Here is a 70,434-nt window from a genome sequence, read left to right as displayed (position 1 = left end):
GGGGAGGCTGGGAGGCTGAGCAGGCAGATAGGAGGGGACTGGCAAAGAACCAGTAAGAGCATGGCAGGGTCTCTAAGGAACAGACTGTCCCCACAGATGACGCTGGTTATAGCGTATTGTGACACACACATGCTTCTCCTAGAAATGAGGCCAGGCGTGTGTTAGAACCAGTACATGCATTGCCCAGAAGCTGACCTGACCAGTACGGGACAAGGGGAAGCTGCGGTTAGGAAAGAGTATAAAGAGAAAGTCAAATCATCACCTTGCCTCATGGAGGGCAAACTGAAGGGAAAGATGAGAGGGGTCCCCAGCCATGCATTCCAGAGTGAACTCGCCGTCGATCTGGAAGACCATTCTGTGACAGAAGTCCAGAGAAATAAAATGGAGCCCAAACAGCTCTGACCCACACAGGAGTGTGGAGGTGACCGGTTGCTGTCCGCTGCCTCGGGCTCCCAGCTCTGCAGCTGGTGTCCCAGCATGCCCTCCACCACCACAGTGCCGGCAGCACCCACTGTCACAGGGAGCCTGGGGAGACACCCTGAGTCCACAGCCTCAGTGATGTCATCGCTGACGTCACCAAAAACACGAGCAAAATGACAACGCAGAGACAGGAACAATGGCAGATGTGTAACGGTCTTTCCAAAAAAAACCCTGGTGAGCGGATCTGGAACCGCAGGCTGAGGCTCACGGTAGGAACACTGTGGTGGCTGTTGGAGAACTGCCCATGGCTGGGCAGAACCAGGATAGTTCATCTCAAGGAGGAGGAGAAGTAGGTACTGAAGGGACCAGAAAAGAAGTGTTGGTGTCTCAGCTGCAAGAAGGCAGATGGTCTCCCACCGCCATAGCACTGCTGTGTTAGCGCTGCCAGCAGCCCACACCTGGTTGGGTAGAGACGGACAAGTGGTCCAGCTGACAGAAGGGGGTCATTTTACTTAGTTAAGGCCCCAGTGCTGTGGTAAAACACCGTCACCAAAAGTAACTTGTGGAGGAAAGAGTTTAGTTCATCTTACAGCTTACTGTCCATCATCCAGGGACGTCAGGGCAGGAGGGACCTGGAGGCAGGAACCAACACAGAGGCCATAAAGGAACGTATTCGCTTGCTCCTCCGGCTTGCTCAGGCAGCTTTTTATGCCAGGCAGGACCACCTGCTGGGGGGATGGGCCCTCCCACATCAATCATTAATCAAGAAAATGGGCTGCAGCCTTTCCCACTGGGCCAATCTGGTGGGAAATTTTCTCAACTGAGGTTCAGTCTTCAAAAAAAAAAAAAAAAAAAAAAAAATGATTCCAGTCTGTGTCAAGTTGACTCTGAACCTAGCTAGCGCAGAGGTCCTCAAGGAAAATCCCAAGCCCTATGCCCGATTAAACACCCCAATAAGGTACAGTGAAATCCTCGCCCCAGTTTTTGTCATAAAAAAAAAAAAAGTCTTAACAGATAGTCATGAAGTTGTTGGACCATGAAGAGTTTCATGTGAGATAACAAGCAAACTACATGGACATCCTGGTGGCCGTATCTCTTTAGTGTCAGCGTGGCCCTGGGTAATTAAACCTGAAGATAGGTTGTTTTCCCAGATCATATGACTCACAGCTGCCTTCAACAACTCAGATTCAGGGTATCTGAAACCTTCTGGCCTCCGTGCTCATGGCACTCACAACACACACACACACACACACACACACACACACACACACACACACACACTCACTATACACAAACACATACACAAATAGATGATAGATAGATAAAAATATTTTAAAATCACCTTTTTAAAAGGTGGTCATTTCTTAGGGGAATCCCCAGGTTTTTCCAAAATTTTAGAGTGAGGAATTAACAAGCATGGCAATTGCTGTGTGAGTGATCTAAAGATCTGTGTGATAACCACTCTCGAGTTTGGAAACGGAAAAATCAGTATTTATCTTTCCCCAGCTCTGGTAGGCTAGCATTGGCATAGCTGGGTGCATCTTGGGGTCTCCAGGGATGCTAGAGTGGGGGGAGGCAGTGTCAGATGAGGGCATCCACACAGGTGAAGAGGGTCCTATTATTTAGAGGCTTTTCTGTTTTGCTTGTGGCATCACTGGGGAGCACTTGCTACTGAGCAGCATTCCCAGGCCAGCTGTAAAGGCCTTGGAGCTCCCAGCCTGGCAGCTTCCTACAAAGCAAGCAACAGCTGACAGGCAAGATGGGGGGCAGAAACTTCGCAGAGGCCTCCTAGGCAGGCACCCTCCTATGCAGGCGCCCTCCTATGCAGACGCCCTCTTATGTAGGCGCCCTCTTATGTAGGCACCCTCCTGAATGTGGAGACACGGGTTTTGGGGCATGGGCCTTCTCCAGTGTGACAGGGAAGGATGGGGGGGGGACTACCACTCCTCTATGAATCGGGGGTGGAGGTGGGGTGGGGGGGGGGGGGGGGGGGGGGGGGGTGGGAGGCTGGGATACAGATGGTGTAATGGGAGGCTTGAGGAGAAGGCAACGCTTTACAAGCCCGGGTGGGAGAATGGAAGACAGGTGTGGTCAGGAATGCTCAAGCAAAGGGATGCTGTAGCGAGGGCCTGAGCCTAGAGAACTTTTGAGAAACACCCTGCGTGTCAGGGCTCCAGGTAGTGAAACGACACACACTGCGTGTCATGGCTCCAGGTAGTCCTGTGTCCATATCTTAAACTTGTCCCAGAGCCAGACTTATCTCTTCCTGGGAAAAACCATCTTGCATGACACAAAGGCCCGGCTCGGGTTCCCTGACTGTGGATGTTGTGCCCTGATGCTGAAGGGAGAAGGAGGGCACCCCTCCCCCATGCAGATAGCACACCGTGCCTTCACAGTGCCTAGCCTGCAGGACCAGGCCACAGAGATACATCTGAGCCCTGTGGCTGCTGTCCCCAAGACGTGGGTGACCCGATCCCACTGCCAAGAATTCCAGCAAAAGCAGATCTGCACACAGGAGGTGAGGACAGGAGCCTGGCCCTTCTCTCTGTCACCACCATCCACTGAGGAGCAAGCACGTGTCACCCCCACCCCCTCCACCCCAGAGCTTCTAGAGCAAGCAGCCTGCTTACCTCAGAGTCACCAACATTCTTTGTGGGACCCTAATGGGCTGTGGACTGGGAGCCCGTCCCAGCCTTCCTGACTCCAGCTGCTTTCCCGGTGCCAGAGGGAGTAGAAGCCAAGAAGAAGAAGGCGATGTGAAAACAACGACTGAGAAAGATCCATGCAAGGGGCTCTCACACTCTTGCCTTCAGCCTTTGATTTCCAAAGCCTTAGGAAGATGCAAAGTTGACCTCAGATGTCAGATGCCCCTAACCGGGGAGGAAACTGCCGCTGGTGCCCTGGGCTAGCCTCCCAAAGTCAGTCCTAGGAGCCTTCTGATAAAGAGCATCCAAGAGTCTGGAGCAAAATACGGAAGAGGGGCTCTGAGCTGGCTGCTGTAAGAGAGTCCTCAGCACCTAGGACTTCCGGAGCCAGCTGTTCCTCTTCCCGCGGGAAGCCAGACTCCTGTGGGGGAATAGTTGCCTTCCTGTTCCAGTTGAGGAGGCAGAAAGAAAGCCACAGAGCAGGAAGGGAAGGGAAGGGCCTCAGTGTAGGTACAGTTTCTGCCCAGAGCTGGCCTGAGATGGCTGCTGGGCCTCTGTGCTCAGGGGTGGGGCCTTCCGAGGGCAGGCTGACCTCTTCTGCTGCCGGGACAACATATATGTTAGTATGATTAGCTTACAAAGAGACGGCTCACAAAGTAACGGCTCCACCGTGACATTTCCATGCACCTAGGAAATGTGTGCTTCATATGTACGTTGCTTTTACCGTCCTCCTCCTCCAACCATCCCCCTGTTGCTCCCCCACCCCACACACTGGATGTCTGTGTTCATAACTTAAAACTACCCTGGAGTCAGATTTGCCTTTTCCTGGGAAAGCGCTCTTGCATAGAAGCAAAGGCCCAGCTTGGGTTCCCTGCAGGACACCACGAAGCCCCTTGGACCCTGGATGTAGAAGCTGTGGGCAGACATGGATAAGTTCTACCTGATGCCGGGGGTAGAGGAAGGGGCACACCCCCTGTGCGCATGGTATGCTATGGCCTCATGTGTTCCATTACTTCCTCTTAGTGTCATCCCTAGCCCCCTACTTCCATGTAGATTTATTTCCTCATATGAAAGAAAGCACTGGGCATTTGTCTTTCTGCAGTCTGGCTTATTTCGCTTAACACAGTGGTCCCCAGTTACACCCATCCTCCTGCGACTGTAATAATTTTTTTAATGATTTTTCAGTCTTCAGTCTATAAATATTGTAAAAAAAAAAGGGGGGGGTTAACTTAAATAACAATTCTGTTAGAGAAAACTTTCTTCTGTTCTTACATACAATAACATTTGTCATTCTTACTAGTGATCTTTGTGGTCTTTTTTATTAAAAATATATTCTTTTCTTATATAATAATTTCATTTTATATAGTTGCCTGAGCACTGAGGACTAGGGCTCCCAGACTCGGGCGCCCTCTTGCGGCTCCTGCGCTCCCTGCAGCTCTCGGTCCCCGCAGAGGTCAGGAACTTAAAACAGGGTCAAGATGCGGGAGACCAGGACCCTCTTCAGGGCGCCTTTGGCTTGGGTACAGGTAAAGAAGGCGACAGGGGAGTCGGAGCTAGGGAGGTAACTTTGTCCCTTCTTACAGGAAGGAGCTCCCGCGAGAGAGACAGACGCTGGGCAGGGCTCCTTCGAGGCGGGTCCGTCTGCCCTGGGTGATCCAGAGACCTCCACTTTTCGGGGCCAGGTGTCCCAGCTGTTTCAGGGGTTGCTCCCGCTGAGGTCAGGGCATGCTGTCCCCCTCGGAGTTTTCCGGGACTGGTAGGGTGCTGCCCTCTGCTGGCCAACCTATCTTGAAAGACACTCCCAGCTCTTAGTCCCTGAGACCCTATCCAGGGCCTTACTGCCCTGGCGGTGGGTGCATGCGAGAGGGCCCCAAGGACACCAGGAAATAGCATTTGTCTGCGCCCTCCCCACCTGGCGAACTGCGCTTGCTGAGGCCTCCAGTACAGTCCAACCAAGAGTGTTGGAGTAGCCCCCCTGCCCCACCCTCCCCTCTCTCCAGAGCTCAGGTCTGAGCAACACTGCCTCAACCTCCATCACCACAGCCAGCTGTGCTTTTTTTTTCACACAGTGACAGTGGCTAGAGACAAGCGGTGCCAGTGCCCGCTGCTGCTTCCTGTAGGTAGCTTCTCCTCTAAAGGCTCCGGCAAGACGGCTCCACTATGGGTCTCAGAGTGGCCTTTTAGGCTAACCCAACCTCTAAGATTTATAAGTGTGTTCTGTTTTGACATTTTAAAGCAACAGCCCTTTTGGGTTATTAAAGTGTTGATTGAACATAAAAGACAAAGACGGTAAGTGATGACAAGGTATCCCAGCCCTAGTTTTCCCGGAAGGACTGTAACCCCCAGCAGTGGTCTCTGTGGACAAGTCAGTTGTCTGGGCTTGGAAATGGGCCGTCACAGCTTCCTACTAGCCTAAAGGCTCCAGAGGGCAGGGACAAGGACCTTGGGAGGGTAGTGAGCTGCTTCCAGCTTCTGGCCGGCTGAGAGAGGAGGGCTATTCTGGACGAAATACAAATGGGTCTGCTCCAGCCGCTGACGTTTCTGGCCACTTTGTAAGTTCCCAGGTCAAAGATGCCCAGAAGCACTTTCCTGGGGACCTAAAATTCCAAAACTTAGGCGGAAGTGTGCAGCCTGGCAGCAGGGCACTTACTTGCCCAACATGTATGAGGCACTCACCTGCCCCCTCCCCCCAGAACTGGGACAAGGGAACTGCCCTTCTAGTGACCGCAGTTAGTAGTGGTGGTAACAGTGCCTGGTGGGGCAGACTCTGGTGCTCTGGGTGGTGCATGGCTGAAGCAGGATCCGGTCGGTCCCCATTTCCCTCTGCCCTCTCCAGCTATGCAATCTAAAAATTAAACCCCTGTCAGTTACAAGAGCCCATCTCAAAGCTCCTCTGCTACGGCTCAGCAGTGGAGGGCTAGAATTACATGCCACACCGGCACCTAAGACTTCACAGATAACCAGACAGGGTTTTAAATGGGGAGGGGGTTCACCTCCAGACAGTGCCCCCCATGAAGGCTCTGGGGCCCTAGAGGGAATGGGTGAGTAGAATATAGGTTCTGAACAAAACATGTGCAGAGTCAAAGGAGAAGTCTCTATTTCTGAAAGCTCACTTGGGGGCAGCCCCCAGCAGCCTCTGGCTCTGTGAAAGACCTGCTTTGTGTTTTCATGTTGCTTGGCCCTCACCCATGGCTCCCGCCACAAGCACCTCTTACTCTGTCCTTTTAGATATCAGTAGTTAACACTCTAGTTCGAAGTGTTTTGGGTGTCGGAAAGCAACTGCAATAATAAAATTCTTCCCAAGTTAAAATGGCATGAAGAGGCCCCTGTGGACTGAGGTTTATTAAATATGAAGTATGCTTGTCAGGGGGAAAAAACCTTTGTTTTTATAAACAGTACAAGGGTTGCCATGGTAACGCTGCTTGGTCTGCTCTGCAACCCATAGAAGCCTCAAAGCCAAATTATGGCAGCCTTTCTCTCTGCTTGCCTACATTTCTAGAAACATAGAAGCCAAAATTCCATGATTTGCCTGCCTGCTTTCCAAGCCCAGAAAATATTATTTTAAAAGTCTTGGGGATGCAGTGGAAACCACTGCCAACACTTCTAAATGAAAGTCACTTCACACACACACACACACACACACACACACACACACACGCGCGCGCGCGCGCGCGCGCACACACACACACAAAGGCACATCTGTCTGCCAAATTACAGTACGCCTCTCCTTTTTAATTTTTATTTTATGTAACCCAAGTATCCTGGGGAAAGCTCTCAGGGCCAGTGGCATTAGCACGTGACCCATAGTGACTCTTCTCCTCTTAGTTTTCCTTCTACCTCCTCACAAAGGCTATGAGCCTCCTACACATACTCCTGAGAACTCGGTGGGGGGGGGGGGGACCAGAAGTGGCACTGACAAAAAGCCACTTCCCATCAATGCTGAGACCTTCCCAGAAGCCAAGGATTTGATGACATGTGACACGGCTCTGAAAAATACCTCCCATCTGTGTGGGTCATACTCTGTGCCCTGTGTCGTGCTGGCATTTTCCTGTGGTAGACTTAAACTGTACTCAGGCACCCCTGCTTTGCAGAGACCCCAGCATCCATCCAATGGCCAGGATATGACAGCTCCTCTTAGGACTCTGTCCCCTGCACACAACTGCCCGTGGGTTCTGGACTCTTCTAGGTAGCTACATTGGAAGCATGCCTGTACCCTTAGCCCCAAGCAGGGATGCTTTTGTCCATGTGACAGGGGACCACTGAAGAATGCAAGAGTGACAGCCACCCTGTGGTCATCTGATGGAGCAGAGAAGAGCTGGGACCTGGCAGCAAAGAAAAAGGATTGCTCTGCTACAAGAGGAAAGTAAATTGACAGCAGATTATTTTCCTACAGCGCGTCCCACTTCAGTGTTTGCCACATTGCGCTCCACAGTCCAACTTTTTAAAGGACACGTGCATTAGTAACAGAAAGTCAATGGGACGGAGAACTTTATTAGCTTCAAACACATAAAGTGCGAGATTGATGGCCGCGCAGAAAGATGGCGCTGGCCTGACTCGCTCTCAGAGATGCCGGGGAGATGTGCTGGCATGGAGCCAGACCTGCACACAACGATGCTGCAATAAATCAAGTTGCAGTTGTTTATCAACTTTGGTCAGATTCCGGGTTTCTCTGCTTTTCTTATTTGGCTCCCTATGGTTTTGCTTTCTTTCTTTTTATGTTTTTTTAAAGTTTTTTAAAGTTCTTAATAAAGAAGCAGGCCTTCCCTCTCAAATACCCCCCATTCACATTTTTAATGAGCTTTACCTCCCATGTGTTACATTACTGCACCAAGAGGCCTTTTTTAGACATCTAAAAGCTTTAAGACTCCAGTTTATACTTAGGCATGGTGGTGCACACCTGTAATCCCAGCCCTTGTGGAGGGCTGAGGCAGGCGGATCACTGTGAGTTCAAGGCCAGCCTTGGTCTACAAAGTGAGTCCAAGACAGCCAGGGCTACACAGAGAGACCCTGTCTTGAAAAACCAAAAACAAAACGAAACAAAAAGACTCCAGATTGTTATCTGCTTGGAGCTCAGGCTCCAAGCCACACATGCCCAACTCCATCACGGGTAGCTGGGAATCGAGATGGGCAGAGATGTACTCTTACACATTCGGTCCCACAGACAGGAAAAGACACTGCTGCTCTGCTCTGGTAGGGAGGGAGAAGCTAGGCTTTTTGGAACCTGCCAGGATTTCTGCATCATTACTTTCCTCAAAGTATTGCAAACACTGGAGCATAAGAGCAAGGAAGGTCTGGTCTCATTTGCAGACTCCCTCCACTCAGAGACTTGGAGGTCTGAATAGACGTAAGTTGACTGCCCATGTGTGTGCACAGTACTGACTACAACCCTGCAGTAAGATCGGGAGCTGTGCCTCCTGCACACTCTTGTTAACTGTGGACTCAAGTTTGAGAGCAAAAGATGATGTTTTTCAAAGTGCACCTCTGCAGACTGTATCTGATCATCATTGGAGATTGTTAAAAATGCAGATTCCTACCAGGGAGCCTCTCCTGTCCACCAGGAGTCTGTTCCCTTTTTTGTAGTCTCTGAGACACAACAGCATTTCAGAGCTAGCTCTTTCTGTGACGCTGCACTTGCGCTGGGAACCAGGAATGACCAGGACATCACCACAGCCTCTGAGGAGGCAAAGCTGTGCAGATCTGAGACCCAAATTCACATCATGAAATGTGCAGCCAAAAGCCATGAGGGCAGAAGGCAGCTGTGGGCTCAGGAGTCTCTGGCACATCGTAAAACCAAACACTCTCAAAGAATTCCCAGAAGTAATTTCCGAAAAACAACAAAGCACACACAGACCAAACACTAGGACCCAGTATCAGACAGTGTGAACGGCAGGATACCTGTTCCTAACCAAAACAACACGCCTATCGTGCTTAAAGAAGTAAAAATGGTGAACTCAGAAATAGCCTCAAGGGGGGAAATGACTCAAGATGCACATAAACAAAATAAACCCAGCTGAAAGTACAAAAAAAAAAAAAGAGTAAGGTGTAAGAGGCTACAGCGGGAGGATTGCAACTCTGAGGCTAGTCTAGACCCTGCCTCGAAAGAACGCAAACGTAGCCAGTTGATAACTGACATTTAAGAGTTGGTGCATGAACCGCAGTGCCGTGCCGTGAGGACACTCACAACTCACAGCACAGGAAATGATTCTTCACAGACCTGGTGGGGCTGTACAGAAGGTTCAGCAGTCAAGTGCACAGATTGCACCCACCGCAGGCAATTCAGAAGCAACTGTAACTTCAGCTCCAGGGGATCCAACACCTCTGACCTCTGGGCGCACCTGTACCATGGACACCCAAAGGATGCCATCCCATCCAAGAAGGATAAGAGAGGGCAAAATGTGGGGAGATCTAAATAAACACTGACAACATAAGGTGATGTAAGTAGGGACGTAATGCATACGTTATCAATGACACGTGAGTAAGGAAGGCATATGGAGGATGCTTTCTGAGGTCATCCTCGCTGGGAGGTGAAGCGCAAAGCAGTGAACTTTGAGGTTTGGATGTGTTGGGTTTGGAAACGAGATGTTGTGAATGACAGAATGAGATGATGAACAGAAAGAGGATACAGGGCCGGATAGAAAACACAAATAAGATCACAGATGTAAAGTGTTTTTAATGTGAAACTATTACAGGTAAAAGATAATGTCAAGCTCTTTTCAGCCCAGTAATACCTTGTTTGAGATAAAGATTCAAATAGCCTGGAGTGGTGTATGCCTGTCATCCCAGCCCTAGTGAGCACCAGCTGAGCCTAGAGTGGTGCATGCCTGTCATCCCAGCACTTGTGAGGTAGAGGTGGGCATGCTACTGTAAGCTCCAGGCCAGGCAGAACTATATAGTGAGACCTATCTCCAACAAACTAAATAACAAATAATGAAAATATGTATCGGTACACAAAGGTCAACCAGGAAGAAGTTAGGGAATTACATTCCTAGTCAACAACTACTTTTTAAAGTGGAAATTATAACTAATAGATTAATTAATCTCTTTACTGAGTAAAATTCATAGCAACTTTAAATGTGCATGTACCAAAAAATAGTACCAACATGAAGCAAAATAAAAAAGCACACACAATAGTAACCTGAGAAGAAACATGACAAGCACACATAGAAATGCTAAAGCACCTCTCTCAGTAGCTGATACAACAACAAGAATTTAATGAAGGCTGGGCGGTGGTGCACGCCTTTAATCCCAGCATTTGGGAAGCAGAGGCAGGCAGATTGCTGTGGGTTCGAGGCCAGCCTGGTCTACAATGCAAGTCCAGGGCAGTCAGGGCTGCTACACAGAGAAACTCTGTCTCAAAAAAACAAGTATATAAAAAAGAAGAATTCAGTGAGGACAGTATGATTTAAAGCACAAAAATGACAGGCGACCCAGTGGGCACCAGCAGAACTCCCGTATGAAACTCCAACACACACACACACAAAAAAAAACACTCCAAGAATGGAACTGACAACACCCCAGAGCACATACCCTGGCCATGCTAGAGTTCAGAGACAAGGAGATAAACAAAGCCACATGTCTGGAAATTAGGAAACACATGCAAGTTAACTGTGAGTCAAAAAAAGCTTCATAGTGCCAATTTGAGCATATCCTTAATGGAGTAATTCAAATATCGTACATTATAATGTAAAGCAACACATAAATGGAAATTTGTAGTCCCAAAACAACCAAATTCATTATCCCAAAAGACAATGTCATCCAACTTCCAGATACAGGTGGTGGACCTGTAAGCCCATGTTGTGCAACAGTTTCCGCTGAGAATGAAACAATCCATCCTGAAGGGCAACTCTTTCAACAGGAAGGTAAACAACCCAAAGCAGCTTCAGGAAGTCCCTGAAACTAAGCAGATTCACTGGGCCCCTCCCTGCCAGAGTAAGTGAAGCTGAACCGTAAAGAAGACGACCAGACCAGCTTCGGGGAAGAAGCAGAAACCAGTCCAGGTGCCTGGAAGAGGTTTAGATCAGAGCCACCTGGAAAGGACAGTCTCCAACCCGTTGACCTAGCTGAGCACTGTGCTCCACGTTTCCAGCTTTCCTGAGCTATGTCAACCATGCTGGGGTGTGCCTTGGCGAAGCAGCTGTCTGGATTATTTCTGTTCCTGTACATAACCTCTTGTTTTAGGTTTTTATCGCTGTGAAGAGACACCATGATCACAGCAACTCTTACAAAGGAAAGCATTTCATTGGGGCTGGCTTACAGTTCAGAGGTTTAGTCCAGTATCATCATGGCAGGGAGCATGACGGGATGCAGGCAGACATGGTGCTGGAGAGGGGCTGAGAGTTCTACAGCTGGATCCACAGGCAGCAGGAAAAGGACTGAGCCACTAGGCCTAGATTGAGCTTCTGAGACCTCCCGCCAAAAAGCCACACCTACTCCAACAAGGCCACACCTCCTAATAGTGCCAACCCCTATGGACCTAAGGAAACTTTTTTTATTCAAGCCACCACACCCATCACTCATACTCCTGTTAAGTAAACCCAATAAAACTCACAAACTCACCAAATTAGACTTTGGTGGTGTCTCAGCTTTGGTCTGTCAAAGATTCTTATCTGGGGTGAGCAGATGTGTGTGTGTCTAAGACATGTTTTGCCACACAACACACAACACCCCAAACAATGGTGTGGGGGACAGCGACAGGAGGACCCAGCAAACCTCATCAAAACAAAACAGAGCTCCAGGTTCAGTGAATGAGCCTGTCTCAAAGGAGTAATGCGGAGGGTCACACAATATGTCTAGCCTCTGTCTGCACAGGCAGGACTGTGAGGACACATGGACACACACACACACACACACGCGCGCGCACGCGCATGAACACAATAAACAAAGGCCTAGGGATGTCCCTTGGTTAGTAAAGTGCTTACCTAGTCTGCATCAAGTCTATAAACTGCTTATCACTGTGTACAGCTATAATCCCAGCAAAAGGCAAGATTTGAAATTAAAGGTCATCCTCAGGCACATTGAGTTCAAGGCCAATCTGCGACTCAGAGAACCTGTCATTCAAACAAGCAATTAAGAAAAAGGAAGCAGAGAAGGGGAGGAGGGAGAAACAGCAAAGAAAATAACAAACCAAACAACCAACCAACAACCTTACAAAAAGCAAAACTACTAAAGGATTAATTTAAAAACTTTCTGGAACTGGAAGTGCAGTTCGGTGGTATCCTTCTGGGGGTGGGGGTGGGTACCCCACACTTCTGGAACCGAATAGTGTCATGCATATGTGTAATGTCCTTTCAGCTCAGCTTCTCCCACTGTCTCCTTCTGCACTCTTACTGCAGGTCTGGATTTCCTTTCGGCTGTCGCTGAGGTCTCCCTGCCCCCTTTACCCCTCTGCCATGTTACTCCTGTGGCTTCTGACACAATTTTGGAGGCTCTGTGAATTTGGGTCTATTATTTGTCATCTTATTTTCTGGATTCTGAGCTTGTGGAACTGACCTGAAGCTTGTGTTTAAGGTACATTATTCTAGAACTTTGTGGTTGTTTTTGGTCAGTGTCTGGGGAACTAGGAGAGTCATAGTAAATAAAGCCCTCAGTTGAAGGCTTTTCAGGATGCAGGTCAGGAAAGTTCTGCTTACAACGGGAAGGGAACATCTGGTCCTGAGTTCTGACGGGAGTCATTTCCCACTCGTGCTGAGGCCTGCATTCTCCCCTTCATGCCTGCCTCTGAGCACCTTCACCTGTAGCATGACCTTGCTGGGATGCTATGTTCTGCTTTGCTCAGACTTCCTGTCTTTTCCCAGCTTTCACCTGTCTCCTGACTAGGTGTACAGCCACTAAAATAGACACCTCAAAGATGCTGCTCCTGGTGCAGCCAGTGGCGTCTGTACTTGACTCTATTCCTTCTGCTTCTTAGGATGCCTTTCTTTCTTGACAGATCATCTATTGAATTGAATAGGGGGATTCAAGTTTTTGCTTTCATTTTTATCCAGCCTACGTTTTCTGAGTAAGAAGTTTCTTTGGCTGCCTGCCCATCAGACAGTCCCGCCATCATCCTTACACATACACACACACACACACACACACACACACACACACACACACACACCACCCTTGGGCATTGTATGTTAGGCAAACACTTGAAAAATACCAGCAATGCATAACTTTCTTCTCTTCCTTGAGGCTAGCCCTCCAAATGCTGGAAGGTGCAATACAGACTGCTGAGGGAGAATTATCAGTAAATGGACCCATTGGTGCAAATGGCAAGTCTGCCAGTTGAGGGTAATAAAAAATACTTTTTATTGGTTTTGAGACTTCTCCACAGAAGGGAATTCACATCTGGTACTGTAGAGCCACTCAGAGGCCCAGGGCTGGAGAGGCCATAGGCCCTAGTAAGGGACCTGCTGCTGCAGTCAGACTGCCTTCTAAGTAAGTATGCTACATCTATAGAGGAGAGCTGCTGTCAGACAAGCTTCTGATGGGCCAGTAATAAACACAGCACCCCACAGCTGGTTAAAGCAATGAGAAATGGCTGCACTAAATGGGTCTTCTATAGCTTCCTCTTGGAGGTTTAGGGAACATGGAAGGGTAAAGAACCTGAATGTTGGAGGGGACAGTGAGGGGTTGGAGCACTGACATCTGGGCATCACATTGCTGTGGCACTCTTGACCTCACAGCAGCTGGGATTACCTACCTGCACAGAACTGGGCCTGTCAACATCCTGTCATGAAAGGAGAAGGTCCTCATGGGACACCACCCTACCCTTAAGGATCTATATGAAGTGATTTATATGAGGATTTATATGAAGAGAGAACAGACATTTCTCTGGTGGTGTAGCCATTGGTAAGGGCCCATGTGTGTGAGCAAACCCTCGCTTGTGCTCCTATAAACAACTCTAGTGAAACTAAGTCACAAAAAGACTAGAAAGTAGAAGCAGCTAGTTGAGAGAAGAGCAAGAGATACTGTGTGTGCAGGGAGTATGATCAAAACACACAATATACATAATGAAATGTTATAATGGAAAATTATTGTGTATAACTTATAATACACACCATTTAAAAATATCTTGGGGGGCTGTAGAGATGGCTCAGCCACTAAGAGCACTTGCTGCTCTTCTGGAGGACCTGTATTCAGTTTCTAACGCCCACATCAGGCCACTCACAACTGCCTGTAACTCCCAGCTCTAGAGGATCAGATCTCCTCTCTTCTGGTCTCTGAGGTTCTCTCTGACAGAACTCCTAGGTGAACCTTGGCATCTGAGGCGAAGGGTTAACACAGAGTGCATGGGGACACGCACCCTGTGCAAACAGTGCACCCTGCGGTCTTGGGACTATTTTGTTGTGAGCATAGTGACAGAACGGCTACCTCACACCTTACATGCTCACTTCCTGGAAGCAGGAGAGGGCAAGCCACTCACAGCTCAATGGCTTCTGGTGACGTCAGCAGGTGTAGTGTCAGTAAACTGGAAACAAAGAGAGACTAATCTACCTTCAGACCAGTGAGGAAGCTGCCGCTGGGGCATCCTGTCACCAGGCAGCTTAAGAGCCACACTGTTCTCAGCACCACCTCAGAGAAAGTGGATTTAAAATTTTTTTTAGTTATATTTCTTTTTTACATGTACATTTATATTATTACACATAAATATAATAAACTACATACAGCAAGAAGGAACATGAAATAATCAGGAATTATATAAATGTTACATTCATAGTGTTTTGGCTATTTGTATTTGGCAGCCTTAAAGAAAACATCTTTCCTATCTTGGTGAGTCTAAAATTCTGAATGTAAATCAGTATCTATCATATCTCATCTCTGTCAACTTAAAACATCTATCTAGAGCTAAAAGCATCTTAACCCCTAAACAACTAAGCTTAACTGTAAAACTAAACTATCTGGGCTTCAACCCCATCAGAGACTTGAGGAGGAATAAAACTTAATTACCTAAATAAACAGGAAGTGCAGGTTAGCAGCTTCCAAAACGAGTAAATGACAGTTTGCTGCCTGAACAGTCACCCAAAACTCTCTATAACGTTGGAGCATCATCTTCAGCCTTCTGGCCCAGTGTATCTGACAGACATATTTGTGAGGCAGGAACTATTGACAACTTGCTTACCCTGTCTTGGCAGAGTTTGGCTGTCTACTCTGCCTACGTATAAGCTTGCCCATTTTCAGGTAGAATTCTGTCTGTGCCTGAAACAAGGACATTTTGTTCAGTGGCTGGTTTGCCACATTTGAAGCCATCTCCACAAGGAGGTTCTTTGATGCTCATCTTCTTTGAGGTAGGCTGGGTGTTGCCAGGAGTTAACCTGTCTTGTACTTTCCCGGCTCTAGTAAGAGCCCAGCAGAACCAACACTCAATTGAAGCAAATTTAAAGAAACTGAGTTTTATATCAAAACCATGGTGGGGCTAAAGGGTTACATGATCCCTGAAGCTCTAGAAAGGGCACCCTGTCTCTGCCAGGCTAGGTATGACCACAGCTCTCGCCTCACGCCCCCTGCCCCTGCAGCTACCAATGCACTTTAAACGTCCTGGTCACTGTGTGTTCAAAAAACCTGCTAAAAAGTATCTTTTATAAATGTGAAGTGTCGAGGCCAGCCTGGTCTACAAAGTGAGTCTAGGACAGCCAAGGCTACACGGAGAAACCCTTCTAAAAAAAAAAAAAAAAAGTAAAGTGCTATGAGAAAGTGGTACCAGAGTTTTATCCAATGATTCTTCATAAAACTACTGGGAAGCTGGGGTCCAGACATGTGGCTCTGGACATTCATACAATCATTTATTTTTTTTAAAGCAACAGAAATGAAACATCAGCAGTGTTACTAACAATGAAAGTAAAACCCTGACTAGATTCTTAACACACCGCTAATTTTAAAATGCTACATGTATGTGTGTGTTTCAAATACTGATAAATCCTTCAAAATGAAACACTAGGACTGTGACCAAAGGTGTGAGGCCCGACATGCCCTCTCCCAAAAGGAAAAGAAAACACACAGCAAGGTTTTGGGTAATTTATTCACAGTTCCGGTGCAGTCACTGGATTTAACAGGACACGAGGATGAAATAACCATCTGGCTCAGAAAACTAAACATTCATTTAAAAGAATACAAAGTCAAGACAGAGCAATGATGATTCTAACCCCCCCAATCCCACAGAAGTATAATTTAAACAAATATCAAAACTTTTATTAATGGAAAAACACATTCAACAGAAAAAAAACCTTCAAAAAGTTACAGGACCATTTCTACAGCCACTCTGGAAACCAGGACAGAAGGCAGGGTGCTGCGAGAGCTTCCTAAGATGTCATCAGCAGCCTTTATACTATCAAGCCAGTGTGAACTTACGGTTAACACAGCCGAACTCAACAGTCTTGCTTAACTACGGACACTACTGCTCAAAGCCAATGTTGCTACTTTTATTATTTGTCACATCCCAAATCTGAGGATAAGTTTAAATTCATCAAACTATGAAGATGCTGAAATGCTTAGTAACAGTCTTTAATACAGTAAGACCAACTACGTTAAAACTTTTAAATCTGAAAGTAAACAAAGCCACGTGAAATCTGTCTCCAAGCTTAAAATACTAGAATTGTTACACACACAACTCACTAAACACATGGATATGATAAGCCAAAACAACTTTACCATTCTTTTCCTTTTCTTTGGCCGTCCCAAATTCAATGTGAATTATAAATTCTTTTTTTTAAATAAACACTTTCCAATGACATTGTGCTTTTTATTATTTTTTTTTTTTAGAAAAATCTTACCAGTTATAGTATATAATAAACAGGTAACCTCGGTTTCTTTTATTGCTCTAGAATATCCTAATTATAAAAACAGATAAAAGACTAACCCCCAAAGCCTGAAAGTGTGTTTGTTAAAGATCAGCTAGTTTCCTTCTCTAAAGAATGACAACAATGATGTCGGAGGAGTATTACAAGGGACCATAAATGGACGCCTTTCCTCCCATCTTCAGAACTACTCAGGTAAGAGCCCTGGATTCAAAGGGATATGACGGCATTGCCTCGCACAGAGAAGCTGGTGTTAGCCTCCTGCACAGTACCCTGTGACAACCCTCTGAGGAGCAGGGACACACAGCTGAGTGTCATATTATTAACTGCTGTTCTTTATAGTACCGCAGATCCATGTTACCATGGACAGACAACTGCTTATCAACACGTTCTAAAGTGTGGACCACTGTAAACCCATTCACAGCACTCGGCTCCTCAGCCCAGCTCCACCTTTCCACCCTCCCACTGGTGCCTCACAAGGAACAGGTCCACTGGGGACAGTCAGAACCGCTGTGAGGACGTAGCTCTGCTGCCCAGCACAACGACTTGCTCATAGCAGGTGCTCAAACACACCTGCTGACAGTCACAGGCTAAGAGTGAACAGTGTACTTTCTATAACCTTTTCACTCTTGTGGCGTAGATTTTCTTTTTAAAAGCTGACTTCAAAGTAATAACCATTAATTGGGCCACGTGTCAGGTGCCCCACAGTCCTCCTTGCCTAGAGAGCACTCCTAAGTAAGGATGTATGTGTGAACTTAAACTTTTAAACACACTATATGAAAGAATTTTAGCTGGGTAGTCGTGGCACAGACCTTTGATGCCAGCACTGGGGAGGTAGAGGCAGGTGGATCTCTTTGTAAGACCTAGCCTGGTCTATAGAGCAAGTTCTAGGACAGCCAGGGCTGCATGGAGAAGTCTTGTCTTTAAAAAAAAAACAAAAAACAAAAACCAAAGCAGGGGAAATAAATAACTTTAATAGAAAGCCTCCTTTTGTAGGGCATTTTTGTTTTGAGAAATTAATTTCCATATCCTGTATTATACCGTTTTTGGCTGGGTCCACTCACTCACTCAGTGGTTTGCCTCACTAAAATATCTGGGCATTGATTAATTTAAAGCCTGGCATGAGGGTGCATGCCTGTAATCCCAGCACTCGGGGAGGCAAAGGCAGGTGATATCTGTAAGTTCAAGGACAGCCTGGTCCACAAAGCCAGCCCAGGACAGCCAAGGCTACAGAGAGAAAATCTGTCTGGGGTGGGGGGTTGGTGGGGGGGAGAATTAATAAAAGAATTTAGGGTAGAAAGTAAAATGGGGCAGAGAGGAGAATATTTGTTTAGAAAATACTCCTCCGGTCTTCACTTGGGCTTCTAACTGTTTGGTTTAGGGTTTATTCTAGCCTGGAGTGTGTATGGGAGGGAAACTGGTGAACGGGTTACAGTCAGAGCCGGACAGAGGAGTTCTGACGTTCCATCACACAGAGGGTGGTCAGCAAAACTGAGCTGGGTAGTTAGGTAGGAAGAGCTGCATCAGGACTCTGGGTCAGTGACTGAGGTGACGATGACCTGCGAACACTGCGCTGCTTCACAATGCCTCAGCATACCAACGTCAGCCTATGCTCCAGAGCAACACAAGAAATGCAAAAACCAAACCACACAAGCATGAGCAGCAGTGCAACTACATCAGACGTAAAGATGGCACCACACGCATACCAAACTAAGAATTAGAACCAAGAAACATAACTACAGCGGCTACGTGGGTATAAACTGTAGCTCTGCTGTCTTACGTTTTTACAAGTCAGGTTTCCAGTCTCCCTGAATGTGAGTGAAACCTTCCAAAATGCCTAAAATTACACAAACTCTCTCTTCAACCCTCTTCACAAAAAGCTTGCACTTCGGTCATAGTTTTAACTGCTCACTGTCAAGTTCAAACACACAGCAAGAGCTACCAACTCCACTCAGTACTGCACTTTCACAATGTAAACGTAAAAGCTTTTGAGAGAAATGGCCTGCATAAACACATCTTCCTACAGCCCACACAACCCTACAGCCCAAAGAGCTCTGTGAATTACTCTGCACATTTTTGGGGTATCAAACTAATATTCTATTTTAGATATTTTATTCAAATCACCACTTGCATTTCTGACACAATCAGCTGAATACATGTCAGTATCACTTATGTATATTGCATTCAGTCCTAATCAGGAGTTAAACAATGCAGAGGAAAACATCTGGAAAGCAACCCTAAATCTGATGTCATTCCACAGCGCAAAGTATGTGATGTTCTAAGCCTAACCTACCACAAACACTGAAGGTCAAATGACTAGGCGAAGTGTGCAAAGCTCCCAAGCAATTAAAAAGAACTTCCAAACTGGCACCAAAGGGATGCAGCAAGGCAGGGAAGGAAGCTAAACTTACCTGCAGGAAATTCTTCTTCGGACAAAGCTGAAGAAAGAACTGAGCATGCCAGTATCAATCTGAGATGTCTGCTTGCAACTCTAGGCTAAGATTTCAATGGCGACAACAAAGTATGTCATTCAGTATTTCTTTTTTAATTAAGCTCTACAGTGGCGACAACAAAGTATGTCATTCAGTATTTCTTTTTTAATTAAGCTCTACAGTTGCAAGGAAATGCCAACTACTCTTAGGAGATGAAGAAACAAGAAGTCGGATGCCCCATGCCCTATCTTCAAATGTCCAGTCACACGTCAGTATCTAAAGCAGATCAGGTTTGCTGTGCCACAAAACTCCGCACAGTCTTCTAGTCAAGTGTCACTGTAACACACTTGCTCCCTGTGTTCCAGCTACAGAGATGGCAGCCAGGTTTGAATTAATTTAACTACACTTAGATACAAATCTCACCAATTTTTTAGGTGTACAGTTTGACTTAAAAACAAAACAGAAACAAGCTTTAAGCTTCGAGATAAACCGTAGCATCCTCTATTTATAAACGATGCAGCAAAGCCTCCAGAGATGTCCACGAACTCCACACACTGGCTTTTGACTTGGACTATCCCAACTGAATGCACTGGTCTTTCATCAGTCTGACTGAATCAAGTCATGCTAAAGCAAACAACAGGGAGCTCAGACACTCAGCAGTCCTCCTTGCCTGAAGTGGAGGACCCGGAAATTCATTATCCAGTTCTTTAAACAAACTATAACTAAAATCTCTCTGATTTTAGGTTCAGATCTAAATTCTATTAATCAAACTTCCTCATGTATTATTGAAAGTGAGGCAATTGCACAAAAAATCATTAGTTGAGTGGGATAATTATAACTGATAAATAAGAATTTACTAAAAAAGGCTTTTAGGAGGCAATATTTTAAATCAAAAATTTAAATACAAAAGGTGTCTTGTGTTGCTTAACTGTCTTAAGCTTCAGGTTTCCTTTACTCTACTGTTACAGATTTGGCAAGATTCCGTGGGAAATCAACCTGCAAAATAAAAAAGAACTTTATTAGAAAATATAACTACATAATTGATCTTGGAAAGTGACTGAAAAGCAATGGAGGAAAGGTGCTAACATACACAGGGGGAGCTCCCTTAGTCCCTCTATGGCTGCAGCCCTCTCAGGGGACCCTGGAAACACAACCAAGTATTTTGGTTCTCACAACAGCAAGAGGACTAAGAACGCTGCAAGTCCTACAGCCCTCACTGTGGGACAGATCCAAACAATATAGACTTCCCACCCCAAAATACCAATCACTGCCTGGTAAGAAAAGAGCCCCACCCCAGGTCATGTCAGGCTTGGAGTGAATGCCAAGCTCTCTTCAAGTCCTATGTGTAAACTAGGAACTGGCTGTAAAAAACCAGCAGGCGATTAACATAACCGGGATAGATTTTCTCAAGTTGGGAGGGCCTAGTGAGATGGCACAGTAAGCAAAGGTGCTTGCTACCAAACCTGAGTTCACTACTTGGGACCCACAAGGTAGAAGGAGAGAACCAATTCCTTCAAGTTGTCCCCCGACCTTCACCCATGAACTGTGACACAAACAAACAAATGTTAAAAAAAAAAAAAAAAGTTGGGAGGAGCCAATAACATCCTGGGTACCAGGATATACCCAAGTCAAAAGCCATCCCCAAGTTCAACAGAGGTGGTCACTCACATCATAGCCTCTCAGCACAGCCAGATGGAAAGCCAGCAGCTGTAAGGGGATCACACTGAGAATACCCTGCAGGCAGTCCACTGAGTGGGGCACCTTGATTGTCCTTTTTGTGTTCTTAATGGTCTCGGTATCCTCCTTATCACAGATCACAACTGGGCGCCCCTGGGAAGAAACCCATATGCAGACAGTCACCAGGAAGTAGATGCTGGGCAAGAGGTGGGCACATGCTCCGACTGCTGATTTACACAGGCACAAACAGGTTTTGTGGACCCAGCAGGCTTTTCAGAAGTTTACACAAGACATAACCGTCAAGCTCAGTACTTCCTTAGTCTGCCTTCCTTTGAAGTTCAAGTTTATTCCCAGTACATTGTGCTTAGGGAGACATATCTTCTGGAATTAAAACATAAACCAGCTGATTGAGGTGAGGGCTATCAGCCACAGCACTCATGATATTAGTGTAAACTCTAAACATTAGGGTTTCTTTCTAAGTAAATAATAATGTTAAGGTAAAAAGAGAGAGCATTGTTTTAACTGACAGGAGAAAGACTCTGGAGACTAGGGCCTAGTTTTGATTTGGTTCTTCTAGTCTGAGAGTTGCTTACGAGAGAGATGGTACCTGACCATCAACACCAAGGGTCTGGCTCCCCATACATAAAAGCCAAGTACAGGAGTTGACAAGTGAGCGTGTTCTGTAGTCGTCTACCGGATAAACTAACCCACTCACATCTCTAGGTGCCCTCACAGCAGCAGACCTACCTGCCGTGCAACCACTTGCTGTAGAGCGTTCTGGCACTTGGCGTAAGTGTGGTCTCGCATGATGATCATGATGACAGGCATCAACTTGTCCACCAAGGCCAGAGGGCCATGCTTTAGCTCACCAGCAAGGATGCCTTCAGAGTGCATGTACGTAATCTCCTTGATTTTCTAGCATGAAATAACAGGCAAGCCTTTAGCTCACTTTCCATGTGACATGGTTAGTCTACCAAGAAGAATTAAAGGGCTGCTGACTGGTAACTATAGCTATCAAGTTAACAGACCAGAACACCAACGGGCACAGTGTTGGAGCTCCACAGGTGTATTCTTAGGACTTCAGACATCAAGGGCAGTCACACTGCTCTGCAAACACTCGTCCACTCGCCTTATATTTTACCTCATGAATCTCAGTCTTGTTCATACTTCAGTAGACGTACACCCAACTTAAACTGCTAACCCCGAGTTATCCTGTAAACACTCTTCTTGGCTTTCACTTTTGAATTAAGTTCCATGGCATGTTCTTAGGTAAATAAACCACAAGGAACGCACACAGAGGCATCTTACCCACTCTACCTACTTCAATTCTCTTATTCTACAAGTATGTGGGGGGGTCTGCAAGATAACTCGGCAGGTAAGGATGCATGCCACCAAGGCTGGCAATCCGAGTTCACTGCCCAGGGTTCAAAGGGTGGAAGGAGACAACTGTGGCACACCACCTCCCACCCACTCCCATGACAGAAAGGCACATACACACTAAAGAAATGAAAGGCAAGGCTCGGTGAGACAGTGGCTGCCTGCTCTGTGTTAAATCCCCAGCCTTCATAATAAATAGAAGTGTATGTTCCCTGTCCTAAGTCATCAGAGGAAAATCGACTCTAAGTGAGGAAACGCACCAGGGCTCCTTCAAGACATGTAGCGTAGTGATAGCCTCGGCCCATGATCAGGACTGACTTCTGGTGGTAAAGTTCTGTCGCCAGCTTCTGGATTTCATCATCCATGCTCAACACTTCCTTAATCAGGTCTGTGAAGATAAAGATTAGCCCAGTCTATGAAGAATGAGCAATACACCCAACAGAGAAAGCAGCAACAGTATATTGGTAGCAAACAACAAAATGACCAGTGTTTCCTTTCTTCTGTGCTTTATCAGTAGGAAATGCTCTTAACACATGGAGGCAAAACCAGAAAGATCTTATTAATTCTGCAACTACAAACCACAGCTTCAAGAGTAAGATGAGAATTTCATCCATTGTTCCCTCCATTACAAATCTAATGTACAGAAAATAAAATAAAAAGCCTTTGTTTGGACTTCCAGGTAGGATGGTGGGCCAGAAGCTAGCTGCCTCCTGTGACACAGTCAGGGAGAAGTTAGGAACAAAGGGGGGCGGGGAGAACTGACTCACGGGACCTGTGATGCTGTAGGGTGCTTGTTTGCTTGCTCGTATGCACACAGGCTTGGGTTTAATCGACATAGCCGCATAAAATTGGGCACAGTGGAGAACACCTGTAATCCACGTGCTCAGGAGGTAGGGCAGGAGGACCAAGAGTTCAAAGTTATCCTCCCTTCCATACTGAGTAAAAGTCCACCTAGGCCATGAGACCCAGTCTCAGAAATCAACAACAAAACAAAACACCCACTATTACAAAGAGAGAGAGGCAGATCTTCTAAACACAAAGAATGAGAAGAGCCACCAGGCAAAAACAGAAGCAAACGGAGCATGGAGCACAGCTCTGGCCCGTGGCTCCCAGGCTGGGAGAAGGGAAACAAGTTTCATCCAAGAGGTGAGCCAGACATCCCTGACAAGAGACGGGAAGGCCTACCCACAGGACAAACTGGAGCCGGCAAGGCCCCCAATCAGGCGCTGGTGTGCAGTGATTCCTACAGCAGACGGCCCACAACACGGTTCCATGCTGTCATTCTCTATGGCTCAGAGAGCAGCGGCCAGACACCATCTTAGAAAAAAAAATCTACTTAGAACTGAGCTAACCAGGCCTGGAGAAACAGACTACTGGCTAAGAGCACTGGATGCTCTTTCAGAGGACCCGGGTTCAATTCCCAGCACCCACAAGGCAGCTCATTATAAGCAGTCTCGGCTACTTTGTTTTTCCCCATCCTTTATTCTCCTGGTTTCGCCCCCTAACACTAGATAGGAGAGAAAGGATAGAGAGGAGAGTGGAATTAGGAAAATCCCTGAATCTGATTCTTTCCTTCTGTTTCTTCTTTGACCATGACTACTAACAAACTACAACCAGCCTGCCTAAACACCCACCAACCACACCTATCAGGGCTCTAGCATTATATACCCTCTGAAAAGTTAACAGAATTCCAAATGTCACATGATCACAGAAACTATATGCAACTGACAAAACCACACCTCAGTTAGAGCACGAGGCAAATCACAGGCTGTGGACAGTCTGAAGCAGCCCCATATCCCACACCTGAGATTAAAACTGTAACACATTTGTATAATATATCTGTGTTTTTAAAGAAACCAAAATTCCAAAACTGTCACTAAAGCTCATGACAATCTGTAATTCCAGTTCCAGGAGATCTGATGTCTTCTTCTGGCATCTAAAAGGTACCTGCATGCACATGGTGCACTGATGTACATACAGGAAAAAAACCTATACACATAATTAAATTTAAAGACTGAACTACTCTGGGTCTAAGTACAGAGAACAATCATACGCCAGGGAGCCAGAGTTCAACCTGCCCCACACCAGCTGAGAGGCGGCAGTGGGAGGCAGCTGCAGAGCATGGGGCTAGACTCTGACAAGACAAAATTCCAGGCAGCAGGAGGCTGAGCCCAGGCAGTGAAGAGTCTGCGGAAAGGTAGCACTGTTTAGCTGAACTCATTAGCTGTAAATAACTCTGATGTTGATAGGCTGTGGCCAGCTCTGCTGTTCATTGCTATAGAGGCAGGAACTTTGAAGCTGTAGCATTCTCAACTTGTGGGCTGTGACCCCCTTTCACAAAGGTCACCTAAGACCATTAGGAAAGACAGATTATTTGCATTACAATTCATAACAGTAGCAAAGTTACATTTATGAAATAGCAATGAAAATAATTGTATGGTTGGGGGCACCACAGCATGAGAACTGTATTGAAAGGATGCAGCATTAGGAAGGTTGAGAAGCACTGCTCTCTGGGACACGGACACACACACACACACACACACACACACACACATACATACATACATACATACACACACACACACACACACACACACACACACACACACACAAAGCACAAAAGACTCCAGCTATCCAAAGCCATCCTAAGCAGAGAGAGTACTGTAGGGGGTGTCACAGCACCCAATCTCACACTGCAATGCAGACTGACAGTGACCAACACACAGCACAGACTTAAACCCAACGTGTACAGCAACAGAACAGAGGACTCAGAAATAGACCACGTGGCTGCAGCCACCATTGCTAACAAAAATGTCAAGAAAGTACACTCAAGAAAAATCACCTCTGAAGAAAAATTATCTCTTTAAGAAACATATTGGGAGAACTAAATATTGACATATAAATAAAATTAGATCCATTATTTAGCACCCTGAAGAAAAGCCTACTCAAAATAAACCAGAGACTTATGTCTTGGAAATGAAACTCTGAAATTACTAGAGAAAAGCATATTGTGAGAATATCTCGATATACTGCCATAAGCAAAGGCAAAGACTTCCTCAAAAGGACCCCGCTAACACAGAGAATGACCACACGTGTAATTCCAGTTGCTGCAGCTTTGCACATGCAGTACGGCAGCTGTGAGGTTTACGTGGGGTATGATTATTGCTAGTTAAACCCACTTCCGCACAACAAAGAAAACAATGAGCAGGGTGAAGAAACAGCCTCCACAGTGAGTCTTTGCCGCCTGTGACCCAGCAGATCACTATTTACAGTCAGAGAGCAGCCCAGAGGTGGGATGCAGCCTGTCTAGTGTGTGCAAAGCCCAGGCTGAGTCCCCAGCACTGTATAAAGCAGGCAAGACGACACATCTGTAATCTCAGCACTTAGAGGGAGAAGCAACTTAGATCATCTTCAGTCATATAGCTAAGTTTGAGACTTAGCTATGTGAGACCCTGTCTCACAAAAAAAAAAAAAAGGAACGAGAGGAAGGAAGGAAGGCAGGCAGGCATGGTGGCACACGCCTGTAATCCCAGCACTCGGGGATCTCTGTGAGTTCGAGGCCAGCCTGCTCTACAAAGAGAGTCCAGGACAGCCAGAGCCACACAGTGAAACTCTGTCTTAAAAAACTAAAATACAAAAAACAAAGAAAAGAAAGAAACATTATTTTCTGTGCTAAGAAAAAATTATATTTTAAACCCATTAAAAATATGAGCATCTCACACCTGGCAGCCGCTTCAGCCCAAGCATGATCTCTTTGCGTCTCTCTTGCATGGAGATCCTGTCGTCACACATCATGAGGGCAAACATCACAAGGGACACGAACTGGCTGGTGTACGCCTGAAACACCACAGGAAACAGAAGAATTAGCTCCAGGTGAAGCTTAAGAACTTGGAAATTTTAACAAAAAACGAACATCAAACCCTAATCCTTTCACAGTGCACACTGCCCATCTTTAAGAACAGCCCTGTGAGCTGGCCTGCCTCAGTCCTTGGGACTCTATCTCTATTTTAATCACGAAGCACTTGACTCTTGTTCTCAGGCCCACAGGGCCTCACAAAACACTAGTGCTTATGAGAAGGAAGGAAAGGGGGAAAGCCCGAAGGAAGGCACGGCTAGCCTGAGTGTGCCTACCCCAGTGATGCAAAGGACAGGCCCGGGGCTCCTGGAACTACTAGGAGCATATATAGGGGGAAGAGGTCTCCTTCAGTCACAGTCACAGGGGAGGGGAGTAGGGGGAAAGCAGGAGGGAGGGAGGAATGGGATGGGCTAACAATTGAGATGTAATATGAATAAATGAATAAAATACATATTTAAAAAAATAGAGTCATACTCCACTACCCTGGGCTGGATTCACAGTAATCCTCCTACCTCCAAGTACAGAAAGTGGAAGTGAGAGCTACCACACTTAGCTCATTTTCACTTTGTGTTTGAGTTCATGGGAAGAGGGCACCTCGAGGAAAGGTTTACCTCTGTGTATATGTGAGGCCAGAGGTCACCGCAGGTGTTCCTCAGGAGCTGCCTGCATGGTCCTCACTGGGACCTGGGGCTCATTGGTTATTCTATCTGGGGACATCAAGCCCCAGGGAGGCAGCTAGTGCCATTTCCCCAGTGCTGAGATGACAAGCACACTCCACCAGGCCCAGCTGCTAAAGTCGGTGCTGGGAATTGAACTTAGATCCTTGTGTTGACTGCCTAGTGACGTCCTGACAGAGCTGTCTCCCACATAGATCCTCGCTTACTTTTTTTAACAAATAAAATAAAAAATTCATTAAGTCTAAATATGTGTTAAGAACCTGCAATGGCATATTTGGAACTTATACATTTACTTATTTGTGTGTGTGTGTGTGAGAGAGAGAGAGAGAGAGAGAGAGAGAGAGAGAGAGAGAGAGAGAGAGAGAGAGAGAGAGAGAGAGAGAGAGAGAGAGGAACCAGCCCTCCTTCCTTAAGGACCTCCATTAAGGCCAAAGTCTAGAAAAAGTCAGCCTACCCAGTCCTCCCTTAAGGACCCCATTAAGGCCAAAGCATGTAAATTTCTAGAGGGTCCAGCTTGAACCAAGGACAGATAGATATCAGATCACTGTGTGTGTGCGTGGCAGGGACAGGAAAAACCTTGAAGAGTCCAACTTGACTCAAGGTCTCAGTCTGTGCCCAGGGTCCAGCTGGACTCAAGGACAACCAGCTGTGTTTAAAAATTTCCACTACCCCTCCCCAACTAAAAAAGTTCCTAAACGCGCCTGTGACTGCTTCAACCAATCTTTTCCATAGGTCAACTTGCCCCTCCACCCATTATCTGACCACGAAACGCCAAGGCTTGTAACTCCCTGCTTACAGCTTTTCTGCCCAAATGCCAACCAATCACATACTGTAAAATTCATTTCTTTGTCTAAAACCTATAAAAGGCCTGTGCCTGTTTCTCGGGGTCTGTAGCTTGAAAGATCTGGACAGACCCCATCGCATGGGCTCAATAATTCCTATGTGTTTGTATCAACAACAGACTCCGTCTCTTAGGGGGGTACTCCAGGAACAGACTAGAGATCACTCTGGAGATCTCAGTCTTACAGTGTGTGTGTGTGTGTGTGTGTGTGTGTGTGTGTGTGTGTGTGTGTGTGTGTGTGTGTGTGTGTCCGCGCGCGCACACGTGTGCACATGCATGTACACACGCGCGCTATAGAGCATAAATGAAGAACAAAGGACAACCTCTAGGAGTCAGTTCCAAACAATCAAACTTAGGCCATCAGGCTTGGCAGCCTGTTCCTTTATTCACTTGGCTACCTTGCTGGCCCCAGTTTTTCTTTTTCTTTCTTTTTTTTTAAGTATGAAAAAATCTATTTTCAATAAAAACAAGAAAGCTAATTATTAAGCTGAGTGCACGCATGGTGGTACACACCTATAACCCCAAGACTTACGAGGCAGGGCCAAGGGTAGCCTGAGTGAGATAAATGAGATCCTGTTTCAAAAATTATTCAGTTAAAAAAAAATAGGCATGAATGGTAGAAGTCTAGTATTTTATAATGTTCTATAATGCTTACCCCTAACATCTAAGCACCTTGCTTGGTTAGTGGTGTGAAAGAACTTTGAGCTGTTTTTCCCCCATAGCCTCAGATGCCCTATATGCTAAGGGTTCAAGAACTTACTCATGAGAATTAGCTCAGACACAGAAAACACCAGTACACTCCTGACCAGACACACCAAAGTGCGCTGCCAGAAACCTGCACTGCAAGACATTTCTTCTACTATGAATACGGTGTGACTCTTCCAGTTACAGATGCCACAAGCCGCTTTCTCGTCAGCTGTATCTGAATGCAAGATGCCCGTTTGTCACATCTTGTCAAAAAGTCAGAATTGTCTTTTAGACAAATGACTACCATTTTGACATTCTTTAAATATTTATTTGGAGTTAGGGCCACACATGCTTGTCCTGACAGGCATGTGAGAGTCAGAGGACACCTTGTAGGAGTCAGTTCTTTCTTCTACTAAGCCATCTTGCACTCATCCCGTTTAAGACATTTTCTCCCTATTGCTAAGCTGATCCCAAACTTGAGGCTCACGTGGCCCCACCTGTAGCACCCCAGTAGCTGAGCCCGCAGGTGCATGCCGCCAAACAGCCAGTCCTTCAGCTCCAGTCCAAGGAAATTAAGATTTCTTTTCATGTGTGTTAGCTATTTCATATTCTCTCTTCTGACAATTTTACTATTCATGGTTTTCTTTTTCTTTACTCTTTTCTTTTCCCTTCTTTCCTTCCTTGGTGTTTTTGTTTTGTTTTATTTTTTCAAGACAGGGTCTCTCTGTGTAGCCCTGGCTGTCCAGAACTCACTTTGTAGACCAGGCTGGCCTCAAACTCACAGTGATCCACCTGCCTCTGCCTACCCGATGCTGGGATTAAAGGCGTGAGTCACCATGCCGGCTTTGTTGTTATTTTTGGGTTTTTTTGGGGGGGTGTGTGTGACAGAGTTTCTCCATGTGGCCCTGGATGTCTTGGAATTTTCTCTGTAGAGCAAGTTAGCTTTAAATTCCGAGATCTGCATGCCTCTGCCTCCCTGGTGCTGGAATTAAGGGTGTGTGCCACTATGCCTGGCTGACAGTATTATTTCAAAGGAAGCTTGCATGTTTTAGGCCTTTGAAGCTTTTAATTTTCAGTACTAACTCATTAGGCAGGCTGAGCTGTGCACAGGTCAGTTCCTAGCACTCTTCCCTGAATCAACTCCTCACTGATTGTGCTCGTGTCGTACTGAGGAGACACCTGAGACCCTGGCAGTTCTGCCAGAGCCTGGCCTCCAGAGCTACCTGTGCCACCGCATCCCCCAGCAGACTGAAGCAGGCATGTAGCCCCTGCCCCCGACTCACAGAGCCTACATTCTACATTCCAGGGCTGAACCCCCTCTTGTCACTGTGGGTCACAGAGAATCACTAACAGGGCAAACGGCGGCCAGTATCTTGGTCTCCTTAGACTGAAAGGCTGTTTCAAATCCAATTTTATCTGGTAACAAGGACTCTGTCGCTCCTCCAGACTACCACTAAACTGCTCCTCTACCAGTACGTGTGGATCCCAGCCACCAGTCTTCATCTCCTCAGTACATAACAAGGCGCTCATGACGATAAAAATAAGCTACCTCTCACACTTACAGTCTACTGAGAGCTGAAAAAAATTATTGGCCAGAAAATGATGACTGAACTTTTCAACTTGATTTTCTTTGTATTCAGCCAAAAAGCAAAATTACTTGGACACATTTTAAAAAAAGAAGAAAAAAAAAACCCTAAGTCAGCAGTGTGGTTAAGATTTTAAACACCTGCAATAACAAAAACTGCAAACTCTGCACATAGACACCATCAATTCCTAAAGAAACACCACATTATCTATGGGCTGATATTATGTGAAAGTCAGTAACAGCCCTCTAAACCAACCATTTTTCCAGAGCTAGAAACTTGCATACAGTCGCTGAGCCAGTGATGGGGAGCAACAATCACCTTCCGTGACTACTTAGAACATAAAAACTCACATTTGCCATTCAGGAATAATCTGTAATAAATCTCCCAAAGCTTATCTTATAAAACTCCAAGGCAAGAGTATCTAAGACAGTTGAAAACAAAATTACTTTGAAATCCAAGAATAATGAAACTATGTTATATTGCCGTAATTATTAAGAATGTTTACATTGGCTTATTTAGAGGGCGTGGAGGTCAGAAGACAACTTACAGTCAGTCAGTTCTCCCCTCCCCTACCAGGTTCTGGGAGGCAAACTCAAGCATCAGGCTCGGCTGACGCTGGCTGGTAGTGGATACCTTTACCTGCTGAGCCATCTTGCCAATATTCACTCTTACTAGAACTGACCGTCTTTAAAGAAATCACATACTGTGAAGAGATGTTTGCTTCTTTATCCGAGACGTAAGCAGCACTGGGGAACTGCGTGAAGAGCACCGGAGATGTCTCTGCACTGGAGCTAGGCGCTAAGGCTTGGTACCTACACGGCACTCCTGGTAAGACCTCCTCCTCTTGGAAGGAGTGCCTTGGTTACCTGTGGCAATGAGACCATCTCTGCTTCCTGGCTCATTCCCGTCACCATGATGTGACAGCCTTGCCAGAGGGAGGCACAAAACAATGGGACTGTCTAACTTTCGACCTGAAGCTCCAGCTATGAACCAAAATAACCCTTGTTCAAAATTAGCTGCCTCGGGTATTTTGTTATTACAACGTGAAGCTGACTGATAGAACTCTGCAACTTCCTATAAATCTGTTGTTTACATTTTAAATTTTTTAATTTAATTCGCTTTAAAAGAAAGAACTCCTGATACTATTAACAACATGAACAAGCTTCAGAGGCCTCATGCTAAGTGAAAGCCAGTTATAGAAGACATATCATAAAACTCACTCAGGAGAAGAACCTGGAAAATGGCACAGTACCTAAACAAAAGCAGCAGCTATGAGCATGAGGCTAAAGGTTTGAAGTAGGCACTGACTGGCTAGGGCACCAAGGAACAAACGCTGTTGTGTGAGCAAGTCTCCTAAACTTATGTGGTCAGTGCTGCACAACCAAGCAAGTTCACCACAGGACAGGGCAAACTTCACAGAGCTGTAGAAAAAGATTAATGGTGGCAGAAAAATGGGTGTCAAGCCGCCATAACTACTACATGCATGCGAACCTCCATAATAAAATGATGGAGGAAAATTAAAGTTCTCATCGGGTAAAGAATTAAGAGTTTTTTAAAGTGTTTCCCTTGCAATTCATCAAGCTATATCTTTACACCATGCTCAAGCGCACTGGTTTGCCATGTGCTGTGGATAAGGAGCCGTGTGTTCCCACACTGGTCAGAGCTGTCATTCACGCACAGGATGGGTCCTGAGAACAGCATCGTACAATGTTTTAATCACCATATGGGACAAATCCACATTCCAGCTATGTGCAAATTATAGTTAATAACAAGGCTCTCGATTAAAACAAAGACAAACAACTCAGGGTTTTAAACACAAGAATCTAGCTTTCTGTAAGAGTACTGAGGGTAGAAACCTAAACCACTGACGAGTATCATATCAGAGAATCACATAAAATATTAATATTACCAGAGAAACAGATTTATTGAAATTTCAAAGTCATAAAAAGTAACATACTTGATAATCTTTTATCTCAATACACTTGCAAAGAGTTTGATATTTCTTATATTTATTCATATCTCAACTTCAGAGAGCAAAGCAGCTTTATACACCTTTAAAACAAAAGTATTCTTAAGCTTCAACAGATGCACTATCTAAGCAGAAACAGACACTGTCATATAATGTCTACTTTTGAAAGTTAAAAAAAATGTTTTATTTATTTGACTGTGTGGGGAGGGAGATGTGTGCATGTGAGTGCACATGCATGAATCCACGCATGTACAAAGGTGAGCAGGCCAACGGTGTCCTGCTGTCACTCCTGCCTTACTCCTTGAGACATAGTCGCTACTGAGCCTGGAGCTAAGCTGGTGGCTAACAAGCTCCAGGACGCTCCCATCTCCACACACCCACACACAGCCACAGCAAAGGTCACAGGCAGGCATGGCCAGGCTTTTTACATGGGTGCTAGGGGCTTGAACTCAGGTCCCCAGCTTATACAGCAGCATTCTTAAATGACAAACATCTCCCCAGCTCTCAATCAGCTCTTTTTTTTAAAAAGATGTTTGATTTATTATTATGTATACAATGCTCTGCCTGCATGTACACCCGCAAGCCAGAAGAGGGCATCAGATCACATTACAGATGGTTGTGAGCCACCATGTGGTTGCTGGGAATTGAACTCAAGAGCAGCCAGTGTTCTTAACCTCTGAGCCATCTCTCCAGCTCCCAGCTCTTTCTTTTAATTGTCAATTCTACCAAGTATATTCCTTATTATAAAATTTCAAAAGTGGGGTCACATTCTGACACAGTTAAGGAAACTAGGAATATATATATATATACATATATCTATGTTTATATATTAAACATCAATTATTTCGATTAAACTGCATCTCTAACTTGCTGCTTTTCTAATCCCAATATACCTAATAACAGGAAGGGTTAGGATGTATATACCCATGGTGCTGAGGGAGTGGATCGTGAGTGATGAACAGGAAAAGCTAACAGAGATCTTGTCCGCAGACTTTTAAACATTTGTCCTTGTCAAGCTGTAAGGAAAAGAGCCTATTAACTGGCCCACAGATCACAGCCCCCACATACTCACCAACAGTATGGGTAAGTAACTTCTATGGAAGAAAGCAAGGATTTACCTTTGTGCTGGCCACACCAATCTCGGGACCAGCATTAATATGAACCCCACAATCTGTCTCCCTTGATATAGAGCTGCCGACTGTATTTGTGATCCCCACGGTTAGGGCTCCTCTCTCCTTACAGTAGCGAAGGCCCATTAGGGTGTCAGCTGTCTCACCTGTGCAAAATGGATAGAGTGATACACAGCGCAGTTTCAGGGGACGTGGTTCTTACATGAAAAGCCGACTGGCCACACTTTCAGTGTCATCACTTGCTTTAATAAAGCGTTGAGGCTTGCTCTTACTAAATTTACAAGATATAGCCAGCTAATCCTAGTGGGTCAGGCAGATGACTGAGCTGGAGGCCAGCCTGGTCTACCTAGCAAGTTCAGGCCAGCCAAGGCAACACAGTGAGACCCCATCTCAAACAACAACAAGAACCGTACATTTACAAGATGTAGGCTTTCTAGGATCTCTTTTTGTTTCTTTTCTGAAAATTAAGCTCTTTAAGCTCTATGTTAAAATGTTGCTCATTTTTACTAAGTCATAAAGAATGCATCAGTGTGACTAAAGCCAATCTGTAGTTACCAGGTCATCTGAAATACAAGTTTAAGTATCAGTTCTTATAAAATATGCTAGAAATTATAGGAATGACTTCAAATGACTTTTTTCTCCTTCAAGTCTAAAATGAACATACCTGATTGACTAATAAAAAAGCAAACATCATCTCGAAAGACTGGCGTGTTTCTATCCAAGAAGTCGCTGGCGAGCTCTACCATCACCGGCAACTCTGTCAGTTCTTCCAGGACCTGACGGGTCTACAAAGAAGAGAACACAACCCGCCTTCAGGCGTCCTTTCTGATTGAACTTCTTTGCTCTTAACATACAGTGTCTACTTTTCTGGTTGTAAAATTAGCACACAGACTAGAGGTGTATCTCAGTGGTAAGCACTTGCCTAGCATGTACAAGGCCTTGGGTCCCAACCCCAGCACTGCCACAAGAAAAACAAGGCATAAATTTGGAAAACAATAAGTAATACAAATTAAAGGACAAAATTAAAAGTATTCAGCATCCCCCTACTCAAGAGATAAGCATTGCTAACTCTTTAGTACAAGTCTTTTAGAACAATCCATATGTTCTATTTAAGGCTAGACTGGTCTGGACCTCACTATGTCGTCCAGGCTGGCCCCAAATTTGCAGTAAGGCTCCTGTCTCAGCTCCCTGAGTGCTGGGACTACAGATGTGAGCCATGATTTCAAGCACCATGCAAACATTCTTATAAGCAATTATATTCACGAATATGAAACATTTTGAGCAGAAAAAGCACTATTCTGAGTCAATTTGTATGTGATCACTAATTCTCTAATTCCAAATATTTAAAATTAAACTTAAATTTTTAATAATGTAATTAGTGAACTTTTGAACACTTTAAAAAATGTACTATATTTATAAAACTATTTCAAAAAAGTGAATACATTTTAGAAGTTCTGTTTGAGGCAGCTCATTCTTTTCAACTTGGAGCACTAGAGCACGGTGTGAAAGAGAAGAAAGCAATGCGCTTCTGTTTCAAAGGAAACTCGGTCCTTTTACTAAAGCTCATTGTCATTAAGTTCTAAACGGCACTGTAAACGTCAGAAAATTACAAACGGGCTCGAAAGATGGCTCAGAGGTTAAGAGCGCTGGCTGTTCTTTCAGAGGTCCTGAGTTCAACTCCCAGCAACCACACGGTAGCTTATAAACCACCTATAATGAGATTTAGTATGTGCAGGCAGAACACTGTATAAATAACAAATCTTTTTTTAAGAAGAAAGAAAGGAAAGAAGAGAGAAAGTTAGTTACAAACAACAGAATACACGCTTTTGGGCACCAAAACTGTTTAAGTCCTACAGATGTGCAGTCATGTGGTGGTACTTTAACACTGACAACAGATGTTTTCCTGCTAGCAGCTCTTCACCTGTCTCCTCGGGCCAGGCCCATCCTGCCCGCCACTAGCCTCCTCTCCACAGCCCTCCTTTACAGCAGTAATAAAAAGCCACGAAGGTTGGAGCAGGTGAGCTGCTTCCAGAGGACCCGAGTGTTTCCCAGCACCCGTGACTAGTGTGGCTCACAACCATGCACACCTCTCGTTCCAAGGAATCCTACACACCCTTCTGACTTCTCTGCCCCGTGCCCCCCCCCCCAAAGAAATTTAAACCAAAAAGCCCCTGCAAAATTATCCTTATTTCACAATTCTTGAACTTTTGCTTGCCTACCGACTGAAACAAATTGTTTTTGTTTTGTTTGGTTCCACAATTATTCTAGTTTTGCCAGTTTTAAGTAATATTACAGCAACATGAATGCCAAGTATTTGAAAATTAAATGTTCCTACTTTTAATTACTTTCCTATTGGTATAATTATTTATAATTATTTGTAAATCAGCTACTGACACTAACAAACTAGATGTCTTCCTTCAAACAAATGTTAAGTAAACAATTGTACCTTAGATTACAGATGCATTACATTGGAATTTATCTTCAAACAAACCTAACCTACAAAATATTTATTTTAACATAGCATAACTCAAAAGTATCTCAAATAATATATGTTAATGAAGCAATCCTTTACAAATACACATTATTAAGCATTTCCATCCTAACCTGCAAAAATAACTATCAATGCTGCAAATTCCATTACATGGCACTAAAAACCCAGAAGGTAATTAAAATTTGCAAAGCATGCTAATTTTAGAACAATTTGAGCACAGGCAATTGTTACTAGTTGGGGTACAGATACACTGAAAGAAGTCACATGTCTGTCACTCACAGTTGACTCTATCATAAAATTAAACATGCAATCTAGGATGAATAGAATAAATAGCATTATTTTATATTCTACTCACAAGACATTTCTTATGTGTTTTCATTAATTTTATCCTCAGCCTTAGAAAGGATAAACTACTCGGCGAATTCTAACATAGCAATACTTTGTATCCAAAGTGAGGGTTAGTGTTGAATGAAGAATGTAATCAAATGCTTTGTTCTGAGCAGAGGACTAGGTTACAAATGGACAGCGCTGACCTCATCCACATCTTCCTTAATGCTTCACTAGTATCTTTAGCCTACTCTCTTCATGCTTAAAATACCACTTTTTCAGGTGCAGAAGCATTTGGGAAGACGATCTTTGGAGAAAAGTAAAGCTTGCTGACATGCGAAGGGTGACGGCCAGACAATTTAACACATTCATTAAATAGCTGGTATGGCACCACTCAGAAGGCAGAGGCAGGATGATGCATGTGAGCTCAAGGCCAGCCTGGTCTACAAAGTTGAGTGCCAGGACAGCCAAGGGTTACACAGGGAAACTCTAGGAGGAAAAAAAAATTGACTCCTACATTATAAGAGATAAATACTAGTGTTGCAGCAAATAAAAAATTATCAACAATTTTGGAAATCAATCTGAAAGCCAGAGACCTGTATATGCCAGTGTGTGTCCTGCTTCCTTATCAAGTAACTGCAGCTGGATCCAATTAGCTAAGAGGCCAGCACATCCCCGTTTCTTTACTGACAGCCAACGTAAGTCCCTTTCACAGACTTTCAGCCTTGAAATGCTACCAGAAACACAACTGATCCGCAGATATCCTGAGTTCAACACAGCATAACTAAAATGTGTAGGGGCCACTTACTGCCATACCAGCGTGGTAACTTGTGCCACAAGCAATAAGAATCAACCGCCGACACCGCTGGATCTCCTTAATGTGATCTTTCAAACCTCCCAAGTTCACTGCAATAGAAATTTGTGTATATAATTACTTAGAAGAGAAGCACTAAGACAGGCAATCACTTTTTATCAGTATCCACTGTCAATTTGAAAATTTAATACTGTTTTAAGCAATTCACACTCCTTTTTGGAAGACTTATTTGCTGAAGTTATGTAAATTAACAGTTCGAGGTTTTACTGGCTCCTCACCGAATCTGCATTCACCCCACTCAACCACCAAGGAGTACAAACAGGCATCAATTCTATTTTTAGTCACTTTCATTCCTCTCTGTAGATTAAAATTTACCTCAAAGAAAAACTACAGGGACAGAGGCAGCAGATCAGTTGGCACTGAAAGCTGGGTTGGGAGAGAGGATGCCAACAGGGCATAAGGACGTTTTCAGAGTGACCGAGCTGTTGTCTTGACTCTGCTGAGGTCATGATTGTGACTGTTACAAAGGTCTGTCAAACCCAAAATCTTATCAGGAAGCTGAGGTAACAGAGTCAGCTGACGCTAATAACTCAAGAGCAGCCTGGGCAACATAGCAAGATCCTGTCTCAGAAAGAAAATCAAACAAAGACGGCTCAGTGGTCAAGAGGACTTGCTACCCTTGCAGTGGACAGAAGCTCAGTAGCCAGCTCCCACATGCAGCTCCCAACCATGTAAACTCCAGGTCTAGAATGCCTAACACCTTCTTCTGGCACAGGCATGCACACGGTGCACATGCCTACACACAGGCAAAAACCCCATACACATAAAATAGGTAAATCTTTTCTAAAAGTTGTTTTTAAATGATGGTTCGGGTAGGTGAGATGGCTTAGCCAGTAAAGGCACTTGCTGCCGAGCCTCACGACCTGATTTCTACTCCCAAGACCCACAGGACAGAAGGAAGGAAACAATGCCCGCCTGTTGTCCGGGCCTCTACCTACGTACTACACATGTGCCCACACACATACACAAACCAGTCAATCTAAGAAAATAAATGACAGATGCAGGGCTGGGAAGATGGGTTAATCCATCAAGTGCTTGCCACATAAGCATGAGTGTGGCCCCCAGAACCCACTTAAAAAGCTGGGCATGGAGGGGCATGCTTACAATCCTAGCTCTGGGGAGAGCAGACAGAAGGATCCTTGGGGCTCAGGACCCGGCTACCAAGTCTCAGAGAGAGACGCTACCTTAAAACAAAAAATAAAAACAAAAACAAGGTGGAACAAGCCCGAGAAACAGCACCCAAGGTTGACCGCTGGCTTCCACATACTCACATGCAGGCACACTTGTATGTACACACACACATACACCCCTACCTCCTACCTAAACACATGAACATGGGTAAATACAATCAAACATACAAAATCATTATTTTTATCAGGTCTAATTATACTTCAATAAACCTGCCTAGAAAACGGGCTTCATTATGTTTATTCCTACAACAAACTCCAAACTATGGTGATCCACTTTTCTAAAAATACTTCTTGTCTTCAAAGAGAACTAAACTACTGCCAGACCCTGCAGCCAAATGAGTAATATGCATAGAGACCATTTAAGACTATGCATCCACCCTGCCTTAGAGAGAATAAAGTAACCAGCTTTACTATGTGTTGGAGTCCCATGCAATCAGCTTTACAACTTTATTAGCTAAAAGCATAGCCTTACCCTTATGTTCCAGGCCATGGCTCAGACCCAGAATAATGCGTGTGCGTTGTAGTAATCATTTGCCAAAAGCAGCAAACAGGCTGAAAGCAGCCTTAAACCAAACACCACATAGATGTTGAAAGTAACATGTGCATATAAGTCTGTTTGCCGTTTTGAGTGCTGTTCTGGGCCAGTTACTTCCTCCCTTGTAAAACTCAGAAGATTTGTATAAAGATTACTCATTTCTTTCCCATACTGTGTTTTCTGTGTTGTTCAACAAAGTCCTTTGTTAGGGACAGCACATGCAGACAGATCAGACACAAAAGAGACGCAATCGAGACAGACCGGTCAGTCATATATAACAGACATGCCACCAACAGGCCAGTAGCCACAGAAGACACAAGGGAAAGCAGAAAATTCAGATTTGAGCTCATTCTTGGTCAAACTACTCCAATAGGGATTTTCTGTTGCCATTCCTTGATGCAACACTGATGTATTTTGGTCTCCCTGCGAGGCTCTTTAACGTGGTATTGACGTAGGAACCCAGCAGTCCTGTTTGTATCCAAACCCACTCTTCTCTCGGCCTTTGTCATCGCCCTGACTTAGCTGCTCCAGTTCCAATGCTGGCATCACTTGGACTGCTTGGACATCTCTCCTCTCTGCGCACTTACTACAGCCCCCTACTGAAATTCTCTGGATGAAAGACGATGACCCCAACATTCTCTCATCAGCGCCTTTTTTTAAATTACCAAAACAGCCTAGTGATGGCTCGGCGGCGAGGTCTGCTGTGCAAGCTTGAGGGCCTGACTTCGGATCTCTAATACTCACATAAAAAGCCGGCACATGAGGAGTGCCTGTAATCCCAGCATTGAGAAGGTGGAGAAAAACTCTGACCTCTGACCTCCACATGCACACAAACACACTTGCCCACATATACTAACACCCCCTGATCCCCTCACATCAGTAAAGTAGAAACAAAACAAAGCAACAGGAAGTGCTACTGGTTTCCCAGCTGACTTAGCACATGAACCACACTGCTTTACAGTTTTCAAGTCCCCTGTGACCATTACCGGGGTCCCTCCTGGGCCTGCTGTTAATCAAGCCACAGTGCAGTAGCACACTGTTTCCACAAGCCTTGGAGTAGGCCGTGAGGGTTTAAGAAGTGTAACATGTGTTACACTGGTAAATTGCTATGTACTGTTGAACTCACTAAGACACCGACTCTGGAAGTGGGGTTACCTCCCTCCACACCACTGCAGACACAAGAATGTTTATTCTCTAAAATCTGAAGATGGGAAGAGAAGAAAACAGTAAAAAGTCCAAGAGTAAACAAAAACAAACAAAACAAACAAAATTGTCTCCAAGGAAAAGCTCCTTCTAACAGCTGTTACTGCCGTGGGGGGGAAGAAAGGCTGAAAACTTAGCCATAGAAACTTAGCCATGGTGAGAAAGGCAGCTGATCGCCGCAACACCCCATGTCAGTTTCTGCTGTACCCAATTTGATGTCATCTCTGTTGTTACTTGGAAGCCTTCCTCACTTGAGAGCCATTCTACCCTGACTGAACCCCAACTGACTGTGTTATAGAGGCCTTCGCCGTCAGTTTCTACTAGATGTTTGAGTGCCCAATTTAGTATTGTGTTCTCTTTTTCTTTGGTTTGCCATATACTTAATAAACTCATTAATTCAAAACCAAATGTATGGCTATAAAACAAAACCAAAGGCTGGAGGTTGGGGGTGGGGTCATAGAAAAGCTAATTAGGTAACAATATAAAAACAAACAAACTAGCATGGTGGGGGGCATAAGTTTAATTCCAGGCGGAGCTGGATATCTGTGCGTCTAAGGTTTTCTTGGTCTTCCAAAGTGAATTCCAAGCCATTTGGGGCTACACCCTACCCTATACCTCCCAAAAGAGCAGACAGTCTAACAACAGAGAGGCTAGGATTGCAGTTGGAGATCAAGAAGGAAGCCAGACACGGTGGCGCACGCCTGTAATCCCAGCAGACAGAGGCAGGTAAATCTCTGTGAGTTCGAGGCCAGCCTGGTCTACAAAGTGAGTCCAGGACAGCCAAGGCTACAAGAGGAAAAATAAATTAAATTAAATTAAATTTAAAAAAAAAAAAAAAAAAGGAGGACGACAGGGAAATTGGTCTGAATTTCTCTTTCATGAGTCTTTGTGTGGTTTAGGCATCAGGGTGACTGTGGCCTCATAGAACGGGTTTGGCAATGCTCATTCTATTTGGGAGACTTTTAGTGAATGCTTCTATTTCCTTGGGGGTTTTAGGCCTATTTACATTGTTTGCCTGATCTGGATTTAACTGTGGTGGGTGGTATCTATCAAGAAAATCATCCATTTCTTTTAGATTTTCCAATTTTATGGAGTATAGGTTTTTGAAGACTTAAAGATTCTTTGGATTTCCTCAGTGTTTGTTTTATTCCCATTTTCATTTCTGATTTTGTTGATTTGGATACTGTCTCTCTGTTTTAATTAGTTTGGCTAAGGGTTTGTCTATCTTGCTGATTTTCTCAAAGAACCAGCTCTTGGTTTTGTTGGTTCTTTGTATTATTCTCCTTGTTTCTAATTTATTGGTTTCAGGCCTGAGTTTGATTATTTCCTGCATCTACTCCTCTCGAGTGTTTGGTTCTTTTTGTTCTAGGGCTTCCAGGTGTGCCATTAAGTTGCTTGTATGAGATGTTTCCAATGTCTTTATGAAGGCACTTAGTGCTACGACTTCTCCTCTTGGCACTGCTTTCATTTGTGCCTTCATTTTCATTGAACTCTAGGAAGCCTTTCATTTCTTTTTTCATTTCTTCCCTGCCCCAGTGGTCATTGAAAGCTCATCTATAACAGAGGCACTGCCCTGAGCCTCGCCCTCTGCCCACCTCCTCTGGACAGCTCCTCTCCCTTCTTTCCTAGACGCACTTTCTTCTGCAAGTCTTCGAGTACCAGCTCTGGAGCATATGGTACACATAGCTCACTGCACTCACAGCCTCCTGACCAGTCCCCACTGATGCCCTCAGCTAACGCTCTTCTAGCCTGCGGAGTGTTCTCATCCGACCTCCTCTCACTCACAGCCTGCACACCCACACCTTCTTACAGTGTGAGGCCTTCCTTCCCCGCAACATCCTTTTCCTCCATGTTTCCTAAACGCAATATTAAACTCTAAACATTTTCTATTGCTAGGATCATATTTTACTTTTATTCAAGTTGGTGATTATACATGGCACCTGATTAAAAATACTGACGGTGAGACTACACCAGCTATGGTCTACTTCTCTGACACGAGTTGAAGACGAGAGTCCATGGTCATAGATGTCTGTAAGCTTCTGTGATGTGTGCTGTAGAGACCAGTGCTGCACTTTGATTTCTACCTTCAAAGTGAAGTAAAGTGCAAACATGAAAGACCTCTGCAGAAGCTCATGCTTTACAACTTATGAAAGAAACCTAGGGCCTGGAGAGATGGCTCAGCGGTCAAGAGCACTTGCTGTTCTTGCACAAGGCTTAGGTTCTGTTCCCAGGACCCACATGATGGCTCCCAACTAGATCGACTCCAGTTCCAGAAGATCTGATGTCCTCTTCTAACCCCCAAGAGTACCAGGCATGAATGTGGTGCACAATCATACAAGCAGGCAACGCTCTCTCACACACAAAACAAATAAATCTGAAAGAAAATTCTAGAAAGAAACCTAGCCTGGTTGACACATGAAACCTGAACAAGAAGACAGTTTTTTGTTTTGTTTTGTTTTTTCAGAATCCACAGTGCCCAAGACATACAAAGAACTGGCCCTGACAGCCACAGCAGGAACCCAGGACATGACTCCTTTCACCATTTTTTAAGTCTGCCACTTGGTGGGGTTACACATATCACACTGTTGGGCTCCCATCCCTACTAAACAACTCTAGAGTTTTTCCATCATCCCCAGGGGAAACAAACTAGGAAACCATGACTCCCCACCGTCATCCCAGCCCCTGCTACCACCCACTTCCTGTCTCTGAATCTGATGACTCTGACTCCACCCTAAGGTGCAGCCACACTTTGATATCTGGCGATCTCAGTTGTCCCATAGGTCTATAAAAAAGACAATATATTTTCAGGCTGCTAATGGCGCTCCCACAAGAGACTGAAATGACAAATACAAGCGTCATTACCAGTGTAGTCATCAAAATTGACTCTTCCTCTCATTGTGTTCACAACAGACTCTGGTTGCTCAAAGATCTCCTTCTGCATAAATGAACTAAAGTTGCCTACAAAAACAGAAAGTATATGATTAAAACAAGAGTAAGTAGCTAAGAAATCTGTACACGATTAAGTCTATCTCTTTTCAACATAATTTTGATAGATGAGACAAAAGGTCATGTGATAAGGAATATTCAGATTGACTTCCAAAAAGCCTGGATGAGTACTTTATGCTATATAAGAAATGAACAAAGAAGGTCACTTTTATATGCTTAATAGCTGAAGTTCATAGTTCACAGAAGAGGGGCATGAAAATAAAATTCTGAGTCAAATTTAAGTTCAATTCTTCAAGCTCTCCTTTACTATGTCACCAGGAAAACTCCTTGCTTATAAGTAAGATCAGTACTTACTTCTTAGTATGGCCTGTCGTGTGGCTCACGGAACTGTACAGACCATAGTTCTACAGTGTAATTCCAAGCAGAAAGGAGACTAAACCTCCTAGCAGTTAACAGCAGTACACACTATGTACGGCACACAGATACCAGACACTGTTCTTAGATCAGCTTTCTGGATCCTCAACACAACCTTATTGAGATGGATTCTATTTTCCTCTCTTAATACATGAGAAGGCTGAAGCACAGAGAGAACACACGGGTACTGAACAGACGGGAGGCTATTTGCCCTTACAGAGCATCTTCATAAAGGTTTGGTACTATGTCCATCTTACAAAGTTAAAAACAAGCCATAAGTTAGTTTCAAGAACTATTCTAAAACCAGCAGGTAAGTTCTCCAGAGTCATCCTTTTCTGGATTGACCCTCCACTCATCACACGATGATTTCACCAGCTCCATCAGCAGTATGGGAAGCAGAATGCACCCCAGGTCCAAGCATCACAAGACACCCACCCTTCATGATCTGCTGGAGTTCCATCTGGAGGGTTTGCACAGCTCGGCCAGGATGGTCTCCTGCGGTCCGTTTAATTCGGTGGATAGAGAGACGGCCATCCACCACTGCTGCAACATCATCATCTTCAAGAAAGATGACACGATTGGTATGCTCTATCACAGCACTACAAAATGGTCGGGGAGAGAGGTGTTATCAGTAAGCAAGGATTGCTGTCACCAGGGACACTAACATATGCACCACGCTCCAGCACTAACTCATCCTACACCTCATGTGAACTGGCAAGGCCTTCACTTCTTACAGGGCCATATTAAGGATTGTGGTCATTATGAGCAAAAAATAAAGTGGAGCTCGGCACAGTAACCTAAAACACGAATTAGACAAAACCGGAAGGCCTGGCTAATTCCACCTCATTCCAGCTCTCAGCAAAGCCTATCATCTTAACCCCTAAATGTTTCTAAAAGCTTTCTTCCATGTCATTGACACTGACGAGTACAAGCTGCTGCCAGCTCTCTGTCTGGCTTCTGCAGTGTCCCCGACCTACCTTCTACTTTCTCTTATTGCCACCTGTTCTCCTTTTCTGCCCAAGTCAACAGCAAAAGGTGATGCTATTCCAAAAATTTTCTTCACCCAACAAATCACTTTTATGCCTCCTTCTGGCTCTCAGGAAAACTTCAAGTTGCCTTGCATGCCCATCTCACTCTAGTCACGCTGTTTAATGCGTTCCCAAACTCACAGGTGTGCCGCCTGCAGAGCCAATGTTCCTCCCCAACCCTTCGCCTAATTAGCTCCTGATCTCCTCTTAGCTAACTTGGAGCTTCCCTCCCTTAAAAAGATCTCCTCACAAGGGGTTAAGTGACCCTGTTATAGGCACTGCGTAGCTCTTGTCACAGTAGGAACTCCACACATTTGCCTTAAAATGTTGTCTCCTCCACTATGGCAGACCAAGTAGTCTCTTCATCTTACCATTCTCCTGAAGCTAGCATATGTATGGCTTTCCTCAATAAGCATGTAAGAATGAATCAAAAGTTGATATGCTAATGCAACTTCTAGTTTAGTCATGAGTATCAGTTCTCTGTAGCAAACCACTTAATGCAGCAAAGACACTCAGATAACGCATTCCCTCAAGTACTAAGTGGTATCATTTTCTCATTCTTATTTCCTTTTATTTTCAATCACAGTGAATGAATCAAGAATCTGCAGACAATTGGTGGTTCTGCTTTACTCCTACAGTACCAATGCCTCAAAATATTCCACTATGCTTTCTTTTAGAATTCCAGTCTTCCTTTGTAGAGGAATTATGCTGTAAGTTAACTCTAACTGTAAGAGCTAAAGGCCTGCATGAGACCCGAACTGCAATATCTCAGCGACTCTAACTGGTAGAAAAGCAGTGTCTCCTCCCTGTAACATCTGGGTACACCTCCTAAAAACAAAACAGAACAAAAACATCCAAAATAAATGCATTGGAATAGATCTCTAAGAAAAACCATTCTTTTACTGCCCCATGTCTAGCAAGGTGGCCACTACTTTTTTAACTAAGAGAGTTCTGAGTGAGGCGTCACTTGGTGGTAGACTAAGTGATACAGCACATAGGTTTTTACAAAACGGCTTCATGGGTTGGGGAAGTTTTCCTTAAAATTCTCTTAAGTCAATGAAGTAATCTCACCTTGCATCAGAAGCAAAGTAATATTCAACTGCCTTTTCCTCAACAGGGAAAAGGCAGGTCGTGCTGTCCACACGGGAGAGACCGCAGCTTCCTTTCTTGTCTTTGCCTAGAGCACACACATAAGATAAAATCAGCAAGCACTGACAATCATGCTACAAATGTCATAAATATGTTCATAAAGTCATGAACAAAAAGAAAAAAGGAGCAACAGAAAACTAATTCGGTAATTCTCAAACGTGAGGCAGCTCACTGGAAATCCATGCAATAAGCCAGTAAGAACAAAAGAGCAACTACAAAGCCTTCGTGGCAGGCCACAGTGCTGCATCATGAACTTTGCAATGCTAATTCCTCTCAGGTAGAAATCCAACAATATATTAATAATAACTTTTCAAACTAGAGATATGTCTCAGAGACAAAGAGCACTCACTGCAACTGCAACTGCAGAGGACCCACGTCTGGCTCACAGCACCCACATGGAGGCTCCATCCACCCATAGCATCCAGACTCCGTCTCCTGCCTCCCTGGGTACCAGGCACACTCGAGATGTACATAAATGCATGCAGGCAAAACATTCATACACAAAGTAAAACTTTTAAATTAAAAAACACAATCAATATTATGCAATGAAAATAAAGACATAAAGACAGACTAGTGTAGGGCCGGACACAGTGGTCCACTCCTGCAATCCCAACACTCTGGGAGGCGGAGGCAGGCGGATCTCTATGAGTTTGAGGCCAGCCCAGTCTATAAAATGAGTCCAGTGTGACTATCTGGAATAATTTAACAATGAACCCAAAACAGCACTTCCCAGTCAAACTCAAAAGCAGAGAAGACTATCCAACTTTAAAACATAAGTAAACACTGACTTACTATAGAAAGGCTGCAACTGCTCACAAAGGCACAGTTCCAGGGGATTCCATTGCAGTGCTAATTAAACAGCTACCTGCCTTTGGAAAAAGTCTTAAAACTAATCAAAATATGAATTTTAGGCCAAGGAGCTTAGTAGCACCGAGGAGACAGAAGTTGGCAGATTTCTCTTGAGTTCAAAGCCAGCATGGTCTATATAGCCAGTTCCAAGCCTGTCAGACCTACATAGCGAGATGCTGGAGAGATGTTCATTGGTTAACAGCACTGGCTGCTCTTCCAGAGGATCTGTGTTAGATGTCCAGCACCCACAAGGAGGCGCATAATCATCTGTAACTTTAGAGCCAGGGGATCCACCGCCCTCTTCTGGCCACTATGGATACTGCATGTATGTGGTGTATAGACACTCATAGACATAAAATTAACACAATATCAAAAAAACTTTTTAATAAATCTTAAATAAAAGCCCACTAAATTGCTTGTTTCTAAAAAGAGCAAAGTCACATGTGTATGCCCCTAATCCTAGAATTCTGCAAGTTGAGGCAGGAAAATCAACAGTTTGAGACCAATCGTAGCCAACACACACAATCTAAATTGAAAAACAAGTAAAAGTAAAGCTCAGAACCAACATTTTAAAAATCAACTAGCTGGGTGATGGGGGCGCACGCCTTTAATCCCAGCACTCAGGAGGCAGAGGCAAGTGGATTTCTGTGAGTTCGAGGCCAACCTGGTCTACAGAGTGATTTCCAGGATAGCCAAGGCTACCACACAGAGAAACCCTGTCTCGAAAATCAAAACACAAAAACAAAAATACATCTAACTTGGTTTCTAAATGTCCTAAAGCTGAGAATCACTCCAAATATTTGGAATTTCATTGTTAAGAGAAGTGTATCTGATTGAAATATTTCAAAGAAGCCGAGGCATCACTGCCTATAAATGTCTAAATCCTTTCCCACTTGGGGATTGTCTCACTTAACTGAAATGGAACACAGTATCACCTGTTTTCCATGGGAAGAGGTGGCTTTAAGCTGGAGACTATCGCAAAAGCCTGAGAGGCCCCTCCCCCACCAAGACCGTTCTCTTGACAGCATGGCAACGAGCCCTAGTGGAACCAGAGAAACACAGCTATCCAGTGTCACCTCCCAGAATAAATGCTTCTTCCAACTTTTGAAGACCTCACCAATTTTTTAACAGGTATTATTTCTAAAGCCGCCTACAAGACTGCACTACTGACACACACAAGCAGCCCTGAGAGAGGACTCTGGAACCGCAGCTCCAGAGTCCGAGTTCTCGCTGCTGGACTAGTCTTTCTTCTGGGGTGGGTAGGAGAGAAGTGACACAGCAGGGCAAGCTCTGAGGGGTGTTTAAGGAAATAATTTTCTCAAGTAAAACGCAAAGTCATTGTCCAAAGATGAGCAGGTCAAGAAGCCAAGAATTACATTATCAGTCATTAAAGTTTCAATTTTCTGAACACAGCAGTCCCCTACCTGCTGCATGGAAAGCTCTTGGCATTAAGTAAACAAATGGACACTGTTGTTTTCTTTTTCTGTGTAATTCAATAAGACAATTTGCACAGAGACATGCCAGCGGGGTACACCGCAGCACTCAGGAGGCACAGCAGGGTTAGGAGTTAAAGGACAGCCTTGGCTACACAGCGTGATTGAGGTTAGTGCAGGCTGTACGAGATCCTGTTTCAACCTCTTCTCAAAAAACAGAAAGAAGTAAAGAAACTGTTACTGGAGAGATAGCTCCTCAGTTAAGAACATTTCCTGCTCTTTCAGGAAGACCCAGGTTCGGCTCCCTGAATCTACATCAGGAAGCTCATAACCATATATAATTCCAGCCCCAGGGGATCTGATGCCTCTGACCTCCCAGGGTACCTTCACTCTCATGCACACACCCACATGCAGACATGCATGCTTACATGTAATAAAAATAAATAATCATTAAAAATAAATTCAACCTGGGAGTTGGAAATACAAGCCAGTGGAAGAATACTTGCCTAGTGTACATATGGCTTGGGCTTAAAAACACACCCCAGGACCAATAAATAGTCATAAACTCTAAACATAATAAAATGACTCCAAATTAAAATACAACAACCAAAATACCAATGTATATATGAAATGTAAAATGTCATGCATTAAATAAAGACCACTTAAATCTAGTCCAGTTTAAAGTGAGGTAAATCACCCAGGAAATGGCTGTCTAGGTTCAGGGTTCCTTTCCTAATCTAAGCAGGCAGCCTGTATGATTTTAAGACAGGAAAAGAAAAAAAACAAAAAACAAAAAACTGGATATGAAATAGTCCTCAAACCTCCCATTTAAAAAAAAAAGTGTTAAATAATGCAACTTCCAAAATGGCAAAAGCGAACAGACAAAATATATTTTGCACATTAGAAAATTGTCAAAACATTTCCCCATAAAATAAGCACATTTTTAGAGCCTCAGTTCATGTCAAAAACAAATTAGTAACTGAAGGAAGGAGGTGACGCCCTCCGTCATGCAGAGTGCACTCCCACCTCGTTCTGCCTGTGATCCCCACCATGAGAATTGTGATCCAATCTGAGTCCTAGCTAAGGATGTACAAGAGAGAAAAATCCTCCTGTCAGAGTGTTCACAACACGTTTCTCAAGCCTAGACAGAACTGTGTGACTGTAGGCACGTGTGCACACAGATCTGAGCGGCGAGCACGCACTGCAGCGTCTGGAGCAGGGCTCTCCGCTGCTGCGCTGCGCATCCACGGCAATGCCAGGGCTTACCTGTTCTGTACAGAATGGGGATGTGATCTGTAGAAAGCTTATGCTCGCTCCGCACCCCAATCAGGAGAGGGCTCCCTCGCCTGGAAGGCAAGATGAGTTAGAATCAAGCCTTTTTCATAAACGAAGCACTAACAATGAAGTTCAAATGATTAAATTTCCCCTCTGAATTGAACTAAAGATATAACAAAAACCAAACCAACCAACAAACAAAAAAACTACATTAGAAAACTGCGTCCCTAGGCCACACCTGCCTGCTTGTAGCAAACAGTTTGCAACTGGCAAATTACAATTGCATTGAAGTCTCGCTGAGACAGTGAGGCCCTTCTGCAGCTTTCCCGCCTGACAGCAGCTCTGAGCATGGGCAGGGAGGCCGTGCATCCCAACACACTCAAGCATTCCCTCCCTGACCCACTCAGGAAAAGAGAACTGCCAACTTGTATCTTATAACACTATTTTAAATAGCTCTTCTTTGAGTGCGAAGTGGAACTTTCCCTTCAGTTCCACAGACCCTGCCTTCAGATTAGAGCTGTGCGTGTCCTTACTGCTCTGAGAACTTTATGATCATCTCTAAATGTCTTTGCAAAGCCACTGGTGGTGCAATTCCTTGGAAATCTGTCTGGCACACGTTTCCAATATATATGAAGAAACTTAATGCTTTGGGTCTGAAATTAAAGAATATCCCATATCCATATTGATTTTTAAAAAAAACCCCACTGGGCTCACCAAAGACAAATCACAAGCCAAAATGTATTCCCTTCCCTCAGAGGTTCTGTTAGAGAGTAGTACAGAAAGAAGGAAGAGTGCCTAGGGCTGAGCACAGCCACGCCTGTCGGGACACAGCGAAGGGCCGCTCACAGGCCTCTGAGGATTATCCTGTAACCTGAATGTTTCAAAGTGCATGTCATCGTTAGTCCTTAAAAAGTCTACTGTACCTTGTGCCAACTGCTTGCCCAGGAAAATGAACACTTTTAAACACAAGTGCAAAAGCACCTTCCTATGGAGGAAAAGGGAACATCAGCAATATTTCTTGTTAGCAGTTATCAAACAAAAACATTAAATCATACCGGCTTCTACATGGACACTTCTTGTTCCCACGAGTGCTCTTTTGCACTAGTTCTCAAGAAGTCTCCATTTAAGATGACTCAGCAAGATCTCCATAGCACCCAAACCCAAACTTTAACACTGGCCGCTGAGCCCTGAGGAAGAAACCGTCTTTTATCACCACGCTTACTTTCAAACTCTCCTTGTGAGGGCAGAGCAGCTGGAAAGTCACCTGTGTAACTTTCTGGCCCCAGTCTTGGACTGGAAAGCTATATGCAATCATAGTTATTAAAATAGGATGGAGACATGGCTCCCCGTCGGCAGCACGTGCTGCTGTCGCAGAGGACTTGAATTTAGCTCCCAGCACCCACACTGGGCAGCTCGCATGAACCTCTAGCTCTTCTGGCTTCCACAGACGCTAATGCTGACACCTGCCTCCACACATGTGCATACTGGATGCATGCACACGCACACACCACCTCCATTTTTTTTTTTTTTAAATCTTTTTTTTTTTTTTTTTGGTTTTTCAAGACAGGGTTTCTCTGTGTAGCCTTGGCTGTCCTGGACTCCCTTTGTAGACCAGGCTGGCCTTGAACTCACAGCAATCCATCTGCCTCTGCCTCCCGAGTGCTGGGATTACTCGGCTCCAAAGGGGAAAAAAAAAATCCTTAAAAAAATCATACATGTAGACTTTTCTGGAGTCGGTTCCCTCCCACTGTAGATTCTGGAGCTCAAACTTAGGTTGTCAGACTTGCACAGCACATGCTTTTCCTATTGAGCCACCCTGCCAGTCAAAACTGACTTTTTATCCTCTAACTAGAGCGAAATACTTAGAGTAGAGCTATTTTGAAATAGATGGAATGGTAAACGCAGAGAAAGCAAGTTAATATGTCAAACAACAGTTTCTCAAAATTCTCTGCACTTAACTGTTTTGTGTGTGTGTGTGTGTGTGTGTGTGTGTATGCATGCGCGAGTGTATGTGTGTGTGCGCGACTGTGTGTAATAAAAGCCTAGAAACCAGCCAAGAGAGATGCCGCCAGGGAGATGGCTCAGCTAGTAGAGTGCTTGTCACACAAGCCTGAGTTCAGATCCCTAGTACTCACATAAAAAGCTGGGCAGGACACGGTTTTAAGAAGATACCCAGCCAGGCGGTGGTGGCGCACGCCTTTAGTCCCGGCACTCGGGGGGGGCAGAGGCAGGCGGATCACTGTGAGTTCAAGGCCAGCTTGGTCTACAAAGTGACTCCGGGACAGTGAAGTCTACACAGAGAAACCCTGTCTCAAAAAAAAAAAAAAAAAGATACCCAAGCCAGACGTGGTGGTGCATAACTGTAATCCTAGCACTTGGGAGGCAGAGGCAGGTGGACCTCTAAATTTGAGGCCAGCCTGGTCCACAGAGAGAGTTTCAGGACAGCCAAGGCTACACAGAGAAACCCTATCTGAAAAAAAAAAAAAAGCCTCTGGCTTTCACTTACACACACACACACACACACACACACACACAAGCTGACAATAAAATATCTCACAAATATACCTGTTTAGTCTTAGGATCCTTTGAGTAAAAAAAAAAAAAAAGAAATCAGCACAGTTCCTGTTCATCAAACCTCATTTTAAGAAAGGTACTTGAAATTAGTCTTAGCATAATTACCTTGTGTGTGTGTGTGTGTGTGTGTGTGTGTGTGTGTGTGTGTGTGTGTATGTGTGGTATGTGCGTGCAGGGAATGCATGCTAGTATGTGTGTGGACACACATGGTTGTGGTTACATACGCAGGTGTGCAGGCACGTGTATGAGTACAGGTAGAGGCCAGAGGTTCGATGCTGGCTGTCTTTGTCCATTGTTCTGTGCCTTATAAACTAAGGTAGGGTCTCTTACTTTAATCCACAATTTGCTCACTCACCAGGCAGACGGTTTGCACCAGAATCCAGTTCCACCTCCTGGGAGCTGGGACTACAAAAAGGCTTCCATATGCACCCAGCATTTATGTGGGCGCTGGGGATCTAAGCTCTCTTCCTCACACTTGCATTGCAATGCCCACCGACCCCCCAGCCCACCCTACCCCCACCCACCCCCCAGCCCACCCTACCCCGCAGGGCCATTCCCTCAGTCCTGACCACAGAATCTTTAAAAGTGTGGTTTAGTACCAATTGCTGAATAACTCTTTCCACCAAGGTAGTAAAGCTGACGTCCTGACTTTCCCAGTTGTCATACATGTACTTGACAAGCTTGGCAATGGTTTCTGTGTCTGTTTCAGATTCAAAGTCATAGCCTTTGCTTTCCTGCAAATAGAGAAAAAAAGACATTTAAATATATGCAAGTTCAAATTTTTTTTTTAACTTAATGGTCCCTTTTTGTTAACCTTTTAAAAATTTTTATTAGATTTTTCATTTTATTTTGCCTGCACATATGTCTGTGCACGTGTGTGCCCTCAGAGGTCAGAAGAGGGTATCAGATGCCCTAAAAGTGGAGTTGCAGACAGTTATTAAACCACCAGGTGGGTGACAGGAACCGAATCCAACTCTTCTGCAAGAGCAACAAGTGTTCTTAGCCACTGGGCCACCTCTCCAGCCCCCGTGAAAATATTTTCTAGAATTTTTTTTTTCTCAAAAACCAAATAAATTTCTAATTGTGATGCACATATGTACATGTCTGTGCATGTATGGAATGTGAGTACAGGCAGAAGTGTGTCACAGCGTGTGTTTAGGGGCAGAGGAGAACTTGAGCAATCAGTGTTCTCTTCCTGTGTGTGGGTTTCAGTGAACTAACCCGATGGTGGCAAGTTTCATGTACAACCACTCGGCCCACTGAGCCCCCTCACCAGCCCCAAGATCTTATTAGTTACCACCTTCTTTTTTGTTATACAGAAACTATTCTAGTCAAAAATGTTATTAAATTTAATTTATAATGGCAAATTTAATAAATATGATTCAATTCATATAATTAATAAAATTTATTAAAATTTTAATAAAAATTAAAGTCTGAGTCCAGAGAACTCAAAGTAATGTTATTGAGTACAACTCAAAAGACTTAACTTATATATGCTTTATATTAATTAAATCATAAATAATTAAAATCAGTGGAATATATAATATTCAAAATACAATTTCATGAATAACAATTCTTTAGTATCTTCAGCTGTTCAAGAAAGAGCCATTAGTTATATATGGTCATCTAACTTGAAGCCTAAAATCCAGTCTCTCTGCCACGCAGCTCAGCAGTCCCATATGCACAGCTCCCACTGTGCTACAGATAGTTTCCCATCACTGCAGAAACCCAACAGACGCCCTGCGGTGGCCCTGTCACAGAACAGCACATAGCTAGTCCTCAAAACGCCATGTAAGAAATCAGAACTGCTCCACCGTCAACAGAGAAGTACAGTAAGGCACCGCAGCTCGAGACCATCCCAACGAACTACCTCCCGACTCTCACAGGCGGGTCTTCTGCGGTCACTCACCAAAAACTTTTTCAAGTCTTTGTAGTTGGTGATGATTCCATTATGGATAACAACAAATTCTACAGGAGAGAAAAGGATTGACCAAACATTAGATCTGATGAATGCTGTGAATAGCTCTTATTGTGGATAGATCCCCTTTGTACTTCCTTTAGTGCTGTGTTGGTGGAGCTAGGCTTTGAATCCAGGAACTCCTACAGGCTAGGCAAGCACTCAGCCACTGAACTACCTCCCAGCCCTGCTCTTTCATTTTCTTGAGACAAGGCCTCACTGTGTAGCCCAGGCTAGCTTTGACCTAGCCTCTGTCACCCAAGTGCTGGGATTACAGGCATGCGCCACACCTGGTCAAGTAGATTTTTCTCAAGTCGAAAAGCAATCCACTAGCAGGTGTCCTTGAATGCCATCAGGCAGTTCAGCAGGGCTGTCCATGCCACCGCACGCATGTTGTGGACATATGCATGAGGGGAAATACATGGTCTGATCTCTGCTACATTAAACTACTACCCTAACATGAGGGAATGAGGCAGCAGGTCTCCTCGCCTGTACCCTCACATGTAGGAACACCACCCTACTTGAATATTCTCGGTTCCCTGTTCATGTATTCTTTGGTTAAGTTTAAACAGAAGTCTTTTCCAACTAAAAGAATCTGAGTGACACTAAATAAAGTCTAAGAACTAATAGCATAATTACCAAGTTCTATAAACTGACTTGTGTAAGGTCCAGATAACTTGGAATGTCACATGAAAATGTCAGAGTAGCATTCCAAGAGCAAATAAATATAATGTTGAGATCAATTTCATCTATTTTTATTAAATGATGACTGAAAAATGTTAAAAATAGATAGCCAAGAGTTGACACTATTATGTGCAGCCATGCCAGCACACAGTGTGGCTTTTAATTCACATAGCAAAAGAATAATTATGGCTGAGTTTGGTGACTCATGCCTTTAATCCCGGCACTCAGAAGGCAGAGGCAGGAGGATTTCTATGGCTAGCGTGATCTACATAGTGAGTTCTAGGCCAGCCAGGGCCACAAACTGAGACCCTGTCAAAACAACAACAACAACAAATACTACTACTACTACTACTACTATTATTATTATTATTATTATTATTATTATTATTATTATTATTATTACCGAATACAATGGTTTTGTTGCCCTGGCAGCCCTGAACTCCTAGACTCAAGCACTCTTCCTGCCCAAGCCTTCTCTGTAACCAGAACAAGAGGCATGTCTCACTACACCTGACCTAAGTCTAATTATTCTATTACAGTATTCAAAATGTTCTCAATATATCTAAAGATCTCACATTTGGGTCTCCAAAAAAAAAAAAAGAAAAGTAATCAAGACTACTGAGCCTACTGGGATCACTTCAAAAACAAACAGGGACCCCACTGGAATAAGCTCCCAGCGGGACGAAACAGGAAAACTGCTGCTGCAGCACTGCAGAGGGCTATAGCAGTACACTGAAGGAAATCAAGTCTTCCTACCACAGACTACTCGGAGGAACCTCAGGAGTGCAGTGCATACTGCATCCGTCTCAGGAACTATTGGGGGGCGGGGTTGGGGGGAGTGAATGACGGCGAGCAGTCAGTGTGGGAAGAGGAGATAATAAGAAGAACGTGTAATAACATGGATGAATGTCACACAGAAACCCATTCTTTGTATGCTAACTCAAAAATCAACTTTAAAGACCCTCAAAACAATTGCCATGAGTTTATAACATGAAAGAAAAACATTGTTCAGGATAATGTTAGCAATACTTCATGTTTGAAAAATGGGAAATAAAGGCAAAGAAAGAAGCCTTCACCCTGCCTTTCACATACAAGCTAAACCTCAGGGTGACCAAGAAGTTGACAGAAATTTCTCCTTATAAACCTGCCAGAGGTCAAAACTGAAAGAGGACTTAAGGTATCAGAGTCCTTCCATTTGACAATCCCTATCATCTATGCAGTAATCACCAATGGCTAACAGAAAGAACACTGCAAACCTCTATTGCAAATAATCACAGCCACCATTTATGAGAAATGCTTGGACTGCAGACCCAGCTCATGGTAGAGACCTGCCTGGTATCAATACACCCTGGGTCCAATAGCCAGGACTGGGAAGATAAAAGTAAAATAACACGTCTGTTTAGCAGGGCATGATGGAACAATTAATTTAAACTTTAATATAAAAAGAAGTCTAAGCATGGTGGTGCATGCCTTTATTCCCAGCACTCAGGAGGCAGGCAGATCTCTGTAACTGTGAACCCAATTCATCTACGTGGGAAATTCCAGGCCACCCAAGGCCCACATGGTGAGGTGGAACACACCTATAATCTCAGTGCTTGGGAGGCAAGGGAAGGAGGAGCAATGCAAGGGCAAGGCCAGCCGGACCTACAGAGTGAGACTGTTTTTTAAAACAAACAAGCAAAAAAGACAGAAAATTAAGGACACAAATAAATAACAGGAGTAGATATAATTAGCAATACCTAGACTACAGGAAACTTACTGGTAAACAACACACTAAATTACAACAAAAAGGGATTAAAAGAACGACGTATTGAAGAGTTACCGATCTTTATTACTGGGATCACAAAATAACCTATACAGGGATGATCGCTGAAATATGAGGATGGGATTAAGTTCTGTACACTCTCTGAATGTTTCAAATTTTCCAGATGAAAATCAAATTTAAAATAATAACATAAGACCTGAGTTCTCCTCCCATTCCTGGCCCACTAAAATCTGCTGAAAGCACACACAGTCTATTCATACCATTATTTTTATCAGAGCGTTGGGGGTGACTATTGACAGGACTGGGTTCTCCATGGGTCGCCCAACGGGTGTGAGCTATTCCAAGATGTACATCAAATTCTATATCCAAGTCCATATCTTGTTGTTCTGTAGAGGATAAAATATAACATCTCAATATTTGATAATGCTGTAGATATAAGTTGTATTAAATATCACTACACCAGCCCCCTTATCCACAAGGTTTCTGGTTCAAGATATGCAGCAAGACACCTGAAAACGGGGGTAGCACTGCGCTCTAAACCCAGCATGCTGTTTCTTGCAGTGGCATTGTGTGTTCCACCTTAATGGACCACACGGAGGCCTGCAGCCACAGCTTTTTCAGCTGAGGACCTGACAGCAGAACAAGCATCAGTTTGGGTTTTTTTCTTCTCCATTTTACACAGAAGGTTCCTCCTTACCACACTCTTAGCAAACTCAGCATTTCGTTTTTCTTCTTTCCTTTTTAAGGCCTTTCCCGCTCTCCATCACGAGAAGCACCTTCTGGCTTCTCTGGCAGACCAGCAAATCAGTACCAGCATCTTGCACTTGGGGCCATTATCAATCAGAGTAACTCCGTGCCACGTGGACACACACGAGCAGGCTCCCTGCCCGTCCTCAGGACAGCGGTCTGAAGCTTGTCCACTGGGAGGTGTGGCTTGCCCTGGAGCCACTCTACCTAATTTCCTTGTTGCTATGATCGGTTATATTTTTGTTGTTGTTTTTTTTTGAAGCTCAGAAACAATTTAAACCCAAGCAGTAACAAAATTACTTTTCTTTCTTTTCTTCAATCTTTGAGTCTTCCTAAACATGGGTCCCAAAAAATGGGAAGATGGGAAAAATCAAATTAAGTACATTACTGTGAACTTCTTCATCCAGTGCCTTAACTTTTCCTTTCTTCTTAATGAGCTGGATTTTGCAGGCATTGGCTTCCCAGTCTTTGTCATTGCCTCCGTCAAGTCCCACACCTAAGGTGGCAGGAGGGGGGCACAAAGGCAAGACTTGGAAACTGGTTGTTAAGAGTATCAATATGAGACTAATGATAATAATAATAATAATAACAACAACAACAAAACAACAGTAGTAACAACAACTTAAGAAAATTATACATACATCTAATTAACTCATTTACCAAGTAGATTTTCCAAAAATCTATTACTGTTGAGGTAAGTGACAGCTGCTTAAAACAGCAGGTGAAAATAAGGCTGGGAGTGTAGCTGAGGGGTAAAGAGCTTATTTAGCATGAACAGGCCTTGCATTCAAATCCAGCACCGGAAAGAAGGTAAGAGAGGCAAGTTCAGGAAAGGGTTAGGAACACTCAGTTCTTGTCTAACTGTCTGTTGGAAAAAAACAGACAGACTCACAACAATGACAATCAAAATTATTATGTATACAAGCAATTGCTACATAAATTATAAAGTGTCACAGGCACAAGGGAACAGTGCAGAAGTGAGGCATACACCTCTGAAGGGAAAACAAGGAGGTCCGGAAAGCATCTCGTGAAGTTTTACTTAAGTTACTAAGAACTTGAAAACTTACTTAGATCTTGAAGGTCATTCCAAACAAAAATAATATGACAAGAATGATTAGCAAATGCTCTGAAATGGCACAGAGGAGGATGGGTTGGCGAGGGAGAAAGAGGACATTACAGCTGCAGCAAAGCAAAACTGTAGAAGGCCTGATTTACTCAAGAGATGAGTGAGAGGCCCAGAAGGGCCTACATGGGATGTGAGGAGACAGCAGGCAAGGCTCTCTCCTGGGTGCAAAGGACTGTGGGATGACTGCTGACAGAAGGGACACAGAAGAGTAAGGGACGTAGTGAGGACTACAGTGTACTCAGTTCAACTTTGAACCTGCAAAGTGCACTGTACTGTGGGACCCAGGAAGCACTTCTAAAGGGCAGCTGGAAGCAGGGCTGCAACTTGAGAAGTACACTTGGATTACAACTACATAAGCCAAAGGTAGTAGCATATACCTGTAATCTCAGCACTCCAGAGACTGAGGCAGGAGGATGGTAAGTTTGAGGCCATCGTGGTCTACAACAAAAGACTGTCTCAAAAACTTTAAACAAACAAAATACATGGACTGTAAATCACAGTGTACAGAGTTGAGTCATCTCACCACAAAAATACTAAGACAAGTGAGCGAAGGAAACAACCTCAGTGGCTGGAGTAGTGGTTCATGTCTGTAATCTCAGCACTTGAGAGAAAAGGTCTGCCTGAGCTATATAGAGAAAGATCTAATCTCAAATAAACAGTGAAAAAAGATCTTTAAAAACATTCCTATTTAAGCAATAGACATAAGAAAAGGAGCCTTGGGGCTGGAGAGATGGTTCAGAGGTTAAAGGCACTGACTGCTCCTCCAGAGGTCCTGAGTTCAATTCCCAGCAACCACAAGGTGGCTCACAACCATCTATAATGTGATCTGATGCCCTCTTCTGACCTGCAGGTGTACATGCAGGCAGAACACTGTATACATAATAATAAATAAATCTTTAAAAAAAAAAACTTCCAACTTTAAAAAAAGAGAAAAGGAACCTCCAAAATTGGCAGAACACACCAGCATCCGTGAGCTGTGCTGTTAGGAAAGCTCACAATGGAGCATCTGAACGGCACAGGAACAGGACTGTGAGTACACAGCAGGCCCTGGCACGAGCAAGCTTGGCTTCCATCCCCAGGACCACTCAAACAGGAAAGACAACACTGCTATCCTCAGACAGACTTTCAAGGCTGGCCCTTGACTGGCATCTAGGATCTTAGGTTTCAGGAGGAGTCCTACCACCTGAAAGGGGTGAGTGTGGCTCCTGTACCAACACTGTTCACGGAAACAGCGCATCCCTCTGGGACGGGATGGCCTGCTGCTAGGTGCTCGGCAAACTGTGCTCTGGGCTCTGCAGCGCCAGTTTACTGGCAGACAACATTCACCTGTGCTATCACAACTGCTGCTGCTGCTGCTGCTCCCCGTAGACACCAGCCCATGCCTGCTCCCCTTCTTGATCTTGCTCTGGACTCTTCTGCTGCAGTGAATCATAGAGCCATGGCTCCTTGCTGAGATTCATGAGTCACTAGGAACCATGTGACGGAAGCTTCTGGTAGACCCCGACACAGGGAGCCAGAGTCAAACAGACTCTGCCAGAAAGTAATTTTCACTTGGCTTGGCATTTAAATAAAACGGAAGATCCTTGGGCCAGCGATATCACTAAGTAATAGAGTGCTCGCTGAGCATGCGTAATGCCCTAAGCTTAATCTCTAGCACAGAAAGAAAAACCAGTTTATAGAGCTGGGCTGGAGAGACAGCTCCAAGGCTAAGAGCTGTTCTTGCAGGAAGCTTGAGCTTAGTCCCTAGCACCCATGTCGAGCAGCTCACAAACACATGTAACTCCAACACATGCACGCATGTGTGCAAACACACAAAAATACAAATAAAGCTTTCAAAAAAAAAAAAAGACAAATAATTTATAGAGTAAGGTGTTCTACAACTTGTTCCTACAAAAATGGCCCATAACTTATGTTTTAAACTAAACCTCTGTTTTTTGAGGCAAAGTCTCCTGTCACCCAAACAGGCCTCAAACTTAGTATATATCTAAGGATGGCTTTGAATTTATCTTCTTGCTCTACCTCCTCAGGGCTGGGACTGCAGGTATAAGGCAGCAAAAAGCCTATGTGGCGCTAGGGATGAACCCAAAGCTTCCAGTATGCTAAGGACTAAGCCACACCCTCAGCCTTAGAGCGACATTCTTCCTAAAGGAAATTACTGAGAAACAATAGCCACATAAATTGACAGTACTGTTGAAATGACACACACAAACCCTTAGACATGACAAAAGGTAAAAATTCTTTAAACTTGGATTTACAAAACAAAGCAAACACAGTTAAGTCTCCTAAAAAATAATAAAAATGCTATTTAGATTCAAGAACCAATGCAAATTCCATAATATATTTTTAAAGGAAATACCAGCAGAATCATATCCTCTGTACTCCAGTCTTTGAAGGCCTTTGATTAGGGTCTCCAGGATTTCTCGCCTTGTTCGGGGAACATGGTAATTTAAATAAGCAAATATACCTGCAATAAATAAATAAATAAATATGTAATACACAACTATGAATCAAACTTGACATTTATGTTTAGGCTATCAAAAATATAAAGCTAGATTTCATTTTTTAAAAAAATAAATAAACCCTTTTCTCAAATTATTTTAAAGGCCGTGTAACTTTTTCAAAGGGGAACTTTTTGTAAACATAAAAGATTGACAAAAGCCGGGCATGGTGGCACATGTCTTTAATTCCAGCACTCGGGAGGCAGAGGCAGGTGGATTGCTGTGTGTCTACAAAGCAGTCCAGGACAGCCAAGGTTACACAGAGAAACCCTGTCTCAAAACACCAAAAAACAAAACAAAACATTAATAAAAATATGTCAAAATAAATGTCTAGTTGTTTTCAACAAAGCTTATAAAGCTAGCCATTAATTTTTTAACTGCTATTTTGTCAAGTAAAATGTATTTTTTAAATATTAAGCAAATTTTGGGCTATATCCTATATACTATTACATTAAATACACATACCTTTTAATAAGTATTTTCAGCCACAAATAGTTCCTACAACTACATAGCTAAAATGACTGTTTACTTCTATAATCAACAAAGTTTGGGGATAAATTATGTTTAAAAACAAAACAAAAGCTCACAACTAAAATTTTCCCAGAGCTAGAGACCACATTTAAGCCAAGTGGTCTACCATTCAACTACAACCCAACAAAATAATCTAGTAATGAAAAAAATTGACTTAAATAAACAACTGCCTCACAATGACTTGAATCAGGCTCAGGTACCACTATGGAAGAGAAGACTGCAGAAGCCGGGCAGGGGTGGGGGGGAGGACCAGAGCAAAACAGTGTCTCCAACATGGGAAAGGACCCCTGTACTCATGGATGCACAGCAACTGTGGCTGCCTGTTCTAATATGGAGTGGAAAGGGGTTCATGAACCCCTAACTGAAGAGCTATGAACAGCTGATGGCTTCTGAGGGAGAGTTAGTTACTTGTCTTTGGGGTGTGGTTCCTGATCAAGCTTAGCACCCCTCTGCATCCCCAAAGCCCCTCTTTTCCCCGCCACCTCCCATTCTGTACTTCTATAAAGACGATAGTGACTTTCACATGTAAGTGAGATCATGCATTTACCATTCCGGGTCTGGTTGATTTCACTCAACACAGTGTCCTAAAGTCCTTTACCCATGATCCTGCAAATGCCAAGGTTTCACTATTTTATGACAGAATAGTATTCCGTTGTACAAACACACGCTTTCCATTCGTCCAATGAAAGGCACAGTTTATATGTTAGTATTGTAAAGCGTTATAATAAACTGGGGCTGAGATTCCCTTCGGCTTTGGTATCTCACGTGCCCACTAGTGGAATTGCTGGAGTTGTCGCACTACTGGAAAGCAGCTTTATTTTTAGTTTCGGAGACTTGATGTGAGTGAGGGTGGGCGCACGCCACAGGGCCTATGTGGGGGTCAAGGGACAACTCTTGGGGGTGGGTTCCTCTACCATGGGTTCCAGGATATAACTCAGGTCGTCAGGTTTGCAAAGCAAATACTTCTATGCTCTGGGCCATCTTCCTGTCACCCTTTTGAGACAGGGTCTCACCACGCACACACATGGCAATATCCGCAACTCCAGTCCAAGAAGACCCAGTACTCTCTTTTGACCTTCATGGATACTGCCATACAGACATACATGAAGACCACCAATACATATGAAAACAAATGTTTAAAAAAAAGTTTTTATTAGGATGATTCTTCTACAAAATCATATCGCACCTAATCGTACCATTACCATCTAGTGTGATGTTCCCTAGTATACAAAGCCCCTCACAGTAAGACCTAACGAAGGACCACCTTTCACATCGCAGGGTTATAGCTCTTAAGAGCAGTCTCCGTACAACATCCCATTTTCCCCAAGACCAGTGTGGGCCAAATGCCTCTTCTCTGAGTTAGTTGTTTCCACAATGCAATCTAATCTGATCCACCATGCTTTGCATTAGGGGACGATAAGTCAAAAAGCTCCAATGTTAGAGTTGGGGGCAACAATGGATCAAGAAGGTGCATTCTCTTAGGTTTCTGCAGTGATGCTAGGCTTCCAGTAGAAAAATCAAATTGCTCAGTATATAATCTTCTGACTTTGTTTTGTTTCGGTTTGGTTTTTTTGAGACAAAGTTTCTCTGTATAGCCTTGGCTGTCCTAGATTTGCTTTGTAGACCAGGCTGGCCTTGAACTCACAGTGATCAGCCTGCCTCTGCCTCCCGAGTGCTGGGATTAAAGGTGTGTGCCACCACGCCCAGCTCCATATTGATTTTTAACACATGCAAACTTGTGTTTCCATGGTGACGGTGCATCTCTAGTCACTGGCATCTTTAATTTAATGAATTATCATACTCAAGTCACAACTCAAAAATCTGCCTTTTTACTTGATAGAGGAAGCTCTGCAATAGCCAATGACCACTACTGTCCTGTTTGGTAAACTGTCCTTTGGAACTGATGGAGCAGAAAAATGCACCAGTCAGTCAGGAAGCAGTGGTGCATGCCTATAATCGGAGTCAGAGATAGGCGGAGTGCAAGGTCAGCCTGGTCTACAGAGCAAGTTCCAAGATATCCAGGAAAACACAAGAGAAACCCTGCCTCAAAAGAAAAAAGGAAGAAAGGAAAGGAAGGAAGGAAGAAGATGTACCAGTTAGGATTACCGGATTGTCTGCTATCTCAAAACAGCCAGGAAAAGGTGATAACAAACGCCTGCTCAGCAGTCAGAGCAAGTCCACAGAGACACTCACTCACATGGCCACTTCTTAGAGAGAAGGCACTACTTGGTCTTTGTCTTTTCAAATTTCCCAACATGCAGTCTTGTTTAAAAAAAAAAAAAAAAAAAAAAGCTTAAAAAGTCATCCTTTTGTAATTGCTCCAGTATTACAAAGTGGTTCACAACCGTCCTTAACCTCACTTCCAGGGGATCCAATGCCCTCTTCTGATCTCTCTGGGCACCAGGCAAGCGTGTGATATACATATATACACACTAAAATAAATAAATAAATAATAAAGCAAGCTGGCGTGGTGGCCCACGCCTGTAATCCCAGCACTTGGGGGGCAGAGGCAGGCAGATAGCTTTGAGGTTGAGGCTAGCCTGGTCTACAAAGTGAGTCCAGGACAGCCAAAGCTACACTGAGAGACCTTATCTTGAAAAATCACAAAAAAGGAAGGAAGGAAGGGAGAGAAAAGAAAAGAAAAGAAAAGAAACAATACTTAAGAATAATCAAAACAACTATGAGGGCCATGCTGAACTCATCCATCCAGTTCAGTTTACTGTCATAGAGGTCTGGCCAACTGCCAACTAATCATGCTAATTCATTATTTGTCTAACTTTCAAACTTTTTTCACTTCTTTTTTGTTTGGTTTGTTTTGTTTTGTTTTGTTTTTCGAGACAGGGTTGCTCTGTGTAGCCTTGGCTGTCCTGGCCTCGTTTTGTAGACCAGGCTGGCCTCAAACTCACAGCTATCCGCCTGCCTCTGCCTTCTAAGTGCCGGCATTAAAGGCGTGCGCCACCACACCCAATCCACATATTATTTTAAAAGTTTAGAATATAGAACTGGTTGTGGTAGCACATGCTTTTAATCCCAACACTCAGGGAAGCAGAGGCAAAGGCAGGTGGATCTCTGTAAGTTCACAGTCAGCCTGGTCTACAAAGCAAGTCCAGGACAGTCAGCCAAGGCTACACAGAGAAACTGTCTCAAAAAACTAAAAAAGAAAAAATGTACACTATAAGCCGGATATGGTGATGCAGGCTTTTCACCCCAGCACTCTAGAAGCAGGTAGAGCCCTATGTTCAAGGCCAGCCTGGTCTATATAGTAAGTTTCAGGACAGCAAGGGCTGCACAGAGACCTTGTCTCAAAAACAAAAACAGAACAGAACAGATTAGAGTAACAGGCCAATGGGAGGATGATTCAGCAGGTACAGGTACTTCCTATGTAAGCTGGTGACCTGAATTCATCACCAGTGCTCACGTAAGTGTGGGCAGAGAGAACCAAGTCCTGAAAGCTGTCCCCTGACTTCCACGCTCACTTATATACATGATAATAAATAAACAAAACTTTTTAAGAAGTAGAAAAGGTCATCTACGTTTTATGTGTATGGATGTATATTCAGTGCTTGAAGCTGAAGCCAAGGCCTTGTGTAACTAGGCAAGTGCTATGGCAGTGTGAGGCATCCTCGGCCTAAACACATTTGGGCAAAATGCAAGAATGAAGTGAACTGGAAGATCTTTTTTTTTTTTTTCCTTCCTTTCCAGAGCTGAGGACCGAACCCAGGGCCTTGCGCTTGCTAGGCAAGCACTCTACCACTGAGCTGAGACAGACCCTGTCTCGAAAAAAAAAAAAAAAACAAACCAACAAAAAGAATGAAGTGAGTTGGATTTGGCTGTAACAGAATTTGAATGTACAAGAATGGAAATATATGCATTTGCACTGAAGAAAAGGATGGTGAAAACGACAGCTGTCAGAATGAAGTCCTTTTAGTCCTGTGAAAGTGAGTTCTCGCACTTGGGTTCCTACCCTGTTAACTAAGAAGTTAACTGCATGTCCGTTGTCTGTTTCGCACTCCTAAGCACTGCCAGCTGAATAAAAATTATTTTCATTTATTACTGAATAAAAATTCAAACCACAAAAGGTTTTCTTTTACCTGCTAAGCCAACTCACCAGCAAGCCCCACCCACTTCTACTTCCGCACCTGAAAATGTTTTACATCAGATCACCAGTCTGTGGACTCTCTTCTTGACACTTCTATTCGTTCTTTGAAACCCAAAAATAAGAGTTCTCAATCTACTTCTACCTACATTCACTAAAGGAGACACCACCACCCGTGACTGCCTCCCTTGTCACTGGTCTGAGCATCAAGGTTAGAGACCTCTCATCACTGGAACAATGCAGGTCTAACAGAGAGTACACAGCTCTCCAAGGTCTGAAATTTGCAGATTGCTGCAGACAGGACTGTCACAGCCCCTGCAGCCATTACATTTGCATTCATATTTGTTTCCTCTGACCAAAGAACAATCCCTTGAAGGCAGCTCCTTTGAGCCATCTCTCCAAAAGACAATGCTATCCAGCACTTTCTAACACCTCCTGATACTTTCTAGCTACCTGAAATACACAGTTACAAATTCCCAAGCCACAGAAAACAACACTAAATTTTGTTCAATGCTAAAAAGAGGTAAGATAAAGGTTTCCTAATTAAAAGCTTTAAAATTTTTGGATCAAACAGTTACTAGGCTTAGTTCTGAAGATTTCTAGAATCCTGAGTCTTGCTAAGTTTGGGTCTCCCAGAGCAGATGACAAACTAGTATTACAAAACCCTTCCCGTCCTCTATTGCTCATTTCTATTAACCTCAGCACCTATTAACCTCTCCCCTCCACAGGAAATGAGCATCAAGCATCTCGTTAATTCCCCCCACAGTTTCTTTATTATATCCAGCATGACTTCTAAGGATGTCAAAACCTAGCAGCCAGTCTCAGCATCCCTCAACAACCTTGAAAAAGACAGTATAAATTACAAAAATAATGCTTTTAAAAATATTCATTTTAGGATACTTTCAAATTGCAAGTTCCCTCACTGTTTCGAGGGGTAGAAAGTATCATTATAAAATGCCATTCATATACAGCATTGGATCGGGAAGATGCAACTCCAATTTATTTAAAATCCAGCAAACTTATAAAAAGCAGGGTAGTTTAAATAACCTGATGCTACACTATCAACAAAACCAAAATTAATACAAATATAACGGACACAATATTTCAAAGGATTAAGACTAAGACAGATACACACTTGAGTGGAGAGTGGGATATGACTTTCTCATGTACTCTGGTGGCTCACATTTGACCATGTCCCCTGGAGGGGGAGACCTGGTGGCACTCAGAGGAAGGACAGCAGGTTACCGAGAAGAGACTTGATACCCTATAAGCATATACAGGGGGAGGTAATCCCCCTCAGGAACAGTCATAGGGGAGGGGAATAAGGGGAAAAGGGGAAGGAGGAAAGAATGGGAGGATACAAGGGATGGGATAACCATTGAGATGTAGTAAGAATAAATTAATAATAAAAAATTTAAAAAAAAAAAGACTAAGACAGATAGGCTGGAGAGATGGCTCAATGGTTAACAAAGAACTGGGAGCAGGCTGTGGTGGCTACACCTTTAATCCCAGAACTTGGGAGCTTGATGAGTTCAAGGCCAGCCTGGTCCTAGTTCTAGGACAGCCAGGGCTACACAGAGAATCCGTCTCAAAAAAACAAAACCAGAAATGCCTCCAATACTGTGTGCTAGCATACTTATTCATAATCAGTGAAACTCAGGTTATTGGCTGCTGTGTACTAGGAGCCACTATGACTAACAGTCGCCTCCTTCACAGGCTTCCCTGAGCTAGATCTGATAGCTTCTGTCTTCTTGTTTTACGGTACATGAACACCATTCTTCCTGGAACAAGATGAGGAAATAACCTGACTAGGTTCACAACTCATCACTCAAACAGCTCATGAGCAGGGGAGTGCTGCTATAGTCCTGTAGCCCAGCACTTGGAGGGAGGAGCAGCACCAGGAGTTCAAGGTTATGTTCAGTTCTGCAGTGAGTCCAAGGGAGAAGACAGTTAACTACCAAATACCATACACTAGTAATCACCCCGCTTGCAACCTCACTGCTTACAACTTAAAAATCATTTATGTATGTTTTTCAAAAACAAGCCATTAGTTAAATAGTAAAAGTATAATTGATTAGGAAGTCAGCTCTCTGCCAACGAACTCAGTAATACACTGTGTTTCTGTTTTGATGTTTAGAATCTAGCATCTTTAAACTTGCTCTTCATTTTCAGAAAGATGAAAACACAATGAGTACAACCCACCTCTTGCTCAGTTCTTCCAAGTGAAAGGCTACAAAGAATGTTTCTCAAACAGCTTCGACTCTTATATTAACACCTCTCTTTAAAGAGTGTCCTTTCTGGAGAGTCAGGCATGGTGGCTCATGCCTAGAATCTCAGCACTCGGGGGCTGAAGGAGAATTGTGATCTCATGAGGAACAACATGAGACGCTATCTCTAAAAAGGCTTTCTTCTAGTAACATTGTCCATTTTAAACGGAAAGGTGAGAATATACCTTTTTAAGGACTATTATTAGCTCATTGCTATTTTAGAGTATTATTAGTTGTATCGCATATAATTCTTAGTTATCTTTCAGGAACACTTTTAGATAATCCTTCTGTTGGAGTGATGTTGTTGTGCCCTGTGCAATGATTATCCCTGCACTACTCAAATGCTGGTTCTGTTACCGGTGCAGATCTGATTACCAGCCGGACTTTGGCACTGCCATTTTTATGAAGCATCTCTTGTTTCAACCTTTTGTGAACACTGGTCTCCATCACCTTCTGATTTATTTTAATAAGAATCTGATGGCCAATAAGCTGAGGCAGGATTAGGAGGTGGGACTTCCAGGTGGAGAGAGAGGGGGTCCCCTGATGGGGACCAGAGAGAGGCAGAGGTCACTAGCCTGGACACAGATGAAGAAGTGCGTGCCAGGGTAAGACGAGGAAGGACAGGTAACAGGCCACGCAGAAGGCCAGGACAGTATTGCCAGGTTAAAATAACTTAGAATCTGCCCAGTTTAGTGCCATAAGACTAAATATAGTAAGTGTCATTATTCAGGAGGTGGGGTGGGCACATGAAGTCCTTACTGATAGGTTCTTTCTTTCTTTCTTTCTTTTAATTCCCCTGAGACAGGGTTTCTTTGTGTAGCCCTGCCTGTCCTGGACTTTGTAGATGAGGCTGGCCTCAAACTTACAGAAATCAGACTGCCTCTGTCTCCTAAGTGCTGGGATTAAAGACGTGGCCACCACTGCCCAGCTAAATAATAATTTAATTCTTAAAACATTGGATAAGCTGGGCTTGTTGGCGCACGCCTTTAATCCCAGCACTTGGGAGGCAGAGGCAGGTGAACGCTGTCAATTCGAGGCCAGCCTCATTTACAAAGTGAGTCTAGGATAGCCAAGGCTACACAGAGAAACCCTTGTCTCAAAAAACAAACAACAAACAAACAAAAAAGAATAAAAAATAATTAAATAAAATAAAAATGAAAAACCATGGAATAAAAGAACCTACTTTTTAAACGGCTCTAGTAAAGACATATATTAAACAGGTGTGCATGCATGCTGTGTGATCTCTGGCCAGGCCTCTTGCCCTGTCTTCTCCACAAGATCAGCTCTGAGCCCACTTCATCAAGTTATTGACTTAGTAATGGTTCCTGTTGAGAAGCTTGTGAGTGGCAGGAAGTAATGTGTAATACCACTGTCAAAGCTCTACCTTGAGTTCTAGTAGGCCTGCATAAAATAAAGTGACTAGCATTAAGTAGTTTTAAGAATGCAACAGAAATAGATTCAAGAAATGCTGCTACCAGACAGGCGTGGTCATCCATATTTGTAACCACAACACTTGGGAGGCTGAGACAGGTCACCCTGGGCTACCAAGTGGGACCCAGAAAGAAAAAGAAAAAAAGAAAAAAAGAAAAAAAGAAAAAAAAAGAAAGAAAGAAAAGAAAAGGGGAAGATCAAGAAAGGCCTGGGTGCTTGCTTTGGCAGCACATATACTAAAATTGGAGAAAGGCCGGGGGGTGTGGCTAGGAGACAGCTTACTCACTTAGCGAGCTGCCTTTATGAGTTTAACCCCCAGACCACAGAGTGTGTTCACAGGTTGCCTCACTCACCTGGTGGACCTCCTGCAGGCGTCCCTCCCTAACTCCTCCGTGGGCACTTTCCGCACCGTACCTCTTCTGAAGTAGGCATTTAGCTATCCTCTGAGCTTTACGCAAAGGTGCCCCCTAAGCGCCCTGATGCCCTTCCAGACCCCCACCCCGCAACCCCTTCAATAGCCCCTCTGACTCCTGAGGCCCCCACAATCTGCCCTGCGGGCCCCTCGTCTCAAGCACACTAGCTCCGGCCGCCCCCTCAAACCCAGGAATCCCTCATCTTGGAGTCCGTGTCCCCCCCCCCACACACACACACACAGCCCTTCTCCCTAGGGAGCCATCTCCTCCAGATCCCGGCTCTCCCCTGGACCCTCGCTCTCCTCAGGACGCCCGCCCCACAGGCCACTTCTCTCCTCGAGACCCCCGCCCCAAAGGCCGCTCCATTGACTCGTGCGGTCCACCTCTGGCTTCACCGCGAGGGCCCTGCGGCCGCCACACGCCCCCATCGCTGCCCTTACCGCACATGATGCTGGTCTAGGAGCGAAGGCCGGGCGCGAGTGTCGGAAACAAGGACGAGCTCAGGCCGGGGTGTCGGCGATGAGACTGACTCCGGGATGCGACAGCTCAGACACGACTGCTGGACTCGCGGCTCGCCCCTCAACTGCCGCCCCGCCCCCCAGTAACGCGCGCCGCCGCGGCTCTCCCATTGGGCCACGCCTGCGCCGCTCTTGCGCAGGCCCCGCCCCCGCTGTGCGCAGACGCAGACCTGCGGGCAGACGTGGCAGGGGCTCGATAGGCATCCGCCTAAGGATCCTGGAGCCGCCCGCCGAGGGCGAGACGTGCAAGGGAGGGGAGAGGAGGGCAGGAAGGGAATGTTTACACACAGCTTACGCCCCGCGAGGTGAGCTCAGGAGGGCTGGGGGAAGACACCGAGACTGACAGAGAAAGGCAGGAGAGCAGAAAGGAAAGCCTGGGACAGACGCGTCAGTGTGTAACAGGAACCGTGGCCGGAACTGCGTGGGTGGCGCGAGCCTGTTGGCCGCCCTGGGGCAGCCTTTCCGTTGATAACCTGAGCTGTGGGCGAGGTGCTGGGCGCCCCATTCCTTGCCTTCTTCCTTCTGTTCTTGTTCTTGGGTACCACGATTCAGCGGTTCCAACACTGCGCCTGCGCTCAGAAAACTGCCCACCTGAGAACACTGAAGGAAATCCAACGCCATAGAGCGCCCGCGATCGTTCATGCCGTGAATGAACTCTCTCTTGCGAAAAGAGGAGAGACCCTGTTCCCCAAGAAGTTAGTGAGACGTTTGCTTCAAGATTTAAATAGTACCTTCGGACAAATGTAGGCACTTATAGCTCTAAAGGGAACCGACGAATATGGCCAACAAGCTGGTATGGTTACCACTATTGACCACTCTTCAGCTAGTACCTCGTCCGAGCCTTGTGTGTCCTCTACCCGCGCCAGCATTCAAGCCTGCACATCTGGGTTATTCTGCAGAGACCCACATCCCTGTCACTTTTAAATGCGACCTCTTTGGGTCTCTCCCAGAGGGCTTTTAAGGTCTCATCCTTTGCCTTATACAATAGGCTCCTGGATTAAGGCTTTTACCACCACCAGCACCACCCCTAGTAAGCTTGTA

General features: G+C 44.4%; 1 protein-coding gene across 2 annotated transcripts; it reads right to left on the bottom strand.

Moving 5' to 3' along the window:
* Nucleotides 1-19,771: 19,771 nt before the first annotated feature.
* Nucleotides 19,772-69,477, bottom strand: Gfpt1 (glutamine--fructose-6-phosphate transaminase 1). Of its 2 annotated transcripts, XM_051154857.1 has the most exons (20): nucleotides 69,316-69,477; nucleotides 59,996-60,103; nucleotides 56,902-57,009; nucleotides 56,027-56,152; nucleotides 53,270-53,328; nucleotides 51,960-52,094; nucleotides 49,710-49,771; nucleotides 48,778-48,857; nucleotides 48,538-48,591; nucleotides 45,152-45,257; nucleotides 43,488-43,651; nucleotides 42,555-42,650; nucleotides 36,699-36,796; nucleotides 33,737-33,857; nucleotides 33,061-33,218; nucleotides 26,049-26,163; nucleotides 22,587-22,714; nucleotides 21,697-21,864; nucleotides 20,941-21,102; nucleotides 19,772-20,268 (listed from the first exon to the last, which is right to left on the bottom strand). In XM_051154857.1, exons 1-20 carry the CDS (start codon nucleotides 69,320-69,322, stop codon nucleotides 20,224-20,226), a joined length of 2,100 nt encoding a protein of 699 aa, XP_051010814.1. In that variant the 5' UTR covers nucleotides 69,323-69,477; the 3' UTR covers nucleotides 19,772-20,223. The 2 variants fall into 2 exon arrangements, with proteins under 2 accessions (XP_051010814.1, XP_051010813.1); XM_051154856.1 differs by lacking the exon at nucleotides 48,538-48,591.
* Nucleotides 69,478-70,434: the final 957 nt, after the last annotated feature.

This window comes from Acomys russatus, chromosome 13 (assembly GCF_903995435.1).
Source record: "Acomys russatus chromosome 13, mAcoRus1.1, whole genome shotgun sequence".
Classification (NCBI taxonomy): domain Eukaryota; kingdom Metazoa; phylum Chordata; class Mammalia; order Rodentia; family Muridae; genus Acomys; species Acomys russatus.
This window is presented reverse-complemented; position numbering and strand designations above follow the sequence as displayed.

What these genes read in the sequence shown, in the direction of transcription:
- Gfpt1 (XM_051154857.1), bottom strand. An exon ending in GGGATCACAGGCAGAACGAG is followed by an intron (nt 45,258 to 48,537) that starts GTGGGAGTGCAC and finishes TGTGTGCTCTAG; the next exon opens with GCAAAGACAAGAAAGGAAGC. An exon ending in TTGGTGTGGCCAGCACAAAG is followed by an intron (nt 26,164 to 33,060) that starts GTAAATCCTTGC and finishes GTGGTGTTTCAG; the next exon opens with GCGTACACCAGCCAGTTCGT.